Source organism: Dufourea novaeangliae, unplaced genomic scaffold (genome assembly GCF_001272555.1).
Source record: "Dufourea novaeangliae isolate 0120121106 unplaced genomic scaffold, ASM127255v1 scaffold257, whole genome shotgun sequence".
Taxonomy (NCBI): domain Eukaryota; kingdom Metazoa; phylum Arthropoda; class Insecta; order Hymenoptera; family Halictidae; genus Dufourea; species Dufourea novaeangliae.
In genome coordinates, this window is record NW_015374126.1 from 121,353 (window position 1) to 193,441 (window position 72,089).

Consider the following 72,089-nt stretch of genomic DNA (forward strand, 5'->3'; position numbering starts at 1 on the left):
GTTTAAGATTTAATGTAATAATGTAAAAATGATATTAAGTCCATATCTTGTTCGAAGCCAAACAGTATAAAGTCCATCGCATAGGGAACTTAATGAAATGTTTATTTCAACATATTTCAACATATCGGGACTTCTCCTTAAGCCCACCCAATAGTTCGAAGATGGAGATTGTTTCTCGTTAAATTCTTACCGAACAGTTCCAAATTTATTAGGTATTTGCACCTTTAATTTACTCTGCTCTAAAGTTTGAAAAGTGTGACTTAACATACTCTGGCTTTGGGGTCCCGATATACGTGTTATACCCGGTATATGTGTTAGATGACTTTTCGAATTCGATTATCTCGAAAACAAAGCATCATATGCAAAAATTTTATTCTCAGTTTTTTTACCAACAATCTAAAAAATCGTAAGCGATAGTACTCTGAGTCGCTCTTCGGTATCATGATCACGTCAGTTTGCAAAATAGTCTTATACACTTGTATCCATTTGGAAATAAAGTTTTTTATTGGGAAATAAGTTTTGTTAAATTCCACAAGGTTGAAAAATATTCGCAAAAGCGTAACTCTTATGACAAAGTCTTATACACTCCTTTATTAAAGAAAAAGTGTGACACTTATGGATTTTCATGAGCATTTATCTAGTAGTTAACATGTACAGAAATAACTGTAAAAGTTCTTAAGTACATCAATAATTCCTACATTTCGGTTAAATTTGTCCTGTGAACCGCGGATGACGAGATACATAACTCGTCGTTTATATTCAACATATTTTTCAATAATCTCACGTCTTTCCATTTAATTACCTAAGTATTGTTGCCTTTAATCATATCGTAATATCCGTAGCATTTTAATGCAAATATATAAATCTTACTTAATATAAATTGAATTTATTTTTATTCAATTTTTTACTATCGTGTTTATAGTCAAAAACTCACCTGGTTCAACAAAGCCAATACCCGATCTTCTCCAATTTTCTGTTATCCTAGCGTTGATAAAGACGACATTATTAGCATTTATATTCGATAATAGTGAAACTTAAATATCAATTCTCTTCGACAGAAAGTTAAATAAAGAAATATAAATTATTTACGGTCCGAGCCAATTAACTATCACATAGACTTGTCTATCAAACGTCCATTCAATGACACCAGAGGAATGAATGATGAACGAACGGAGGTTCGAATAGGAGGTATGTATATTTACCAGAAATGAAACATTCTTTTTTATATACAAGAAATGAACAACAAATACATCCTCGTGTTTTAATCTACAATACACAGAACTATTATACCTACAATGACGATTTCGTGAATGTGCGTCGATTACAAGCTCGCGCGAACGCAAAACGCTATCATACATATTTATAGAAACGGATGCGGATCTATCGCCAGGATAAGATTATTACACGACCTGGCGGCTATACAAATACTCAATTCAATAAATTATTAACTTAACAGCTAGAAACACGTATGTACCTATACGTATTTATATCTCGTATTTCGTCGATAAACGGGTCTCACACGATTTTACGCGGTCGTGTTTAGGACTAGCTATGACTAGAACTTGTTTAATTAAGATTTACACGTGTCGTTCATATATATATATATATATATATATATTTACTTATTCCACATTTAACATCGCTACACGTTACCCAACATTCTACAATATCGGAAATATTTATCGCATCACTTACAAGTTTACGTATACGCACAATTTTCACCTAGGAATATATTCGATCAAATAATTCGTGTCCAATTGATTTCAGCCAAAATAGAGAGTTATACACTGTCAGCAACAAGTTACTATGCTTGTTGTTTATGAAAATATTAATTTTTATTATTTTCTCCTGGTACTAATAGTAAGAGAGCTGTTATTATTGCTCGAGAGATGCAATAAATATTTCCAGTATACTGGACGTTTGAGTGGATAAAATTTCTTTCGAATGAAACTATACAATTGCCTCTGTGGCCTTCACACTTAGAATTTAAAAACGACACTTCGATATTCGCGGGACTAACTTAACAGCTAATTAAATAATTATTTTACGTGTATATGCAATCTCACGGAACACGCGTTATTCCATTATTGTATAGCATTCTTTCTCTCTCTCTCTCTCTCTCTCTCTCTCGCGGTTATGAGAGACTCACACTCCACACACAGGCACACACATCTTTGGACTAGATGATACTCGGTTATTCTAATTAAATAGAATAATAAATAACGCGAAACTGAAAAAGAAACTCGAAGAAAAAGTTGCATTGTCAGCGATCTGAGACGACGACGTAATTCAGTTATGCACTACTGTTCATAAGTATTGTATACGACACCTGGTCTGTATGAAGAAAATATATTTTTTCAAAATTATATATGTATTTTAGGCCACTTTTATTACTTTATAGCAGAGACAGGCAAATTCATTATCTCGATAATGAATTTGGAATAAAAAATTTTAAATAGTACTTTGTTATTTTTTATCGATTAAACATGGAAATTCCAATTTTTATAATAATACTTTTTCTTGAATGAATAGACACTTGGCAACAAATTATTCAATCTCGTTAACTGTGTAACACTAGAACTACCAGCATCTAATGTACATATACTAAATTAAATTGTATAATATAGCAATACACGTATAATATATAATGCAGTCTAGCTTAACTTATTGTAATATAAAGTGTATAGTAAATTAAAAGTCAAAATAATCCTATCAAAAGCACTATTATAATTTCAGTAATTGTAAAATAAGAAATCTGCAATCCGTCATTTTGACGGGTTTTGTAGTTCTAGTGTTAAAGGTCTGGACGATGCTCTTAGATACTGTTATTTTCCACTATTTATTATTCGAATATAATATTCCCCAACTCTGCTTTATAGTGGCATAAATGTTGTTCATTGAACGTTAATATCCCCTAAACAATATTCATTTCACACTTCCAACAATTTCATAACGCCTTGTAACGTTCACCCTATATTCGATAAATATTCATATAAACGGGCAGCGATAATTAGGATTGCGGATATTTATGCATTTGTAACAATTTTTCACTTCCAAACACAGTGAAATAAAAGATTTATTAACGTTTAATAATTTTTTTTATATATTGTCATGGACATAATAAAACTATTATAGATCAGAAAATATATTTTTGTCGAAATTTATATTGACAAATTGTTGTCTAAAATTTTTAATATGCATAAAGATCCGTAATCTAGCTGTAAGAATGCACCATTATCTGTTAATATTAATGACAACAATTGTACTTACGTACTGTATATCATGATTGAAAAAAATGAAAAGTGTGAATTGGAAAGTTTCTGCTGCAATGTGTGTCGTTTCAAATCGCTTCGTTATGTATATATAAATATATGTATATTAAATACTAAGCTAAGTAAAAAATAAATAACAATTAATAATAATGACGTTCAATGAAGTAACGTATTGTTGTACGCGTATTCGTTGTCAAGCTGACCATAAAATTTCTTATTTCCGGCGAAACAATAAAATGTATCCGAAGTATTACAGCCACAGGGTAAATAAGAAATTTCTAAAGTCATAGGATATTTCTGAAGAAATGGTGACTATTTTAAACAAATCAGACTAAATTTCAATATAGTATAATTTGCCTAAATTTCAATATATTAAAAACTTTCGTAAAATATAATGAGATTTTTATTTAATTCGATACCTGAAGAGAGTCTGAGTGGCAAAAACAAAATTATTTGATTCCAGTTTTTGAAGAGTAATTCGTAAAAATTTATATATACATAAACATATTACAGGCTGATTGGTAAAGTGCGTTCGACGACAACGAATATACTGTTGTTTTATTACTAGACTGCGGATTTTATGCATTTATAGCCTATAAGGCTCTGTGATATACAATAAAAGACAAAACTTTCATCAACTGCAACATGTTTTCCATTTTATTTTTAATCTGATAAGATATTTCAGGGAACACAGGAATTCCTACCCTTATTGCTGTATTTATGAATTACTATTTAAAATGTCATTTTGCATAAAACCCCGCAATCTATTACGTATAATAAATTATTACTATCGTTACTGACTAGATCGATTTCTATAGTTTCGATAAATTGGCAATCACCATTACGACTATGCTCTGACTAGAAGCTAGAAGCGATTTCATCTTACGTGCGTACGTAAATACATATGTACAGTTCGATCGGAGCACCAAACGATACAAACGACTACGTATCGTTTTTACGATATATTATATATGAGCTTATAAAATAAAATACAGTAGAGTCTCGATTATCTGAATAACAGTGTTATTCGAACGTAGCTTAATTATACGACGCGAAATTATCCGCAGAACGTCACCTAAATATCATTTAAATGAATTTTATATCATACAAAATATACATATCGTCGGTTTGCCAGAAGAGCGACACATCTAAAAAAAAATCGTTAATTTTGAGATATTTGAAAAAATTAACTCTTTTATCTCAAATATAAAAATACATATATATTTATTATAAAATTATACTGTTTAACAAGAAATGTCACGATTTCAAATATGACTTTTCACCCTATTGTTCTCCACAGGTCCATATGGCCCGAAATGAAGTTTCCATTTCAATAGATATTATGTTTTTAAATATTTCCTTTTAGTAACCAACGTACTGAAATTTTACGTCCACTTTTTCTGTACTTCCTATTTCTTAAGAACCAATCATTTCATAATTTGAAATAATTTTATTCGAAGGGAAAAGTGAAGAATAAATGAAGAGAACAGCAGGGTTAAATTAATGTCAGTTGAATTTCCCACGAGAAAAAAAAAATTCACCCATCCAGGTCTGGGTTAGGTATTGTCCCAGAAAGATAATCTTTAAACAGAACCTCGTTTTATGCGTGTTCTCTGTTAAGATAAATTAAGTAGGAACTCATAACAAAACCTTGTCAAATGTTTCGGTTTTTGTGATAAAAACAGATTCTATTTATTATATCTTTTTGAGACATAATTACAGATAACATTCGCAACCAATTCTGTAATACAATGAACGTTTAAAACAAAAAAAATTGAGATCGATCGAACAAAAAACAGTTGAAGATATCAGAGTATGTTTTACTCATCAGAAAAAAAAAACAAAAGTCGATAAGGGTTGTTTTTTGTTACGTGGTCCTAGATTATCGGAGTTTCGACGATTAAAAAATTTTACAACGATCCTATCGTTAAAAGTGACGATTACACGTTCTACATAGTGGTTACCACTATTCGGATAGACATTACACACTTTGATCCCCTTAACTATCTTTGATATTTAGCTGTATGATACGCCACGATCACCGTGGCTGATCGATAAATTAAATCTAAGCCCTATAAAATACACAACGTACACTACCAATCATAAATATTCGAACACCTGCTGTATTTGTAAAAAAAAAGTGTGATATTTGTCACAAATTGAACATTTTTCACTGCCTTTATTTTCTGGTTCTGATTAAAGTACATGTTCAACTGTAAGTATTCGTCATGTATATGTTTAATTTATAAATTTGTCAAGTTAAAAATTCTGTGCACCAGCCACCACAATCTCCCGATCATAATTCCATAGAGGTAATACTAATGCTATAAATGTTTATGCATTTATAGCGTTTTCTAGCCCGCAAAACATTGCAATAAAGACTTTAACAAAATTTATAAGTATTAACTTATTACACTCGGGAACAACAAAATTTTTTTTATGTTGCCAGGTATTTAAAATGAGTTTCAGAATACTCGAGGATCCTTATTTCGCATTACATCTTCGTTTTAACTAAATGGACTGCGATTTTTAAAATAATCGAAACTGCTGAAATTTAACGTCTGTGTCAATTTGAAATACCTACTACTTTTTCTTTTTTGTTAGTTATCCTCTTCCCAAAACCGTCTTTTGAAATTTGTTTACTTTCCGGTTAATCATTCCCAAAATAAAGAATAAAATCAGTGATTTTATTTTATGTCTAAGGTTAATTTTAGGGAAGTGATTGTGTATTTTTTTTATAACTTTCTAATACTTTCTACGTAATTATTCTGTCTCTTCTTATAACATTTTATAAACAAAATTAGTTCAGAATCATAGAAATTGCTATGGCTCATTTTTCTATTCCTTATTTTTCATAAATATTTAAGACATCTGCATATTTCAAAAGCTAAAGCCAATCACGAAAAAATATTAGCGTATTCAGGATCAGAAGCACTAAATTACTCAAAATCAACTCTTAAATTCCTGACAACAGACTGACTGTTCACCTGTGTTATTAATAACGTACTAAAAACCCTAAGGTAGGAAATCAAATATTTAATTTTATATATTAGTATCCAGAATTGTGATTTTGCAAAAACATCCGCAGTCTACTCATCAGACACCATACAAAAACTGACGTCTCGAATGCGAAAACTCGTGAAAATCGTCATCAAGGAACGTGGTGGTTGTATCGATAAAAAATATAATAGGTACCTGTAAGGTAAACGTTTAATTTTCTATTGGTTAAAAGTTCTTCGATAAACGTTTTTTCGCAATTATGCCACACAAAGTAGGTATCCTGATAGTTATGGTCGGCAGTGTACGTACACCTACAACTAGATGACAGATTGCTGGCGTCGGTCTCTCGAACGAATGCTTATAATAGCACAGATAGACGCGGTTTCGATATGTACACGCACAGTCATGGTTCTCAGGCTGCCTCTCCGCCACGCTATCTACATATTTACATCGCACACGCAACAACCGTGTTAACCTTGTTGCTCCGTGGCCTTTCTAATTTTACGCGAATTTACAACCCAACCAGGTCCTCCTCTTCCCATCTCTTTCCCCATCCCAATACGTGCCATACAGAGCTGAGTAAAATATATATTTTAAGTCGATTATTGGTTCCTATTAATGAACCTGTCCCAATCAATGTGCATTTATATTTAAATACACCGTAAGAAAAAGTTGTAAAAATAAATAAACAAAAATTGTTTTCTTAAATGAAGTTAAACTATTAACCCTTTCATATCTGGTGGTCAGATTTGTGTACATATAGTTTCTTAAAATTTAACACAAAGTTTTGGGTATAATGTGCTGCAGATCCATATTTTTCTTATGAATTTGAATTTTTTCATGTCCTGAATGTTTTTAGTAGGTCTAGTGGTTTCAGAATTGAATAACAAACCTTTTTTAAAAAAAAGTGATATTTCGTTTAAAATTTTGTTTGAACAAAATATCTGAACAGTCCACTGAGTTGAAATGTGTAATCAAATTTTTTTTTACTTTTAAACGAAAATTCTGGTCTGAAAGGTTTAATGTATGTATTACAAACGAAAATATTGTATTCTTAAACAGTTGAAATAAACATTTATATGAAGTGTTAATTATATTGTAATGCCGTGTAATTTGATGAAAAATGGCAAAATAAGCACATTTGAAGCGTTTTGTATTTGTTCAAATGAATCTATTAAGACTACGAGATTTTAATGTTTGTCCTAAACACAGCTATATTAAACAAAAATTTTTTTTGGAGAGTTCAAAATTTAGAGAGCATATTAACCATGGTAAGAGTAAGTATGAAAATAAAATAGTTTCTTTGGTCGGAGTGAGATTTTAAAATAGTAATTGAAGATAAAATTTTGTTTCAGCGACAATTGAAAATGCATGATGCATTGATTTTTAAATATTATATCTGTCTTAATCTATTTTCAGTTTATTCGCACCGCTCGAAATGATCTTGCTGAAAATAACGATATAAATGTTTTTTTCTAAACTTTTTGTTACACGTCATTTTATGGTTTCTTGCGTAATGATACACAATTTCTATTCCCAGCCTGTTTTCATTGTCGAGAAAAATTTGAAGTACCTACATTTTTAAAATACAAGCCTATGTAAAATATTTTATTTTCTAGTTCGAGTTATGAAAATAAAAATATTTTATTAGGTGAAATTTCGTTTCGTATTTAATTTAAAACAATATTTTAATTTTAACAGTATGGCATCAATTATTTTAAATGGTGTGTGAAATACTTTTTTCCAAATTTTACCCAGCTCTGGTGCCGCGTCTGGACACAAAGGTAATCATTTAGTCTTCGGATATTTATGCAATTTCACGGTTTTAAACAGTATAATACAACCGTGAAAATTGAATAGAATTTTATTTCCTGCACTAGTAGTTTTAATATGTTCATTGCAAAGCATAAATAGTATGAAACGTTATTACCACTTCAATTTTAATACATTATAACAGATTAGAAAATTCTATAAATGCATAAAGATTCGCAGTCTAGTGATCATTATACTGCAAATCTGTATGCGTTTATGGTACACTCAAAATAAGCTAACCTCAATACAATAACGACTTTGTTAAAACTGAACGATATATTCATTCTATTGTTAATTTGATTAAAAGAAGAAATAAACTTCTATTATATTCGTTTGTTGCAAAAAGTTGTCATCCATTCTAGGATGCATTAACATTTTAGATTTTTCTAAAAAAATTCTTTTCGATAAAAATTGTATGCTAAACTATGTACACCTATAAATATATTAATATATTAGTACAACGTTGACTGAATTTTATGGTTTTGAAATACTATATGCGTGGTCAGTTTCTCAGGTTTTCTTTTATCTTTTAAAAAACTCATGAACAGAATTTATATGACAATTTAATATTCAACGTGTGTTGTTATAAATTAATTTCCACAGATATCAATTTGCATCAAGATCTGCAGTTTATCAATTGTAGCGTTCCTGACTTGCAAAATGTAGCAAAATAATAACGACAATAACATTTACTAGTATCTACGTATTCTTATAAACATATTAAAACCTCTAATACAGAAAAAAAAATTCTGTTCAATTATGTTTTTCATGTATCAGTATCCGAAATAGTAAATTTGCATAAATATCCGCAGTCTAGAGATAATCAATGTCACCGACTGTTCACTAAAGGAGTAGTACAGTTATTTACTAACTCCTTCCGAATCAACAAAACCGATTCTACCATACGAAAAATAGTAAATATCAAAACGATTCCCTGGAATCTACCTCAATCATTTTCCCCATCGTTTCAACACTAGAACTACCAAAGCGAATAATAGTGACTGGTTCGTAACCTTATACAAAAATGATTACAATATGATAACATTACATGTTTCTGAGATTCTTTGCAATTTTATTGCAATATATAACCGAAAAAGTTCGTTAATTTATCGATTTGGGGATTTCCAACAGGCTGTCCCTTTAACCCTCCGTGATCCCCATTATTTTTACTGCTACCGTCACCCTCCTGGGTATTTTATGTCCAGACCTATTCTTTTTATCTTACAAACTTCCAAAAAATGTAATTAAATTCAGATATACTTCCCACGATCTCTACAACACGATCCAATAGTTTCTAAAGTCGAATGTTAAACGGTTTTTTTTTTAATTGTGAATCCCTTCATTACTGAGATATTCCAATGCGAAATTTCGCTTGTCCCATAAAAAACCCAGGTGGTTCACGAAGGGTTAACACCGATAGTAAACACACCAATGAATGAACACTTAAGAGATTCTGTAACTATTAAAGCCGAATTTTAAATGATACTAATATTAATATATATTTGGCACATGAAAATTCGATATTTCAATACCTACGCCTTTTTATAACGTATAGATTTCAATTTGAAAAATTAGAAAAATGTAATTAAATGAACCAAAAGGAACAAATACAAATATCACCAGTGAATGAACAATATTAAATAAATGAATATTTGAAGTGAAACAAGAAATTGAAAAAAATCAATATTTCATCGCTTATTTTAATGACTTAATTTACTCTTTTTTATATATAATATTCATTCACTGGTTGTGTTCATTTACCGGTGCATCCGCCCAATATAACAAAAACAGAAACACACGTTACTCTTTCGGTACTTCCAGTGTCAAGAAGATTCGCCCACCCACCTATCTTAACCCTTTCAGACCCGGTGGTCATATTTGTGTACAAGAAGTTTCATACAATTTCACACAAACTCTTAGGTACAGTGTGTTGCAGATTCATATTTGTCTTAAAAATTTGAAATTTTTCATGTTCTAAATGTCTTTAGTAGGTCTCGTAAATTCAGACTTGAATAACAAACCTTTTTCTAAAAATTTAAAAAACCTTTTTCTTAAACAAAAAAACCTAACCAATCTACTAAGTTAAAATGTGTAATCAAATACTTTCTTTACTCTTAATAGAAAATTCGGGTCTGTAAGGGTTAAACCACCCTTAGAAAACTATCCATGCAAAAAAGAAAACGAACAATCGAATCGAAAACCAAAATCGAAGATGGCTTGCTCTCGGTTTAGAGGTCAAGACCGAACCTCCAATAAATGCCCGGCCTTCGGGGTAGGGGTCGCGCAGGAAACTCGTGTCAGGGCATTTCCGTGGTCAAAGTGCCCTCGGAAACCATCTGAATGATATCAGCCTTACCCGTACCGCCTTTATTCTCCGATAGAACGTTGTTGTTGTTGTTGTTGGTCTCCGGATGTTGGGTGATCAGATGCTTCCTGAGCGCGGCCTGTCTGGTGAACTTGGCGTCGCACCTGGTGCAGGGGATTTCGATGCCGGTCGCGTTCGATGTGGTGTGCTCGCCGCTGGCTAGCCGTGGCTTGTGCCAGCGTCGATGGGAGGCCAGATTCGCCGGGCAGGAGAACCTCTTGTCGCATTCCGGGCATCTGTACTCGACATGGGCGATCCTGGAGCACCTGTGCTGGGCCAGCTGGAACGCGTCCTCGTGTAGTTGCCTGCAGAGTTTGCACTGATAGGGGCCCAGCCGGTTTTCGATCTTCGCCAGTTCAGCTCGCGCCTCCTCGGTAACTTCAACGATATTAAAAGCTGGATCGATGTCCCCAGTGACCACTGCCTCATCAGGGCCCAAAATAACAGTGCCTGACACTGGGCTGCTTGTATCTTCGTCGAACTTCAATCGCCTCGCGTGTTTCTTCTTGGGCCTCTGACCAATTAGCTTCTCCGTCGAACCACTGGTCCTCGAGCTGATAGCAGAACTGCTACCACCCGAGGTAGGACTCGAATCCTCCTCCCTGATCTTCCTTCTAGGACACTGTGGAGGGGACGGAGTACTAGGTGGTGTCATTGGAGCGTGTTGTATACCAGGCAGGTGATGCTGCGGCGTCAGAAGCAGCTGTTGATGATAATTCTGGATCGAATGTAGATGACTCGGGCTGGTCAGCACGTTCAACTTCTGGCCGTGCGCGTAATAGGACTTCGTGGCGATGTCGTTTAGCGCGGTGAACGGCACCAGACGCGTTGCATCCTCGAGAGTGCATGGTTTGTCACCTGGGTCCTGTGGAGGTTCTTTCTTCGAGAGCAGTTGCTCGTAGCTGGAGTGACTGGTCACCGAGGAGCATCGGGGAACTGGATCGAAATCCTCGACCACCATGGAACCCGACTCTTCGTTGGCTCTTCTGTATCTATTGACCGTCTCGGATTCATTTTGCAGCTCGTCCAGGATCTTTTGATCCTTCTTGGACTCCAAATCTTCGATTTTCGGTGTTGTCGGTGTAGGTGGAGGCTTCAGGGAGAGATCCAGGGGACACGGGGTCGTCGACCTGGACATGTCCCACGATTGGAGAACGTGTTGTTCAGGTACCCTCGAGTACGTCGAGAGATTCTCCATGGGGATGTGCCATGTGGCTGGCGTACCGTACGGATTTTGATGGATCTCGTCGCCATAGTAGCCCACGTAGCTCAATCCAGGTGCCAGAAACGCACGCGGTAAAGAACTGTGCAACATATTGACGTGTCCCTCGATACAGATACGCTGTTTTTCCTCGATTTGACTTTCACACGCCAGAGATCTCAACGGTTCTCCATGTTTCTCGGCCCACCCACGTGTATCACAGTCCCGTCGATTTTTATATTCTGCGCACCTGATTTCCTTGCTCTCTATCTCGAACGTTTTTTACTGGCTTGTTGGTTCACTCACAGCGTCTTTCTCGAGAGATATGTCGTTTAGATACTCGGTTTCGAGGGCGGAAAAGTCCATGCACACTACCTTCTCCCTCGACGGCCGAGCGCCGTTTGACAGAAGGTCGGCCAGCACCGCCGTCTCGTACATTTGAAAGCTCCAACCCAGGGGTACGCGATGTTATAACCGCTCCCATTGGTCGACGTACCTCCAGCCCCCAATCCCCCACCAGGGGATCCAGCTGCCACCACTACCGCACAGAATTCTGGCGCGTGCCCGTGTAAACGCTCGCCGCCCCGTCGCGAGAGACCGTGTAACGGGTAATGAATGTATGTAACTGTACTCTCTCTCTCTCTCTCTCTCTCTCTCTACAGACGCTGCCTCAAAGCTATCCACGAAAGGATATTTAACCGTCGTACCCGCCTGCCTCGTCATGTACGAAATGTCCAATTCTAAGAGGACTCGTTGCAATTTTTTTTTTTCAATTTTCTTCCCTCTTTAACATCTTTCTTTTTCTTTGACGTATCCCAGATTTGAAATGAAAAATTCATCGGTACGTCTGCAGCTTTTAGCGTAGGCTGCTTTAATAATCTTAGACTGGGAAATGGCTGGCTACGAATGAATTATTCTACTGGCAACACCTAACGTGCAATCATTTTTTAAGGACCAACGTTAATCGTTTCGTTCTTCGAATGAAAAATTTAGTATAGTTGCATATATGTTACAGTAAAAGCGTTAATTCAGTAACTGTATACATTTCCTTGGTCAATTTATGCACTTACTAATCTGATTAGTAAATGTATTAGCAAAGATCGAAATTTATACTCTTATTAAGAAATGCATACATTTACATTTCTGATTTAGTAAAAGCATGCTCAAACAAAAATGCACTAATTTCAATGAACGTTTTTTCTGGCATTTGTTCATATGAATCGTATAACTTATTAATTTTAGCTTAATAAGAACGCGTCTTTACAGTTCATTTATAATTGACAAATCATGTAGGTTGTATTATTAAAATAAATGAAAACAGTATAAAGGAAAATTTTGTGTTAATTTATGTAACTGAATTATTTAATTTATATTATAATTGTTTCTTTCTAAGTGTATTAAACAAAAATATAACCTAACCAAACCTATGTTCTTACATTTATTACCAATTTTCTTAAAAAAGGATCCCTAGATTATCAAATAAAATGTTAAACTTTCAGTTCTTATTTTTGGTCTTTAAATATACCTATATTTTCAAAAATTATACTTTCGACATTATGCTTTTACTAACGTACTGTAGAATATATATGCGTAATTGAGTAAATAAAAAAAAATTTGTTATAAAAAAATCGGGAATGTCAAAAGACACAGATGAAACGATGTTTCATTGGTGCAAAATCGCGCTAGTGTGGTGTCTAAGGGTTAAAAAGTTCGGTTATTTTCGGACAGACCCTATAGATGAAATATAGTATGTACACTTGAAATTATATTTACGCAAATATGATTCAGTGTCGGGTGTTGCGAACACCTCTATAAACGCGAAGATATCGCGATGTTACCCCTCAGGTAATACAGTTGTTTCTCATAACTTTAAAGGGAGCAAGTCGTTCAAGCGATGCCAATGCAGTTTTAATGCATTCGCGCACATGCAATTACCGTTCGCGAAATTACACGTTTGTCACGTGCAGCCACGAGGAGGATTCCAACCTGAAATGTTCTCACGCTGTCGTGGGTTCCGTCACGCGGTTTTAGACAATATGTACCATGTGTCTTTTTTTTTTCTCTATCACAGGACGCCATTGAGCGTAGAAAAAAACGGTCAGCCTCTCGATCCATCGCCTTTGAATGTCCATCACAGTTATCGATCACTCCCCCACCCCCTGGTACGTAGCATACAAACTTTAAAGACTTTATATTTCACGCTGGAAAAGCGATCTGGATGTTCTTTCTGGTGTTACGAATACTTCTGTGGTGTCAAAATAAATGTAATAACAAAATAACTGCATTAATAGGTACCGCCTAGAAGTGTTCTTTTTAACTTATTTAATCATTTCTTTCAACTTATTTAATTATTTTTTTATTTGACACAGTGGATAAAGGACGCAAAAATAACAGTAATAACAAAGAATTACAATAACACTTCTAGGAGGTACCTATTAGTGCACTTTTTTGTTATTACTAGATTGCAAATTTTATGCATTTATAGAATATTCGATCGCCACTAATTCAATACATTAAAGAGTTTCAGAAAGTTTATCCAGGTTTGATTTTTATTTCGAACCTACTAAAACCCTTAAAAGTGTAAATAAATTTTTGATTACCTCCAGTTTCGAAAAATGAATCCATAAATTTCTATATTTGCATTGTATATCCGCAGTCTATTCATACGTCATTGTATAAGATTAGAAGTACTTAAACATATTAAAAAAATTTATTTATCTCAAATTAAATACCAACCCAGTAGTATTTAAAAAAAATGTGTCGTAGCACAAACATGTTCTACGAATTTCAAGTTTCTGTTTTTAACAGTTATCGTGGTAACTTTTACCTGTAACCTTCCTCTTAAGGAATACAATTGCAATGGATATACATAATTACTGAACCGTACAGTGTAAAAAAATATGTTTCTTGTGTTTGCATAGAAATAAGATCACGATATTGAAGTTCTTACACTGGATGATTTCTAATTAACGATTCTCCACTAAGATTACACACAAAAAATTGAGGTCAGCTTGTGTAATTTTAACAAACATTCAGTTAAAATCATGAAATCGTCAATTTATGCAGGTGACTGATATAATTTGATCACCCACTATAGGTCTCATCTATCACTCTGTTTTCTTTGCTTCTGTTCTTTCTTTCCTCCTCTCTTTGCCCTTCTCTTTCCATACCACTCACTTTTTATGCATTTTCTCACGGACACTTGTTTGACCTCTCAAGGTCAGACCAGCTTCCAGTAGCATTTGTAATTTTTATTTTCATCAACTTTATGACATACTTTCGAGGTATATGTATAGGCTGAAACAAAAAAGGGTTTATAACTTCTGGGGTAGATAGTACCTCACCAAATGACAAAGAAAGGTTCTAATAAATATGGGTCGAAAAATTAATATATTCAAAATCATAAACAATTTCTTGTTTCGGTTAAAAAGTCTGATTTTCTCGCTTTGGGAGCTATTGCACCATATGGAAACAATAAAGAAAATGATAAAAAAGCTAATAAAAATTGTAGAATACCTTCTGTAACCAGGAAGACAAGAAATTATAAGGTTATGCGTGGTTTCCATATAGTACAATAACTCCCAAAGCGAGAAAGTCAGTCGTTTTAACCGAAATAAAAAACTGTTTATAATTTTGAAAATATTGATTTTTCGACCCATCTTTATTAAGACTTTTTTTTCATCATTTGACCAGTACAATTATCTACCCCAGAAGTTATGAACCCTTCTTTTGTTTCGCCCTGTATATACAAATCTGTGTGATTTTATCATCAATTGAATAGTGTTCCTCGTAAGTATATTTCCTTAATTTGATTTTAGCTTGAACCAAGTTTAATTAAAAAAATGGAAAGGCAACGATTTTCTGAACAGTACGCGAGGGTTAAAACGATTAAATTCGGAAATAATTTCTGGCAATCGATGGTAGAACACAGGTAGGATTAACAGTAAATAATTTTCAAATTACAGATTCCCAAATTCTGTATAGACACGAGGATTCTCGACCGGCAGGCCGAAGCTCGGAGAAGTTACCGATTCCCGCAGCCACCGCATCGTAATCCCTTGATCTTCTTACTTAATTACCAGCGGAGTATGGTTGGATTAATCGTGATAAATAATTCCACACCGCTGATGGACGCTGCGTGTGGAATGGGTACGCCACGCTCCGTCGGCGATGTCAATGGACCAAAACGTGTGAACGTGGACGGAGGGCCACGGCCGATTTCCGTGGCTAATCTCCCACCCTTGGGAACCGTACCGACCGGACGACAATCTCGTTGACCGTAATTGGACGAGAGGTCATCGAGGTCCTCGTCAAGACGTTCGAGGACCGTTCCGTTGGACGTACGACAATCAGCAATCAAGAAAATCGTCGATAAGCTGTTATCTTTGCTGATGAAAATTCTCACGTCGTCGTCGCCCCCCTGTTAATAGTCGAACGATTCTAGACGGTTCTAGGTAAAATAGCGTTTGGAATATCACAGGTAGAATTAAGGTCAATGTCTCTATTTCTAATCATTATTCTATCTATTTCTAATTATTTATTTACGCAACAATCGACAAAAAAACTTATTAGATATAAAATTTAAACCTCCCTTTATAATTAAATGTAAGTAGAAGTATTTTTAAAAACATTTTAACTTAATAATAGTTCATTTAATATGAGGTATAGTGTGCCTATTTCTTTTCTGCTCAGCGAAAATGGACGTGCCAAAACTAAACTTTGACGAACAATATTAAAGATTCCGTAAGTTTTTTTAGTAAAAACGCAGCGTCCACGTGTAACTTACGATCGTAACGGAACTGCTCAAATCGCGTTTCTTTACGACGAACACAATTATTAAATTTATTTGTATTAAAATGCTGCGATCTATTGAACAGCTGGCTGTAACATTTTATACAGAAATACTGAACTAATTTAAATAAATTTTTGTATAACTAATTTATTATTTAACTTTTTACACTAAATAAAAATATACGTCCTGAGCAGAGATTGGGACGTGATTAGAAATAGGGACATTGACCTTACTTGTCGAAATTAATTCACCGACCTGGTTAACATGGTTAATGTCAACCCAGGCGGCTTAAAGACGCCTTAGACCTAAAATAGCCGTAAAATGGGCGTCTTCAAGGCGTCATGTGATATCTGGAAATTCACTATGTAAAAAGAATATCAGTGGAATTACTATAGTTTGAAGTATTCGACTGGTAACATTAATAATTAGCATTCGATCGTGTATTTTGCACCAAATATTGGCTGACGCATACCCCAAATATTTTATAAAAATACATACTTACCTTGTTATATGTGCTTGAATATTAAATTTATGAAATTTTATCATAGATAACATGTATTTACTTTTGTATTTAAATAGAACTTTATCTGCCAGCTGCGTTTTAATATTCTTATTTATACAACAATAATAAAACTTGCTGTGAACAATATTGTACCTAAATCTTGATAGAACGTTTTTAACGAAGCAAAACTAAATGAGGATCACTTTGTAACCTCTGAAATGTTCGTTATTAATAAATTCTACACGAATTATTTAGGCATGGAAATATGTAATTTACATATTTTCTTTTATATTGTTTCAATTGAGGTTACCCGATAAATACCTATACATATGTACACAATTACTTGACAAGTGTACAACTGTTAAATAAACACTGTTTTTATCACATACATTTCTATGAATTTTTCTTCTTCATAAAATTACCTCATTTAATTCTCATTCCACAAACCACTAATAAACCACTAATAGAAACAGACTACGAAAATGTAAATGTGCATGAACATCAGTTACGTAAGCATTACTAATTCGCAAGAACAATAATTTACACACTCGTGGAATACATACTCATAATGATAACCTCTTCTACGTGATACAATAAATAACATTTACATTTACTGAATTTGAATTTTCCTCTCTACGAGACTGAGCAAATAATTTTAAAGTACTTACAGCACATGACGACACTGAAAGACACCGTTTCGTTGCAAAACAAACAAAACCCACGTTTGCATACAGCTCTGCCATTACAGTAGTTAATCACTCGCACTTTCGCGGGAACGACGAATGAACGGTTCAAAATTTCACGCCGACAAAAACAAACGGCGAAATGATCCATTATTACGTGCAAACACATCGCGCACGGACTAATACCGCTTGCGGGTGAACGTAAAATATAGGTATTAACGTGGGATAAGTCGGTCGATACGGATTTCCCATGATTATTTGATACTCCGCGAAACATTTTACCACGCGTTGCACTCTCCCGGTGCCGGCAATACCTCGTATGTGTGTGTGTATCCGCATGAACACCGAGGAAACACTGGCGTCACGCGGCCAACGCTCGAATTACAAAACGTCCAAACCTCCGATTGCAATGTAAACATTCATTTCGATTCCACGGGGACTAATGATCATTCGCGAGTAACTACCTACCTTAAGATCACGTAAGTACGGCTAAGTGCTTCGAGGAGGCTCTGTCGTCGTCATCTTTTTCGGGCGATCAGAAAGTGTGAGACGGAACTACATATGTTTTTCAGTCCCTTAGACTTCCAAGGACCTGGCGAGCTTTTTGCTTGCCACGGATGTCGACGAGTACTCCCGCATCCGCTGGTATGGTGGGAGCGAGAGGGTAGCTCTCTACATATTTGATGCGATTTTAATGTCTCTGCCCGGCGTATCCGCGTCCCGTGCACCAATAGCACCAGGAACACCAGACCGCCGCACGAGGCACAGGAGAGTGACTACCGTGATGCTCTAATCGGCTTACGCAACAAGCCACCCTTATCCCAGAGTTCCCATCACAGGCCCCGAAGCACCCTCGCCTCCCATCCACGGCCTCCTTCGACGACGGGCTATTACTTTGCGGTTAGACGCTACTTTGCTACCTGCGATTTTTTCTTTTACGCAGTCTTTCCTGTTTGCTTTGTAGCTAACAGTAAAAACACCGAACAATTCGAATACATAGATAGTATATGGTCGATTGTAACAATGTAGCGAGAGAGTAGGATACAACTGGACCATAACCGGAGGTTTAAGTCTGATGACGGGGATGGGCGACAAAGTATCATAACTGGACTGTTGATTTTATGCATTTATAGTATATATATACGATTATCTAAATACCGCTTCATAAAACATTTCATAAAGTTTACGGAGGTGTTGAATTTATTTTGAATTTTATAGAAGCCACAATAGAGTGAACAGATTTTTAGTTGATTCCGGCGTGTGCAAATAGAAATCAGCGAGATAGTAAATTCAAGACCAAGAAAAGAACCAAAGGAGCGAGTTCAGTTCGAAAGTGATGTCATAACCATTGATCAAAGTTACTGTAGACTGTGGTACATTGAAATCGATTTACCTTTATTGAAATGACATGGTCCGGGTTATAGAATAAACAAAATAACTCATATAATATGTTTAACATTTAAATTCATGAGTACACCAAGTATCCTATTTTTGGTATAACCGGATGCCGGGTGGAGGTGGACTCGCGGCGTACGCGTACGTATGGTGCTACACGAGAGAATTGCCCTAGGCAAGGACGCGCATTATTGGGTCGAATTACATTAAACAAACATCCCATACATCTGCCTCTCCCTCCTGTCCAGCGCTCGTTTTTTTTTTTGTCAAAATTCACGTACAGACATGTACAGCCGATCACTTCGTCACGTACATTCAAATATTCAAAATCGAATTAAAATTTCAGTTACATTTGTGTCATTAAATATCAGTACATTCTAAAAATGTCATTTTCAACAGTATCGTTTAACATTTATCCGACTTACTTATTTAAGAATGAGGTATTCCAACATTTACAACTCACGGTTTTATATACAGACGTAAATTTAATCACAAAAATATGCATATCTATATGTGTGTATCAATATTTTCGTTTACCTTTATAGCGTTGATGTTCCGTTTGCAAAACGGGATCGGCGCTTTTGTTTTCCGCGGACGGATCAATGTGCGCGAAAACAAAATTTTTTGGATTTTTCAATTGTGCCGGCACATCCTTTTGCCTAGCCAGAACAGCCAGACGCGTCAGCGTCTCTTCCCCCCTCGCAAGAAACGAACGTTTCTGCATGACATTCTAAAAATAAATATTAGAATATATCAAATATTCACTAAATGCCAAAAAATACTAGAGTATTATTAAAATACATATCACAGTGCGTATAACAGTAATAGTTTGAAGATGAGTATATAAAAATCACAAAGCTTACATGTATCAGACGTGATTTTCCCTGTAAATTTGAACAGTTCAACATTTCTGCGACAGTGATCGGTAGTCTTGACTTAACTTTGGAATCGACCGAATCCACCAACGTGTTCTCTGTCTGATTTTCGTCGACTCGCCTTTTCTTGAGAATCTTCATACCGAGTTGAAATATTTGACTGTCCTGTAATTCATTCTCGATCTCGGATTCTACGTTCTCCTTTGACTGAAATATTACATTCAGAATTTCAAACGTTATTTTCTAAGTTGTCACACTGCCATTCATAGAGTTTAATATTTTAACGTTTAGTTTAATAAAATTCTTAATAAAGAGAATAAGGTGACTTGACGGCCATTTTTAAGACTCTGCTTATAAAAATGTGGAATCTCATAAACATCTACGATCCAATGATTACCAGTCTGATTTTAAACTCCTACTTGAACAATTTTCCCTTAAAACATATTTTTAATAAAATAGTAATGCTTGTGTAAAAAGTTCCATTTATCTAACGAAAAAAAAAGAAGGATGCATCGGACGTTTCACCGGCACCACGCCTTACCATCTTTTCTGCTAGGAATTTTTCTCTTTCATGCCTTATCTTACGCCATTTTGCTTCATCCTCATCATCCGACAAATCAACCCAACCGTCTTTATCTTCTGATGGTTCGAACTGATCGTTACCGTCTTGTTTATCTAAAAAAAAACAGAATTCAATTATTATACTATAAATCTTCAACAGAGAGAACAATTCGTATTCAATATCCCGTACCTATATTCTTCCACTTGAATTTTCGTTCTCGAGCGCTGTCACTGAACATATCTCCCTCCTCGAACAACAGTTCCTTGAGTATCTTTACTTCCTTCTGATCCTTATCCAGTATTTGCTTCATATGCAGTTTACCCAGTTGATTCTTCATCTTTATCTCATCGATTTCCTCGTCGTCCCCTTCCTCCAATTCCAAATCGTCCATGTCCTTTTCATCCTCGTCCGCGGACACATCACAGTCGCTCTCGCTTAGCTCGGCTTCATTTTCTAAAAACGTGGCCGCGTACTGCTTTATACTCTTCTTCGGGACAACCACTTCGTTCTCCTCTGAATCATAATCTATAAATTTGTCTTCGTCGTCTTCGTTTTGTTCGTCCTCGTCGTCTTCGCTTTGTTCATCATCGTCGCTGAGCATCGAACGTTCGTTCTCTTCCTCGTCATCGGATAAATCTAGCTTCTTCACCTTCCTCTTCATCGGTCGAATCTTGATCGGCTGCTCCATCAGATCTTCGTCCTGTTCGTCTTCTTCGAAGTACCGGACACTGGATTTCTTTTGGGACACGTCGTTCCCCTTCGATCGTTCGTTCTCTTGACAATCGTCTTTCTCGATGGACGTTGAACCTCTTCCCGTTGATACATCTTGCGATTTTTCGCTCGACAAGTAATTCGTTAACACTTCCGAATTGTTCGCCTGGCTGCTAAATGTTCCCGAGCATAACTCTAGTAGCTGCGATTCGGAGACATCCGGCTCTTTCGAGGCGTACAGGTTATTCTTATTCGTGAGGAATGTACCGGAGCACAATCCCATGAGATCATCCTCCGTCATGTCGTTTTGATCGGTGAACGGTAACTTCCTGTGTGGTAGTGCTTCGTTCTTCGAACCGCGGAACCGTTGCGAAAATCCATCGATCAGCGGACTTTCCATCAGAATCGGATCAGATTCGTTGACCAACGACACTTGCTCGACCTGAGCTGACTTCTTCTCGTCCTCCAAGCCGGTACTTAATGCTGTCAATTGCGTCGCAGGGGAAACGAAATTAAAACTGTTGGCCTTAATACGCGGTGTTCGACTGGTTTCTTCGCCTTCCAAGTCATTTTCAACGTGCATTTGCGAGACTGGAATATCGCTTTCATTATCGCTGGCGCTCCCGTTGAACATATCCAAACTAATCATTGTTCGCGACACCTTCCTGTCCTTCATTACCGTGTCGTCACTCTTCACTGTATCACAAGACCTAGAATCATCTTCTATAGGTTCGACGATTCGTTTGAACGATTTACGATTCATATTAGCGCTACTACATGTGCTGCTCTCATCGTCTTCTAAAATAAGCCTCTCGCATTCTTCGTCCTCTTTCTCTGAATTTTCATCCTCATCCTCGTCTATAATTTCATCATTGTCTTCATCGTCGCCACTGACTTCTGCTTCGTCATCTACGAAAGCGCATTTACTTTTCGTCTTCTTCTTTCTCTGCTCGTATACATCATCTTCTACCGGTTCATCCTCTTCGGTTTCGTTTGTCTCAATACTCGGTGAATAGGATTTGCTAAACTCCTCTTCATCGTCGAGAGTCTCGGTCCAGTCTATCTCGTGTTCCTTCATCTCCTGTTCTTTTTCTTTCCACTCTACCTCATGCTTCATCGCAATTCGATGCTTCAATTCCTCCTTCAGACGCAACAACTTTGCCCCAGGTTTCTGCAATGCGGGATCTTCCTTTCCGAATGTTGGCAGTTTGTATGGGAGTGTTTCTTTAACTACGATCGGTAACCCATTCGGGGACTCTTTTATATGTGTTACCGTCACCTCTGATATATCCTTAACTTTTTCATCCTTCTTGGAATGTTTAAATAGGAATCGATCGATCAAGGCGTCTACCCCTCTCTTGTTTGGTTTAACGTCATCTGATAAATCGATCATCGTACCCGGCGCGCCTTTTAATTTTGGTTTTAAACTTTGTACGTTCAATGATGTCTTCTTCTCGTTCATGTTTGGAGAGTTATCGAACTTAGGCGGTGGTAAACCATACTCGTCGTATTCATCAGACTCTTCTATAGGTATTCCCAACGATCGCTTTACCATTGTCGCATAATCGTTATTGGTTTTCGAAGTGGACGCCTCCGAGAAATCGTTATTGATTTTCGAAGTGGACGCCTCCAAGAAATCGTTATTAGTTTTCGAAGTGGACGCTTCCGAGAAATCGTTGTTGGTTTTCGAAGTGGACGCTTCTGAGAAATCATTCGTAAACTTGGAATTATTTTCTTCGTCGTCGCATCTTTCATCGAAAGTGCTTTTGACCGTATTTTTGTCTCTATCGCCATTTTCAATATGCCCGCTTTGTAACAAATTATCTTCTTCTTTATTACGAGGTGCATCAACTATTTTCTCGGTTTCCGATGTACGGTGTTGGCTTCCATTCTCTGTATCTGTAGTATTGCAATGAGTTTCTAGTGTCACCAAATCACTCAAATCGTCTATTAGCATTGTACTGATTGCTGTTAGTTCATTGCTTTCTGTCTCGTTCGTTTCTGTGGCAATTTCATTTGCTTCGTGTACCACATATGCACTACTTTCTTCTTTATTATTATCTACAGATAAACTATCAGAAACAAACAATTTTTTTGGAATGATATCTTTCCTAACTTTTTGTGTACATTGTATATTTTCGCTTTCTTTGTCCCCTTCTGAAGGGCTTTCTTTATCCGCTTCTGAAGGGCTTTCTTTATCCGTTTCTGAATGACTTTCTATTGCTTCCTCTTCTGAATCAGAAGACTTGTAAAATACCTCTGTTTCTTCCTCTTTTTCCTTCAAAACTTTGCTGTTCGATAAAAAAAATTACAGAATTTAATAATTGAATGAAATATAATAGTACTTGGTGTTAATATATTGTAAAATTCCTCACTCGACAATAGCAGATGACATCTTTAATTTAGCTGCCATTGTAGAAGCTTTTGGTAGAGCAGAGAGTACTTTCTTCCTGCTCAAAGATTCTTGTAATGTTCTCTGTTTTGGTCTGTGGTAAGGAAGGGAAATTTCAGTTTCTCTTATTAAACGTTGAGTTTCACTATGTATCTGTTTCATGGCTTCATCTTTGCTAGCCCTCGATGAGACCTACAATAAATTATATTGACATATGTTAAAAATACAATAACATATGAAATTTAATTATTGATATTTCCTATTGATTTACCTTTCTCTTTGTAAATTTACTATGTTCCTTGTGTTGTTTACTTTCCTCATACTTCATAGGAGTCCTTTCATCTTCTTCCTCTGATTCTGAATCTACTAGAGATTGAAATCTATTTTGTACCTGCAAAATATCAATCTGATTATGAATACTCTTATAACCAGAATATCTATCTATTTGTTTTAACTACTACTCACAGCGTTCCCTTCCTTTTCTTTATTTGAAATTCCTTCTGCATTATGATTATTATTAACATTAAGCACTTCTTCGTCTGTATCACTATCAAAAATTTTCTTCTTATTCCTCTTCTTATTTGAATATTCTTTGTCTTCAGATGATTTAGTAACATTTCTTTCTCTTTTCATCTGTGATGTAAAGATATTTTCATCTTCTGAGTCACTATCTATTATCTTGGAAAATCTTTTACAACTATTAGGACCTTGGAATTCCTCATTCTCTTGTATAGAATCTTTATCAATTTCTTGCACAGTTTTATTCAATATATCTGTGTCAACATTGTTAATACCATCTGCATTCATTTCAACAGATTTGTTGAGCACCTCCTCCATGCAAACATTTACCTCTTTATTGGACTCAGTTTCCATAGACATATCTTCTGCGATACACTCCTTGCCATTTGCATTGTTAAGATCACAACTATCAGTCATTTTCGCAGGTAACTTAGTGCTCTAATTAATTTTTTTTTATCTCAGTACAACAAAAGTGTACGCTTATATTCTTTTTATATTAATTTTTATAAAGATGTATTAGTTTATTATAAAAGTAATGAGTGTGTATTATAAAATTATTCAATTACAATATGGCATTCCCAACTATTTTGAACACCGATACAAATACGAATTACACTAAATTATTGATACGTCCTAAATACGTTTTAATTAAAAACAGTCATGCTATTTTAAATGTTACAAATCATGCTACATAAATACACAACACAACACTACACTGTAAATCTACTTGTTTTGATTGATGAATTTGGCGCGAAAGAATTGTCATTGAGTGTGCAGAAATAATAGAGAGGAAATAGCATAAACATTACAACATGTTCAATTATATCATTTGTTACCAAACTACTAGAAAAGAATTTGTCACACTCTTTTCATTCTTTCAAACGTTTTGGGTTGTTCGTTATACAATTTCTGTATGTAAATTGTATTTATAACACTTTCCACAGATTTGAGACTTTACCGTTAAAGGTTCCGAGAGAAATTTCGCCTCCATATGAATACTCTATTGCATGAATCGTTTCCAATTCTGCAAATCGATCACATATGGTAAAGTAGACGTAGGTAAGAAAATGAAAGTTACGACGCCTTACAAACTGTTTTATATTCTTGGCTCATAGTAGTTGGTCGATAGATCAAATTGTTGACGTATTTTTATGACAGTTCAGGATCGTGTCAAAGTTGCAATCGAGAACACCGTTACACCCGTAATATTCTTTAACAATGCTCAGACGTAATAACTAGACTGTGGCATTTATGCATTTATGATAGATGTAACTGAATAAATTATAGTAAAATAGAAGCTTTTATAAAATCCACCAGTCTTTCATTTTACTTTTATTTCATTCTATTTTTATAAATTGGTCTACAAAACTGTGAAATTGTATAAACACCCGCAGTCTAGTCATAAATATTTAATAATGCATCTTTTATATTTCTGTGTTTGTTCACAGGCATGATTATGATGGGCGAACCCCTTACTTTAGCAAATGGTAAACACCCTTAGATATTTGATAACTTAAATTAAACATCTTTTTTCAATCTCTTACAACAGTTGTTATTTGTATTAGGTTTTTCAAAAAGTTTGCAATATTTTTAAGGCTAAGACTATATACTTTTTAGTGTGCATTTTATTTTTACTTCTTATGAGTGCTGTCAAATTTTCCAGTTACAGTCATGTTGTTTCTTTCATATGATTAATATAACATACTGTTTAATTTCTATCTTTCCTAGAAAGAAAAGAGTATCAAGTAACTTGCATATAGAATATATTAGAACTGTATTACAAAAATATATATGTATAATGAATACTTATCTACCAAAAAGGTGATAAAGGTACTCTATCCTAAACATTGTCATCTTTATGAATAACCCAGTAATAATTAAACTTCGGGTTGTAAAGATTCATTTACAACCATAAACATTAACTAGCAACAAATTCCATCTATTAAGAATTTTACTTCATTATAATGGAGAACATTTTTGTACATTCTGAAAGCTTTCTTATTTTGTCTCCTGCATACTTGTGCATATTATAAATGCATAAACCTGCAGTCTCAGATAATAATGAAATACACACTAACAGGGAATAATTAATATCAATTATTCCAATTATCTTTTGCAGATGTGAAGAGGTCCATCGAATTATTAGACAAATTGCAAAAAGGTAAAGGAATGGACTAATTTATTACATCACTCGAAGTATTATCGCAAGACCTATTGTATTTACCTTTGCATAGGACTTTAGAGCAACCATTTCCATATATTATTGTTTTGATCTGTTTTCTTGCATACATCATGTATGTGGTTACATTATGTATAGAATTTTTGTTAGTATTGACAACTTTGAGTTTGATACAAATGTAAATTTTAAATAAAAATACATTGCCATTGTAGGAGGCGAAGTTCCAGCAACAAAGTTAGCTGCTTTACAGAAAGTTTTACAGAGTGACTTTCTTAGCGCTGTACGCGAAGTATACGAACATGTATACGAGACAGTAGACATTCAGGTTGTATGCTTGTATATTTATATAACATAACATATTTATCAATATTCTAGTGCTAATTTTTCATTGCAGGGCTCTCAAGATGTCCGTGCATCAGCTACGGCAAAAGCAACAGTTGCTGCCTTTGCCGCAAGCGAAGGTCATGCCCATCCGCGAGTCGTGGAATTACCAAAAACAGAAGAAGGTCTTGGTTTTAACGTGATGGGAGGCAAGGAACAAAATTCGCCCATTTACATTTCACGAATTATTCCTGGAGGTGTTGCCGATCGCCATGGTGGCCTGAAACGGGGTGATCAACTCCTTTCAGTGAATGGAGTGGTTAGTCTTAACATTGAGAGCTAAAATTTTCTGATGACACATTTCGTCTTATTCATTTTATATATTATTTTTCAGTGCGTCGAGGGTGAGAATCATGAGAAAGCGGTAGAGTTGCTGAAACAAGCACAGAACTCCGTGAAACTGGTTGTACGTTATACTCCCCGAGTTTTGGAAGAAATGGAATTGCGATTCGACAAGCAAAGGGCAGCTCGTAGTCGGCGCCAGCACATGCAATAAAAATAAAAATCTATTACATGTCATTACTTCCTTCCTAACAAACCAACTACATACATATTACCATCATCTTAATTTCGTATCTTCTTTATGTGTAAATCGCAGTAACTTTATTTAACTGAGTAATAGAACGTGCGAGACTTGATTTTAAGAAAATACTATCATTATTGTAATGTTACTGTCTTCTATCTCTTAAATAAGTGTTATATATGTATATTATAAAGCTTTATGAAACAATCAAAATGAAAAATAAAATTTCTTTTTCTTGCTCTAGTCAAAACAATTCATTCCAATTTTCACAAGCGTCACACGCTTGTGTATGCAATTATTTGCATTTCAAAGTGACTCATACAACATTGAAATGTATTCAACGTAAGAATCTTTATAAGAAATCGGGTGTAAGACATGGTAAAGAAAGATGTAATTCTGCATTCTTCCGCTAGAGTACAGCACCATGGACTTACGTGGACTCTGTTATCCGTAGCAATGTAAAACTCAATGGACTTTAAACTGATTTAAATATTGCTGGCTCATTACAAGGGGTTTATATAAAAGCTTCGACTAAGTGAAAAGCCTACTTCTTAATTTACCTTCACCAATTTCAAATTTGATCAAAATGACGAGACCAGCCGATTTACGTTTCGACGGTCGTGTAGTTGTGGTGACAGGAGCTGGAGCAGGTATTCATTAGCATGTTATTTGTTGCTTATTCTCATTTTAATGCGATCTTTGCATTTTATTACTCATAAATGACTGTTTAGGTCTGGGTCGTGCGTACGCTTTACTGTTTGGTTCAAGAGGCGCCAGCGTTGTAGTAAATGATTTAGGCGGAGGAAGACACGGTGATGGGAGCAGTACCAAAAGTGCAGACACAGTTGTCCAGGAAATTAAGAGAAACGGTTGTTTATCATATACCAAAATCCCAATACTTTCTTTTTCCTTTTTTTTTAAATAAAGAATTACATGATTAATTCTATTTAGATTGTTATCACAAAAGAAATATTAAGCAGGAATCTTATCTTTATATTTTCTCTTTGAGTGATGGTGATAAGAGTTGTTGATAAAAATTTGTAGAGTAATTATGCAACATTTTATTAGTACAACAGCTTTACTAAAGCAATATGTATAGGAGATATTATTTATGGACAGGAATGTTTTCATATTTATATTATTTTAATGAAAGGAACAAATCTTTTTAACTTGACATTTTTTTTCAGGTGGTAAAGCAGTTGCCAATTATGATTCTGTTCTTGATGGTGCAAAAATCATTAAAACAGCTATTGATACTTTTGGACGAGTTGACGTAGTTGTTAATAATGCTGGAATTTTAAGAGACAAGTCTTTTGCAAAAATGACAGAAACGGACTGGGGTATGTACAACAGTTTCTTATCAATTATATGCATATTTTCTATTTTTCAAGATTGAAAGAGACACATAATTTTTTGCAGATTTGATACAGGATGTTCATGTAAAAGGTGCTTACAAAACTACTCAAGCTGCTTGGCCTTACTTCTCGAAGCAAAATTATGGTCGTGTAATAGTGACAGCAAGTAACAGTGGATTATATGGAAATTTTGGACAATCAAATTACAGCTCAGCAAAAATGGGTCTGGTTGGTCTGGCTAATACTTTAGCCATAGAAGGCAGGAAAAGAAACATACATACAAATGTAATAGTACCAACTGCTGCTTCTCGTTTGACAGAAGACATCATGCCACCAGGTTGAAAACATTTGTATTGTATTGCATATATGTACCTATATATTGCTATATTTTACTTTATATCCTTAGACTTTCTTGAGCATTTAAAACCCGAGTTAATAGCCCCGGTAGTTGCTTGGCTGTGTCATGAGAGGTGTATGGAAAATGGTTCTATTATTGAGTCTGCATTAGGATGGGCTGGAAAATGTAAGTACACGAAATATAACCATTTAAATAAAGTTTCAAACTTAGAAATTCAATTTATGGATTTTCAGGTCATTTGATTCGTGCATCGGGAACCACTTTAAGACAAGATTTATCAACCAGCATCACCCCAGAAGATGTTGAACAAAGGTGGGCAGCCATCACTGACATGTCGTCTGCTAAACATTTTGACACCATAGAGGTACATAAAATACTACTTTAGACAGAATTGTTCAATAGATTATCTCTTTTCACGTTTCTACATTCTTACAGGAAGTAACAGGACAGTTTATGTCTGCAATAGGAGAAATGAAATCTGGAAATTCTAACTCTGGAAACTCTAACTCTGGAAATTCTAGTTCTGGAAATTCAGCGCCGGTAACTAAGATACTATTTCTTTGTATGGAATTAAATTGTGCTATTTCTGATTACGAATGTCTATTTATAGGATGTCTTTCGGCATACTTACAATTACCGGGACACAATATTATACGCATTAGGAGGTATGGTTTGATCCTAATAATAATTTCGCAACGGTACACAATATTATAACAAACAAACTTTCTTCTGTAGTCGGTGCTACGGTACAAGAACCGTCTGATTTGCGTTATTTGTACGAGAATCATGATAATTTTGCTGCGTTACCTACGTTCTATGTTCTTCATGGGCCAATGTATACAATGAGTTCCACAATATTCGAAGATGGTCTTCCTGGCTTACAACTGGACCCAATGAAGGTAATATTTCTGTGTGAATACTTCCTTAACTTTGTCCTTGCGCATTTATCATGATTACAGATGTTACACGGAGAACAATATATTGAAGTGTATAAACCTGTGCCAACGGAAGCTACTGTAGAAACAAAGTTTAAACTTTTAGATGTGCTCGACAAGGGATCGGGTGCTGTGTTTATAATACAACGTACGTGTATAAGCATCGTTGTTTTTGTGTTTCTTAATTATTGAAAAAATACATTCGAGTTGACTTAACATGTTACAGACGACACGTTCGATACTGTCACCGGAGACAAGCTGTCCACTGGGCAAATGTCGGTATTCGCAGTAGGAGCCGGTGGATTTCAGGGAAAACGAACATCTTCCAACAATATAACGTCCGTTGATCCCCCTAATCGAAAACCGGACGCGTCGGTCACCCAACATACTAGTTTTGATCAGGTAAACAACAAAAACGATTCATTTTTATGTATTCTTCGAAATAGTATTGGTTTCGATATAAAGATGTATTTATTTGTAATGTCTTAATTATAATTTCATATTACTATATGTAGGCAGCGTTGTACAGATTAAGTGGCGATAACAATCCCTTACACATCGACGCAAACATGGCAATGATTGGTGGCCATAAAAGACCAATTCTACATGGATTGTGTTCTCTTGGATTTGCTGTTCGTCACGTTCTTCAAACTTACGCCGATGGTGATCCAAATCTATTTAAAGCTATCAAGGTACGATACACTGGTGTTTTTGTTAGGCTGTTGTTATACGATAATGAAACAGTGTAAATATAGATTGCGGTTTAACGATGTTTTTTAATGCACAATAAGTTGCTTTTAATGTATCGTTAATGTGTTCTTAAATTATACTTCCGAATCAGCAGCATTAAATTCAATAAGGTCGAGGTCAAAATAATACGATTGTGGTACTGCAGAGTAATACGAGAATGCCTTAACGAAATTAAATTACTTAATGAATATTTCAGGTTCGTTTCGCGAAACCCGTACTCCCGGGTCAAACTTTGCGAACTGATATGTGGCAGAATGGGAACAGAATACATTTCCAAACTTATGTCACAGAAAACAATGTACCAGTTTTGACAGGTGAATTTCCATAAATGGAAAATTTTACTTACAGCTGCGAGTCGAAATACTTGAAATATAATTTTTTTACGAAAATTTTAAACTATAATTATTATAATTTTAGATTGTTATTTTTTATGTATACAGGTGCTTATGTTGATTTGAAAGACACGAAAGTCAAAGGACCCCAAGTAAGTCCTCCCTCAAGTACTGAAAATCTTGAGAGCGATGCAGTATTCGTGACCATTGGCGATTACGTGAAAGCAAATCCGGAAGAAGTCAAGAAGAAGGTGAACGGTGTTTTCCTTTATCACATTTTAGTGGACGGAAAGCCGCAGGGAAAATGGAGTAAGTATTGCTTCGATTAAAAAACTGCTACAATTTATTTTCTGCACTTTACACCGTAAGTCCTTTTTTTCTGTTATACCGTGATTGTAAGTATTATGTATTTTGAAGCTTTGGACCTGAAGCAAGCCGAAGTATATAAAGGAGAGCCAAAATCGGGAAAACCCGATACGACATTGACAATCGAGAACGCGGACATGATTCAATTGGTGAGTTTCTTTCGAACTCAATGGGCACTTTTTAACTACTGTCCGATTGACATTTTAAAAATTCACCTACGATACTGATCGTTTTGTTTTCAGGCTTTGGGTAAACTAAATCCACAAATGGCATTCATGCAGGGAAAACTAAAGATTACTGGAAATATCATGCTCACACAAAAATTAAAGTCTCTCATGGACGCCGCTAAAGCGAAATTGTAATACCACAAATATTTGTTGATCAGTTATATCACATTATAATTGTTGTTATATTTTTATACTTTTATAATTTACAAATAATGTAATATGGTTGGGGATAGAACGATTGTAGCGTAAGTATTAGTACATACATCTTTTGTACAAATGGCTTTAAAAAATAATAGTAATTTTATATTTTATTATATAAATATATACAAACGCAACTGTGATTAAACTGAAAGTAATCAGTTTCGTTTTATTCCAATCCAATGCACATGGTAGTTTGTTTTTAGTAAAGGTACAAGAAACTAATAAATTATTTCATATTACTTTACATATATATAAAAAAATATATTATTATCGACACATGCTTATGTTTGTACAAAGAAGGTAGTTTCATATATTACTGGGAATCATAATTTCTTTTGGAGATCTATAAACACACTTATGTTTATTTCCATGCATAGCTTTTAAAATTATCTAGAGTTCTCTTTATTCCTATTCCAGTTTTTCAGAATTATTCTTTTCATTAATATAATTGATTTCTTTTTCTTCTAGTCTCTGTTTTATTAAACTTATAAAATCTGATTCTACACACCTCTTTCTAATAGGATCTTTAATGTCAGTTGGTTTTTCAGAAGGTCTTTTAGTCCTTTTGCTTTTCTTCATATTAGTTTCTCTAACTTTAGACAATATGGATTTAGGTTCTGCGATATCTCCGCAATTAGTGATTTCAGTACAATCTATATTGTTCTCTCCATTGTGTATAAGTTTTGTTTGATCTTTTGGAAACGATACATCGTTTTCAAAAAATAGTTTTACCGGTCCCTGCGTAATAATGGCTTCTGAATTTTTCAACGATTCAGTTTCATCGGTGTCGGGCGTTCCTTTGATTTCGTTACGTTCGTCTTCTTCTAATCGTTTCACGATGAATTCTGTACTATGAACTACAGCCACGTTCTCATCGGACGTATCCAGACACACGGTATTTTTGTTAGCAATTCTTCCCCCATGCAAGAACGCGGACACGTCTCGTCGTCTCCACATTTTCGATGTTCGCGGTATAAACTGTTTACATTTTCCCTCGAACAAGAATTCTTTGATGTCGATTTCTTCGATTTCTCCCTTCAAGAATTGCAAGTATTTCTTCAAAGCGGTGAAAAAATGTAACTTATCGGTCATTTTAGGAAAATTTGCACAACGAGCGCTACTCGAAGGTGTGACCCACAGCGCGACATCCTCGATTCGTTCTGGTTGTAAACCAAAATTGAAGTTATTCGTTTTCTTAGCGAATACATCGTAGATACATTTACCATTGAAAACAGCAATTTTTGGTTTATAAGTTTTCAGCTTTTCCTTTACAATCTCGCAACCCTCTTTGATCTCTGTTCGCTTCAGATCGGCGGAGGATCTCGTGGGTCGTTCAACGATATTCGTCAAACCAATCCCATATCGAGGAAGCTTGTAATCCTCTTCGTATTTTAGGCATCGCGGCGTTAATCCTGACTGATGGAGAAGCTTATAAAAATGATTACCCGGGCCCGCGTAATAACGACCGCGATGAGCTGCCATCAAACTCGGATTGATCCCAACGAAAACCATGTCCAAATTCATTTCCAGATAATCCGGCAAAGTGTACCTTTGCACTTCTTCTTCCGACAATCCATCGAATCGGTCGATCTTCTTTTTCGATTCCTTTTTTTTTACAGGTGCTCGTTTCTTTAACTTGTCAAGTGCGAGCGTAGACATTGCTTTACACAAAAGTCATTCCCAAGCTTTACAAAAGGCACGTGAGGTTTACTTGAACGCATACAGACAGGACAATTTTTATGACCGTGTGGATTCGTTTTCAAACCTCGCCAAGAAGAACTTTCTTTCGCGCTATGTTTGATTCGATTAGGTTAGGACAGGTTCGATAGTGTTGAGTAAATACCACTGACTGTCAAAATAATTATTCCTCACCTATGACAACTTGGAAATCACCAGCCAAAATGAGAATTTTTTGGTAGACCGTAATATTGAATAAATATTGGTTGCCTAATTAATGGTATATTCTGTATTTTGGTCGTCAGCACTGATTACATATCCTAACTTTGTGTCGATAGTACATTATACTTGTCAGGATTCAACATTATTTGAATGAACCATTTTAACGTTATTATTCCAATGAGATGTTATCGCGTGTTATTTAAATAAGCAAATGAAATCAATATCTCGACTGCGGTTAAGAGTTACTACCTAATTAAAAAAGCAAATTTGTATGAAGAAGCAGAATACCGGTATTCTAAATTTGTTGGTTGTGCATGCACTTCTGGCATTGTTATCGATTGTTAGTTTGCCCCATTAGTGTATAATAACGTTGCAAATTAATAAATGCCAGTGCACATTATCTATCCTACAAAACTGCAAAAAATAATAAATACATAGGGGCAGGTCAGGGAGGAATGTAGGAAAAACACTATGGCGTCATCTTGCAATAAGTACATAATTCTGATTGGCTAGTAGTTTGGACGTTTCGCCGTAGATGGTGACATAGTCATGTTTCATTTCACTTATCAATGAACTTGAAATAAAATATTAATAAAAAATTCCTAGAGAATTCTTAAAAACTCAACAAACAATTTTACAACACTAAAAAAAATATGCAATTGTAGTTTGTTCAATTTTTTCATACACTTGTTATATGTACTATAAATATATTTGGATGAACTATTTTGACCGTTAATTTAGCAATGTATAATACTTAATTAAAATGATATAGAATCTTTCTATATAAACTTTCCTTAGTGAAGACAAACACTCCAATTATTCTCGATTTATTCTTGACTAGCTTCCCTAAATACATTTTTTATATTGATAACGAGAAGAATCGATTTATACGAAGTAATCTGTACTTTCATTTAAGAAGAATATAACTCTTTATTGAAAATGGAAAATATATCTGTTTAAACCATTCAATCTATTTCCTCGTTATTTAGGCTAAAAAAATGTAACAAGAATCTAACTTGAAAATGTTTACGAATTGTACAAGGAAGTAGGAAAGTAAATTTTTGAATACACAATAAAGTAAATCTCTAAAGGTTAATACTATTGTAAACTTTGTTAAAAATTCAACATAGTCAACCGAAGTACATATACCATTCTTAGGAGCCAATTTCCGCGAGATTTATAAAAAGTAGATTCACAGAAACGAATCAGGAGTTATTTAAGAACGACACGAACAATAGTATGAATAGTCGTCGAGGAGGAATCAAGCCTGTTAATAATCAAACCGATTAATATCTCTGTTTTTAGTCATCAATGCTCTCAATATATTTATTTATTTCTGAATAGTTACCAACTAAGCCCTTGCATTTCTATGATTGTCATTCGAAAAATTACGCAATGACGAAGCCAAGCATCGTCTCTACCATGTATACGTGTCTCTAAGATGATGTTATGAGTCCTGGTTGGCCCAACTCCTAGCTTTAATGATGCGTACATCAAAAGTTAAATAACAGTTATGTGTTTCATATAAAGATTTAAACGACAATATTTATAATATTATATTTCTCAAAGTTCTATTTTACGTGACAGAACAATTAAACGTCTGAAAAGTTAAGTCACTGTGCCGAGAAAATCATTTACTTCATGGAAGAAACGGGGACGACTGACGGTTAATAAATTCCGATGAGTGTACCGAGAAGCTATTTGGTAAAGGGATCCGCGAGCTCTGAACTCTGATTCATACCCTGCAGCCTGCAGCAGTGCCTATCTTTCTCCTCTAAATCTGGGAAGCAAATACGTTCCAAAACCTAAGGCACGAAAAAGGTCGACCGTTCGCCGAAAATACTACTTCGGGAAGCAAACAATGATGAATAATGCATTTGTAATGAAATCTGCCCAGGCATTTATTCACAGTAAATCATCGAAACTGGAGAGCAATAGTTAGCCTGCGGACGTTTATTTAAATTTACACTTTTATAGAGTAACATCACAAAAATAGAATCGAAGTATAATTTTTCTCTTCTCTGTTAAAAGAATTTCGAATTATGTATGAAAAAAATGCATTATTTTGATTGTATTCATTTTTTTCTGTTAGTATGCCATTCATTAATTCCAATTAAATTTGATCTGGAATTCACTATGTTTGAGAGATCCGAAGGCTTAGAATGGAATATAATCGACACGTGTAATGAATCAAATGTAATAACACGTTTTTTCTATTTTCGTAGATGCTGATTAATCTCTGTTAGTTTTCACTTTAGTTAATTATTAGACAGGTTTTTCGTTAATGATACAATGTCAGAAGCACCAATGAATAATTCATTGCGTTTTCAGAAACTCAATATTTATCTCCCGGTAAATGAGAAAGATGTTATTCCCTGATATTAGTAATTATTTCTCGCTATTCTACACCATTTTTATGGAAAACCAACTTATATTGTAAAAAGCATGTACAAATTTTCGGTGTAGATTTGTAGATACACTTAATGTAGCTTTTATCTTATTTTTAATTTAATTTTTCAAAATAGAAATAATTTTCTGTTTTCAGACTGATATTTTTATATTATTGCATGCAAATACAGATTCGCATAAAGATTTATAATCTAGGGGACAATAACTGGAATATCCATTACACTTTGAGTTTCTCAAAAGGCTTGAAGTTCTAGAAATACTACGCATAGAATCGACCGATAAATTGTCAACACCTTATTTCATAATAATATAAACTTATTAGATAAAAAGTGTCAATGACTTTACGCAAACGCGGCGAGTGTTCTCAGTTACGCTGGCGCTACTTTCGAACGAAACAAGGCATAAAAAAAGGTTGCACGGTAAAACGTCGCTTTTCGTCTTTGCAATGTAATAAAGTAAAGTAAATGATCTCGAGAGTTGAATATCAGAGAAATAATATCATCTTCGTTCATAACTTTATATCCTGTCTTGTCTTTACGTATTTCTAATCATTCATAAATATCATTAGAAGTATCATTTCTAAATACAGTATACTGGATTACTAATAGAATTATGCATTGCATAATTCATGTAAGATTTGTGACTCGTTCGATGTTTCGAATGATCGGCATTTCCAGTAGTAGACATTTGGATAATTGACCTTCTACTCCTGTATTGGTAATTCCAAAAGTCTAGGAATACCAGCTGACTCAGACAAGACCTTTTTGGTTCAGCTTTCGCTGAGAAAATTTTGTATTCAACGAGACACGATATTTTCCATTATTTTCAACTGTTCGACGCTACGTTATATTTTGTTGAAATACACTTCGTTCGACATGTTTTTTTTTTCGTAACGTAATTTTTATGTAACTGTAAAACTGCAAAGCTATTTTTACATCTAGGTCACTCAATTGATATGTGTTCGTATAGTTATGCAAACAGTTCTGTTAATCCATTGTTACGTAAACTCTTTCACCGGAATATCATTTGTCCGCGAATTCAGACAGGGGTAAAGTAGAAAATAATTAGCACTTTATTGTACCTTTACATACAGCAAAATCGTTCGTTACTTCAATGGTTTATACTATCTGAACGTTCTACCGTGTTCAAAAATTTTATCATCCGAATAGACCTCTGTTTAATTCATTAAAATAATGATCTTCCTGTTAATAAATCTTATTTCTGATCGTTACAGATTATTACGTTGGGATATAAGTAACATTCGTCACGGACGTCGAAAATTTTCTAATTAATAATTAAATAACAATAACGATAAATATATTTAAGTTGAATTGCAATTTCCAAAGATTAGTAGCGACTGAAAAGGTGCAGTAGGTCAATGTTAACTGTAATACGCCTTGGATCGACTTAAATTTTAGCAACAAGAATTGCGATCCTTTATGACTGAACTGCAAATGTTTAAGCAAATTTAAATATATCTGAATTATTAAAAAAAAAAAGAATAAAATGGAAACCATAAAACGTAACACTAAATAAAAAAAAACGCTAATAAACAACAATAAAAAAAAGTCGTAAAATTGCCGAAGTTAAAGATATTAAATAAAACAGCGCAGTCACTCAGGGCATCCATAATATAGGTATCGTATATTACACTTTACTTCTATATTTTCGACAAAATATTCTTCAGTGTCACAAAGCAACGACCTGGTACTATTTCCCACAGTACCCTCTTAAAGAAGATAGAAATTACATCGTTAATTTATCGAAAAATATCACAGTCACTGAATACCGTGGAAAAAGTGTTCTATCACGACTAAACAATAACACATGCGTAACTCTAGGAGCTTCTTGGAACTCGGCCAGTTTTACGAATTCATCACGCTTACGGAGAATGTCTAAGAAAAAGAAAGGCCTCAAGTTTTTCAATCCCCAAAACAAAAGGGTATACCATTTAACAACCACTCTCCAATTTTGCTTATCCTTATTCGGAATATCAGCGCGACAGTTTCGAGCGATTACGTCTTTTTAGATATGTCCATGGTTCGCGGGTGACATCTTATGGAAACGGCGGGCTAGCACGGAGACGCGCACGCGCGCGCTGTTCCATCGAGAGAGACTTCGTCGTGCACATCTTGTATAAATAGGGACGGTGAAAGTTCATGCTGATAGTTCGCTCCGAGTAACAGCGGCGAGACACATGCGGCGTTGTGGTTGCGTTTTTCGACCCGTGAGTGCGTTCACACTGGATCCATTGCAGTGTCCTCCCACATTATCCGTCGACAGTGCATTCAGAGAGAAGCAGTCTAATCAACAGAAAATCCAGAACAAACACTATTTTTCATCCAACATTCAACCATCCAGAGTGGAATCTACGGTGAAAGAGGAGATATAACAAGAGGAAGCAAGATGCCAGCCGACGTACCGATGCTCACCAACTACCTGCAGCTGAACCAGTCGAGCCTGGAGGACACGAACCTGGACACGAACCTGGACACGTGCTGGAACACCGAGAACATGAGCGGTGACATGATCTTGGTGGACCCGAACGGTTATCCTCATGGTGTCCAAGTGAAGATCTACCGGACCAGTGTCGGGCATTTCGCGGTGATCTATCCGCAGAAGAAAGTCTGTCAACCCCTCGGTGTATTGAACTTGAGGAACATGTGGATCAAGCGTTATGGCGACGAAGGAATTCTGGTCAGAAAGAAGTCTTTCGACTCGCCGATCACTTTGACATTCCTGATGGAGAACAAGAAGGAACTCGACTACTGGATGATGGCGTTCACAGTGAGAACGAGCCCTCTGATGCACCAGAGCAGCCTGCCGATCGTCGAGGAGGAGGAGATCTAAAGGGACGATATCTTTGACCGGTGATGTTCAGTCACTGCACCGTGACACCAATTTAAAATTCTCTTGTTTGTCATTCGCGACGGACGGCCGAAAGCCAAACGGAATTCTTTTTTCGTACTTGCGAGAGGACAGTTCGCGAGGAACAAGTGTCGATTGCTTTTCGCTTTCTTCCTCCCTTGATTCGAGAATTCCCCTTTTTTTTTTTTTCCTATCCGCCAATCCGTAATAGTGTGTTGGTCGGGTACACGTCCGCTCTGGGTCTGTCGGGAAACATTCTTCCCGGTTCCAGAAGCGTCTGCCTACGCGATAAAAGTGACATGCTGTAGTACTAAAGAGAAAGACCATGATTATTAACCGTACAGTATGGGTTAACCCGAAATCGGTTGAATTCGGAAGTGACCTCGAGCTTTGGTATGGCCGAGACTGATCGATCGATTTAAAACCCTCTTGTCGCTGTCCCACCGTGTGCATACGACCCAGCAAAACCGCTCGTTGAACACGGACCTGCCGTGCTATATCCACACGACATCCGGGCAATATATACGTATCTGTATATATATACGTATATATATATCGACACGAAAGAGATTCATTCCGTACTCATCGTGAAGAGATTCCTCGAATAGGAGCCCATGCAATCTACTTCAAAGCTGCGTTCGATTCCTTCAGACCTATCGACGCGCAAGTATCGTAGACCATGGACAATTATCCAGTTCATGTTCAGACACGCAGCGGGGGGGGGGGGAGACCGGAGCACGTTAACCTAAAAGATCATTTGCCCAGCGTCGGAGACCATTCTCCGTGGAAGAAGCCGTTTGACGAGAAGAGAGCAGATACCGTTTGCAGAAAATTCGTCGTCGAGCCCTTAACCGAAGATTTGGAGGATATCATCACGGGGCCATATTTGCGTAGTGTGTGTTGCGTGTGTTGCTCTCCAGCAACCGGCGGTATCATCGATCCCGGCCAGCTGTGACCAATCGCGGCCTTCCATTTAATCGGCGTATTGAGAGGAGGACGAAGGGAGGGTAGGGGAAGGACAGTAAGGAAAGCTGGGGAACTAGGGAAGCAGAAAAGAAGAGACATAGGAAGAAGAAGGTGGGGAAGGAGCGACCGTTTTTCCTATGGGAAGATTATGTATAACCGACCGAGACTGCGCACCCGGCGGTTCCCTTTCTGCTCGCGTGGGGATCTACCGTTAACTTTAACCTGGCAACCGAGGAGAGACAGTCTCACCGGGCTGGCTGGTTGGTTTCCCCCCTGATCGTGACACCGGCTTACAATTAGAAAGGACTGCTACACTTCCTTCATGTTTCGATCGTGCATGCGGAAGGGGGACCGGTTGTGCACTTGTACATACATATACCAATACGTATTTATTCCCCGTTTTCGTTTATCTCGCGTGTTGTACCTCTTTTGCCTTTTTGTTTTTCTCTCCATCTCTGTTACCTTGAGATCGGGCCTTCGATCACCTTACAAGGAACGCGATATATCAAGGTGTCTGATGTCGAACGTACGTTTCCTTTTGTTCTTGTCTGAAACGTGTTAGAGGTAGATGCACCAGTAAATGAACAGGTACCAGTGAATGATCCATTCTATATACATACATATTAAGCTATTAAAACAAGCAAATGATTAAATATTGATTTTTTTCAATTCCTTGTTTTATATTCAATTTTCGCGAAGTTGGTTAGAAATGTTCATTCACTGGTGAAATATGTATTTTTTTTTTTAATTTAATTAATGACATTTTTGAATTTTTCAAAAAACAAATCTATATCGTTATGAAAGGTATAGATATTGAAAAACGTAATTTTCATGTGCCAAATGTTTAGTAATATTATTATTACTTACAATTCGATTTTAATAGATAGAAAATTTCGTTAGTGTTCATTGGTGCCGTTTACCCTATGCGAGTTTTGCTGTGTACGAAGGTGTACGTACTCGAGGAACTTTGAAGTTATTCGATATTTTGTAGCTTCCAATTGATTGGTGGATACGAAACTGCGGATAGTAGGTGTGTAGTAATGTTTCTTTTGTCCATGGCTGCAAATCGATTTCTCTGTTCTGAAGAAGAAAGTGGAAATATTGCAACTAATGTTATATTACTGTTAATTCTTGGAGTAAGAACCGTAGAAGGCTGGATCAATCTTGACCCACAACAAAATCTTATATTACTTTGTTGTTGCATGAATATGTAGTTTTGTAACGAGGTTCATTGAGGGGTTGCCGATGACACAGCCATGGAACACAAAAGCATATTATGATCTTTTTAAATGTTAATTACTTGCAGAGAAACAGATATACAGTCCATGATAATTATTTTTGTGAAGTTGGTAAAATTGTTAGTACATATCTTTTCCAGTTGAATGTAGCTCATAGAGCTTGGCAGTTTCGTGTGCAGCAATCCCAATACTTGGTGGTTGTGTTTATACCAGTAACATCCTTTGAGACTATCGTCGTTCAAATCTACTTATCTTGGGTACATTCCACTGCCTTCCTTCAAGCTGTCTATAAACCTTCAAGTGTTTTCCTTCTCGTAAATTTAGCAATTTTTTTCTTGAAATTTGCAATTTCAGATATTTTGTCTTAAACGACATATTTTCAAAAGAGTACAATCGACGTTTGACACCTCGATGATGTTTCTTGTTAGTATTACTCGACTAATCGGATTGAATTGCATCAAATCTCAACGAATTGTTTGTATGTACTCGATTTGTCTTGATTTTGCTGGTCCTTTGGATGAACTATAAAAAAGTCGTGTCGGCCATTTCCTCGTGGGCAAGTTTGCTCGAAGTGTTTTGGTATGCAACAAAGTTAGTTTCATCGACTATCCTTATTATGTAGAAATTGTTCCCAGAGACAGATTGTCAAAAGGATTCTTGTATGAATGATTAACGATACATATCAGTTGATATAATTGTTGGCACAAGTACACAGTAGTGGTTCTGATAGTGCTCAAAAGTCGGTATAAAAGTTCAGTATATTATTAAATTCAGTTATAAATTCATAAATAGTCTGTTTAAAAATTTTACAATTAACATCAATCTGTTATACCATTTTTGTCTCGGTTAATAATATTATTCAGTGAATTCTCGTTATTTATGGCGGAAGTTATTCACGACACAAGAGAAAATAATACGTTTTCGACCAAGAAACTTGATATTTTGTCTTGGTTTCGAAGCGAATTCTCGAAACAGATTGTGATATTATCACGAAACCGATTTAAAATAGACCGAGACAGCTATATATCAAGAACAATGAGAAGATAACACATTCTGGAGTGAAAATTAACGTTCACGTGCTCTTTGAAAACTGTGTATAATAAAGATATTTGTGAAAATCTGTTAAATCTGAGACTAAACATTAATCGATTTGGAACATTATTTGCAAGATATCTTCCAAGTCGAAACAAATTTCAAGCTATTAAATATCTATATTCTGCACAAACACTTTGCACAAAGTAGAAGAATAGAAGTTTCCAATCCAAAATGCTGTTACATCCATCACGCTAAATCATCTCTTTGATGTGCCAAAGAAGGAACTCATTGCATCCGATGGAAGTTTTGTCTTTTTGTCTACACATGCATAAAAATTCGTAGTTTAACAGTCATACTTCGAGCATAATTGTTCTCATGTTGTATCACTACGAACATGTTTCTACGATACGACAAATCGAGTCACCAGCGATCGATCCAATGATCGACAAAGGGGATCGTTCGGGCGCAAGATGTTTGTAAATTTCTATTGTCCTTGATTGTCGGTGTGACCATTATAAGTTTTGTGATGGATTTTACAGTTGTCTGTGATATTACGTAGATGATAGCGTCATTGTTACAATAGACTTCGCATCACCATTACGCTCGATGCAGTCGCCATCTTAGCGCAACGATTTACTTTAATCTCTTAATTATGTCTCGTTTCGATGGTGACACAGAAACGTGTTTACTGTGGATGTTTTATTTGTTTATGAAAAACTGTAAATTGAAAACGAATGCATTGTAAAATACAAACATTTAATCGTCATTTAACCCTCTGGTATTGTTCAGGTCGATATTGCCTAAAATCAGAATTTGAATTATTAATTATATAAAATTAATACGCTATCATATAAATTTGTAAAACGTTACACGAATAGTTTACGTGTAGTTTTATTGTATTTCCGTAATTTCGATTAGACCAATTTCAATTAAACGAGTAGTAAAAGTTGAACAGTGCACGAGGGTTAATAAAAGTCTGGTTTACGTTCAATCTAACGAAACTTTTACACCACAAGAACTGAAACTCTATTTAATTTCTCCTTTGTTAAAGTAGTTTGTACCAAGAGCGGGGCGAGTTTTCATACGAATGAAAGATAACGATCAAAGATGGCGTGTATGAGCGTTGATTTTTTATTTGTACAGCAGAATCTACGCAAGCTTAGATTCGAATCGTTGTACCGTATACTATAATTTCGATTCCTATTTTTAATATAATAATTAACACCTAGAAAGATTTCTGACGTTATCTGCATCGAAAATTTTCGGCCATTTATGGGTCGATAAAATGGTAAATTTGCAAAAACATTCGCAGTCCGTCTATTATACACGCGAAAGGAATGAAGCCGTATTATCGTTGTCCTATGTATGTCACTTATTATGAAAGACCGAAATATATGTATCACCGATTATGTCTTCTGTAAATACTAGATTTAAGTATCGGACGGATGGCTGTGTACGATTGTCGAGATGATTCCGCGAGAGATTTCGCGTGCATGAACGAGAATACGACGGAAACAATTGCGGTTTTCGTTGTTTCTCATTAGGGAATACAGGATTTTTCGATAGTGTGTCGTGTTTGCTTTTTTATATATATACACTGACACACCCACACACACGTATACCAACCATCATGTCTCATGTTTGTACATAACACGAGTTATGCAATATGAAATACTATCGACGGAAGAGGAGGTATAGTGAACTCCTTAGGCAAGCTCAAGTGATACGTAGACTGCAGATTTCACGGCGTACATAAGTGAATGTAACTGAGTAATATTATGTAATTATTTATATTTTATTGTAACGTGAACAATAAAACGAGAATTTCAAGGAAACACTACGCTGTACTTCGATTTATTTTACTTTTCACGAAAGCCAGACTCGCCGACCGGTTCTGTTTAAATGTAAGTTACATTATGTAACGTATTCACCGTACGTAATGCAGTTGAATGTTATTAACTGATTATTGTAACTGGTAGTTGAAAATAAGATAGTAGCTAAAGAACGCGATATCACTTCGAAACGTTGATTATAGTATAAGACCAAAGATCAAAATGAATGTAATTGTATGCAAACATAACAAGATCCGAAGTCTGCAGAGGGCAGATTAGTTCTTCGTTCTCTTTCTCATAAATATCGCCAATAAAGATTTGTTAACGTAAACATTATGTTTTGAGATCATTTATGTTTTTCCTTCTTATGATAATAATAAAGATTAGCAATTAATTAAATAAAGCAATTCGATTGTTTGTTGTCCTGTGAAACTCAATTTTCGGAAACGTGCTACCGGAAGTCCAAAGCGTATAGACGCTATCGTACGTATTGAATTTACAGTTAAAAAACTGCAGAAGGCTAGTTAGCATTTCAAAATATATTAAGAAATATGTAAAATGCGCGTTACATCATCAGGTTGTGACCATTACTGTATTCTTATTTTGGTATTTTATTTATAATAGAAAAATCGATTTAACTCTTTAAAGGTGAAAGTTGAAAAGCCTTGCGGGCGTTGGAAAAGTTTCTGCTGTAACTTCGAAAGCAGGTGAAACACGAGTTTCATCATATTAGATATTTTTAGAAATACGTTAATAAAATATCGTCGTAAAAATGAATACACTAGTACTCTCGATAGTGATGCATGAAAAAAAAGCTCAGATACGTTTTCTAGTAAAAGCGTTTTAATGCTAATTCGTCACAGAACATTCATAGAAGTAGAACGTACAGGCGTGGAAGTACTTTGCAATACGTTGCATCTTTCTGTAAATTCATTTATCACCATGCAATTTATTTAAACTTATGCCGTTATCAATTCAATTACTCGGATGACGGACTTAATGGAGCTTTAATTACGTTTCTTTTTCATTCTTTTTATTCTCTTATTCTGTTTGGATCTGTTGCACTTTTATTTCTTCCACCTTCGCTTGATTCTGTTTAAATCTATAACTTTACATCTGTATAGTAGTTGGATGTACTGCATTAAATAATTCAATAAAAAAAACTATGTACAAGACGAAAGTGGAAAACAATGTGGAACTAATAAACCGTTTTCCATGTTTTGGCTGAACAAGATGGCGGCAATATGGCGGTCAGATAAATACATACCTGTAGCACATTATGTATGTACTAAAATATATCCTATTCGTAACAGTAAACTTTATTGAGATTGTCACCATGATTTAAATGGGGCTTGAACCTACCTCAGGATCAAAATTATGCTCGAAAATCGAATTTAAATCCACTTGGGAAATTTTTCGGTTTAAGAATCTTAAATTCCTTAGAATCTTAATCAAAAACATTCAAATTTGGGAATTTTAGATTTATTAACCCAATGGGTCTCTTATTTAAATTTCTGTGTGTTATGCTGAGTCCCATTTAAGTCCCAAGAGGTAGAGTGGTTTGTGCAGTTCAAGGCAAAATATATTCTAACAGATAACCAGAAAAGGATATTAACCTGAAATTTTTACTGTGGGTGTGACATGTTCCTAGTAGAGTGGGTATATAATATATATGGTTATATGAAATAGCACGTAATATGGAATACCCAAAATTATAACAAGTAAATAACAAAGTCTACCGACGATCATGGACAAATTACACCCAATTCTGTTTTTACACGATAGATGCGTTCCAGAAGAATGCGTGCAAAAAAAATTCGTGTAAAAAAATATATTGTATCTACGGACTAATAGAAGATTGGTTCCAGACGTAAAAAATCAGCAAAAATAATACAATAAATCATATGAAAATTCATGTTAGAGATCTTATCATATTTATCTATTTGCACTTTTTATTTTATAAACATTGCACATGTATATGAAAATGTATTATAAAAAGTAAACTATTACTTGAAAAAAAAGAAAATATCTTGGTCATCGTATTCTTCCATTAGTGAAATTCTTCCTATGATCTCTTGAACAAAATTAGCACTAATCCCCTGTGGTGTCGATGTTTCACTCGTTTTAGGAACGAATCCAGTTATTAATTGTTGTGTTCGTCTCTTGGCTAGGCCGTTATATAATCCTCTGTAAGAGGCCATAATGACTTTAGGTCACGTTGAAATTTTCCAGCTCGTTCTTCATTAGTAATAGACTTAGGATATTTATGCAAAATCACAATTTTAGGCATTAATTTATAAACATCAAAATAAGATAGAAATTTATGTCCTGCGCTAGGTGTCTTTTATTATGTTGATAATAATATATAAATATCATTAAGTTTTATTGAAATCTTTATTTTACTATATTTTCCATACTAAAATTCGCTATAAATGCATAGACATCCGCAGTCTACTTATTAAGATCATGTTTGACAAAAGGATTACCCAATTTACTGGCCAGTTCTAGACGTTCATTCAAGATCTTTCATCAAAAATGGTTTCTTTGAATTTGGGTCGATCGTGTTAAATCAAAACGAATCGTGTAAAAATAGAATGAAATTCTTTTTCTAATTCGTGTTAAATCAAAATCGTGTAGAAAAAGTTCGTGTATAAACAGAATTGGGTGTACTTCCCTATAAACAAAACCCATCTATATGGACCGTTGGTTATTTGTTTCTGTTAAGAAAATTCAATGTAAGACACATCTGCTAAAAACTGAGCATATTATACAGTGACTCACACGTTTGTTCACGAAAGGCTGTCACTTCTGTATGACCAAATTACATCAAAAACATGCGAATTTTAGTTCAAAATTAGGAAAAAATCATAAAAGGTCGATAAAAATATACAGAAATGAGAATATAAAAATAGAAATTGCATACAAATTTGTACACTTAAATGTTATTTTAGAAGTATGTGAACGAATCTGTGAGTTACTGTCAAAAGGGTCTAGTTCGTTTTTCGAGTTCCAGGCCCAGTAACCGCAAATGGGCGTCTCTCGTCATTCGAGTTCACTGGACTGAATCCTGGAATCTTACGTTCGCGACTGGTTCTGGTCTTGAGGCCTAGTTTTGGGCCGGTTTTGATCGTGGGTGCCAGGTTCGAGCTTGAGGTACGTTCAGGACCTGTTTCTTGATCGGACCCAATTTCAGTGTTCGTACATGTTTCACTAAAAATACCTTTTAACTTTGGTTTTCGAACATCACTGACATCTATTAAAAACTGAATGCATTGTAAAAAGGGCCCGCTCGGCTTCCGAGTTTTGGGCCCAGTAACCACAAATGGGCGTGTCTCGTCATTCAAGTTCATTGGGCTGCATCTTGGAATCTTAGGTTCGCAACCGGTTCTGGTCCTGAGGCCTAGTTTTGTGCCGGTTCGATCCTGGGCACCAATGTAAAACTTAGAGTAGGTTCGGGATTGGTTTCTTTCTCGGACCTAATTTCAGTGCTTGTATATGTTTTACTAAGAATATTTTATTTATATTTATTTACTTATGTATTCACTTTTGTAAACCGTTTGTGGTTTATATAGTGTACAGTTATGAATAATATACATTTCATAGTATCTTAATATACCTATTTTTTGTTTACTTTCGTTTTTACTGAACCATTGGCGTAACTAGGTAGGGGGCCAGGGTGGCCTGCCCCCCTCCACCCCGGCCAGAAAGTACTGAAATATGTAAAAAAAATATTCGCCACCTAGTAAAATCTTATGTTATAAACATTAATAGTTGGGTCGAAATGCAATACGCAACACAACTAAATACAAAAAACACAATACCATCCTCATTACATTAGGGTATCAAAAAAATTTTATTAGAATGAAGCTGTTTAATTTTAACATTCTTAACAACAACTAGTGCTCGAGAATATGAAAAATATTTTTGCAGAAAAAACAACAAATTGAAGCTTAGATAGATTTTAACTATAGGCATCTGTATGTAATACACTCTTGCTTTTAATCAATCTCCAATTTTTTTTCTTTCTGTAATTTTTTTATTTTTAAGAATTCCGTTTGTATCTGTCTATTCTTAGATTTAATGTTAAATAAATATGTACATAATTATTGCAGAATGTGTACATTTTATTTTGTACAACCCACAACATGGTATAAAATATGTATACAGGGTGTTTCATTTAACTTGACAAATCGAACTTTCCAAATGAAAATCGCGACGGAGATTGGTAAGTGTAAACATATTTACTTTTTGCATCGATTTCCGTCGATTCTGAACAGCTGCGTCGCATTCACCGATGTTTCCCATTATCGTAGGAAAACAGTTGTGGTCCGATCAGTTCGTCGGTCGGCAACCGTAAGTGCTGCTTACGATCAACCTCGGGTCATGTTATCACGTTGAAATAAACAGGACGTGGCTCGAGTGTGATAAGCAAGAAGCATTTTCCTTATACTTCAACGTTCGACTAGCACGATAAGTAAGTTGGTCTAACGAAATTCTCGAAAAGTATAAAAATCGAATACCCGAATACCAGCTGATACACGGGCTCGATCGATGACCCCGTGGAACTAATGAATAAAATTAAAATGAAGCGAATGAAACCAACCACGTGAGACAGTTGAAGAGCGCGCCTTTCAAGTAGAATAACCCGCACGTCAGACATATTTCACACAGAGTTAGGCAAAATGTAATCTAATTAATTACCAAATCCAAATCACAATTACAATGTAATTGCAAGACAATTACAATTACAATTACATTACAATTAACTATATTAAATTTACAATAAAAATTGCAATGTAATTGTAATTGTAACTGTCTCGCAATAACGCCCCGCAATTGTAATAGCAAGTTAGATTACATTTTGTCTAATTCTGCTTTTACCAAGTATTTCGCTCGTATTTTCACCAATTAATAACTCGAAAACGAAGCCTCGAACGCAATTTCGTCTTAGTTTGGTATCTAGAATCCACCTTTTGAAAGTGTCCCATATTTTTATTAACACCCCACACAACAAAAATTAAATAAATTCCCTTATACTTATTGTACAACATATTTTTTAAACTTGTTACTAGATTGCAGTGAATCACACGTTTGTTCACGAAAGGCCGTCATTTCTGTATGACCAAGTTACGTACACGAATGCGAATTTTATTTCAAAATTAGGAAAAATTTATCAGTAAATAACGATAAAAGTATTGATAATGAGGATATATACTTAAATAGAAATTGCATACAAAATTCGTACACTTACATGTTGAATTTTAAAAGTATGTGAACGAATGTGTGAGTTACTGTATATCTTTCGTATTGTAACAAGTTTGTAAAATATTTTATTTTCTAATTTCTTTCGATCTTTACCGACACTGGTGGATTACGGTAATAACTTGCTACATATCACGAAAACTGTTATTTAACATAATGTTATACATTTTTCTTCCTCTTTTTTAACAAATTTTATAACTTTGCTATATAACAATATTTTATTTTACAGTTTCAACCAGAATTAAGGAACGTGGGTTTGAATTGTTCAAGAAATTACTCAATGCATTTCCATTGCATTATTGTTACTACCACAACGTGTTATTTATGTCTCGGTATTTTTATCGGATTGATTTCGTTCAACTTTCAGCGTTGGAGATGAGAATTCGGTGCAGAATCGACAATAATTTCAAAAATAACGTTTCAATATTATTATTACCATAACATGATATTTACGGCCCATTTATCGGATTTATTTCGTTCAACTTTGGGCGCTCGAGCTGAGAACCCTGTGCAAAACCGACAATAATTTTAAAAATAACGCTTGATTATTGCTTATCGCGCACCGATGTATACCGATGTTGTCAACATTGCTTCCTATCTCACCGTTCACGTTTGTGAGATAAAGATAAGGATCCGCGTATAAATGCAATCACAGTAATTAAATCTTCACTTTCGTTATACGATAAGAGGCACTTTTGAAGATTTGATTTTCGTAATGCCCAAGTGTTCTGCGACACACTGACCCGCCATTAGGGTGATCCGTGACCGATATCGATCTCTTGAGTAGTGACTTGTTGGTCGTTGATAATAATCATATCTTATTTAGTTAGAACAATGAAAAAGAAACAACCAGTGCTGTGAATTTATAAAGTTATTCATAAATACAAGATCAAATGTCGGAATTTCTTACTTATCTTTAACCCTTTAACGCCCAGACCCTTAAATCGATATTTCAAAATTATCTTTATATATCTTTTTAATTTTTTTCTTTTTAATTTATTTTGGGAGAGAATACTTGAATTTCTTAACTGAAAACGTGGAGATCTACTTCACATCAGTGAAATTATAAATCCTTACTGACAGAAGGTAGATATTAACCGGCGACAGAATTTGACGCACTTTTAACACGAGTGTTTCACCACGGGGAATTAAAGGGTTAAGTTATCTTATTGGGTTTAAGAATCTGTAAAATAGAAAATTGGTTGTGCCTGAAGAAAATTTTATCTTTTATTGTAGCTCGCAGAACCCTATAATACAACAAATGCATAAAATCCGTAGTCCAAAGAACTACTAGAAACAGAAAAGTAACATGTTGCCATAAACAAGGTTATTCAGAATGAGAGTAAACAATTTTAATAGTTGGTTTGGGAAAAATTATTCCGAGGGAAAAAAGTCTTGTAAACACACATGTTGTGATCAAGTATTCACACAACAGCTCAAAGTTTCTATGAATAATGTGTTTTTGCATTCTGTTTCGTAATGTACGATTGTATTGACTGCATTGTATAGTAGAAAAAAAATTACAAAAAAAAGACGAAATGCATTCATTGTATAGCGTGTTCATGGTTATTGACAGAGAGCTGTAAAAAGTTCAAATATAGCAAACCTTGATTTCACTGTAAACTTTTTATTCCACTTATCTTATCGTCCGAAATTGTTATCTGTACGGTTCCGCTATCTATTATGAAACACCCTGTATACACAAGTATACTAAATACAATAATCCGTGACTGAAATGGTTTAACTATTTATTTAAATAAATATTAATCTAATGCATAGATGTCAGTCTACGATACGTTTTCTTTTGGGAAATAAATTCACAAAGGAATTGCAACTATAATATAATATCTCCTCTCTTTTTAATGATACGAGAAATGTTTAAAGCCTAATTGAATGGTTTCGAAAAAAGAATACCGCGGAAGAAAAGAATTTTTTCAAAGTCAATTTTTTCGAGTTTTTTCAAGGTTACCGAAATTTTTTTGCAGAATAATATGTATTTTTGTCTATTGTGTCTTGTAGCAACTGAAAATATACATTCGAGCATGTCTGAGTTATGACCTTCAGGTAATGTTGAACACCAAAAAGTGATGGAATTCTAAGACGGGGTTATTACGATGGTACATGAACTACTTGTTTTATATCACAAATACTTAAAGTGCATCGATTGTGTGTCTTAGAATTTGATTACTATTTGGTATTCAAGATTTTCTGAATGTCATAACTGAAGCATGGTCGAATGCATTTTTTCATCTGCCACAATATATAATAGAAAAAAATATTTGCTTACCTGCAAAGAAAAGCAAATAAAATACCTCTGAAAAAATGTTGTCCTTCCATGGTATGCCTCTTTCAAAACCACTCCAATTTGTGCTTTAAATATTTCTCGTATCGTTAAAAAGAAAAGAGATATAATATTTACGTGGCCATCTTCGGCTGGGTCAAACTGTAGAACAGTACAGTATAGTTTATTTCACACTTTAAAGCTTTTTTTAGGTGATCTTTAATATCGGAAAATTAAACAAATTTGTATCTTTACCAAAAGATGTTTTCAATGTCTTGAATGGTCTCTGTACCGAAATAAACCGTTCAAGATAACAATTATTGATTGTTTTCGATGCAGAAAGTATTTTCTTTTTTCTTGCGTCGAGAGATCATCAATTTTTCTTTATTTTCTAACGGTTTATGTCGCAGTCCACTATTTCCATTTGACGGCACTAAACGATACCGATAGCCTGACCCTTAACCCACATCACTTCGTTACAAGATTAGAATACGCTTCTTTGCACGTTTATCACGCGTACTTTTTACGTAAATATTGCTCTCGAACAAAATCATTGACGCAGATGAGTGTATTGATGTCTTCGAAGAATAAACGCCTATTACTCCATCCTTATCCTAATCCTTGTCCTTGTATATATAAAAGAAAGTCTGTCTGTCTTCTGTTCGCTTATAACTTAAGAACTACTGGATCAATTTCGATGCGGTTTGATTCATTGTGTAGTGCAATTTTCGAGCATGGTTTTAGGCTATCTAAATTTTTCAATTTACCAGTGAGCGTGCTTAGGATCAAAATACTGGGCATATTCGACAAATAGTCAGATCTTCTACACGCATGCGTAGTAAAGGCGGGATCCCCATTGGAACAGTCGAGTAACAATGTAAACACGTGGGCTTCGTGTTTTTGAGTCGAAAATGAGCAGAGGCAGACATAAAAGTTAGAAGACCGCGTATCGATGTGACAATACAAGTAGAACTTTAAAACGTTTTTATTTTTGACCCTTTATTTATGAAAACTTCATTAACATATAGTGAGATTCTTCTGGTTAAAATGATACCAAACATCGAAAGGTGAGTAGAATTCGTAGATGAGTTTAATCTCGAAGTTGTGATAACAAATGATGTTATGTTCGAAACTAATATCGTAATGATATTACGATCGAAACTAATATCGCGATCAAAATCATTAAGGGTGGTGAAGTTGCATCGTGAACTTTCGGCTTGTATGTTTCAGTTTTACAAATTTCATGCCACCCCTTGAGATCCTGTGGTCGAGTCACCGGTGACCCGTCATTGGACACAATCACCGAATCGTTTATGTAACAATAAGACGAACATTAACATGTTCCATGCGTCAATGCTTGTCAAATCTTATTACGACTGACTCAGTCGTTGACTTTAACCCACGTCTGACGAATTGTGGGTTCACTTTTAACCTAGGTTTAATCGAGGCTCCGTTCTTCGCCTAAAAGACGGAGTCACATGGAGATGTTGAAATGAGTCATATTTGCCTCTGACCTGTTGAGTGGAATTTTATTATTTTTTTCTTGTATAATTAGAAATATTACTATAAAAGATAAATAAATACCTTTATACATACTTAGAATATAATATATATATAGCTTCAAAAAATAAATAATATATTTATAATGTGATTCTATAATATTGTTTGGAAAATTCTTTTCTTGAAATATGCGAGTAATGAAATCTTTAATATGGTTTAAAAATGACCCTGCATCCGTCGTCCATCGGTTATAGTACTTCGAGGATTTAAATGTGATGAAGTTTCAATTAATACAGATGTGAGGACGTTTTTGAAACACTTTTAATAAACACATACGCGGGTTTCTTTCAAGATTACGAGAAACCAGGATGAACAAGTTCGAGCGATTTTTATCAGGCTACTCGTCTTCGTCGAGTTCTCGAGAGAACGTAGGCAGACCCTTTAGGTCGTCATGACGACCGAACCCCTGACTCCAAGACAATAAGTCAAAGAACATCATTCTGCTCTGTTGCTCATTGCCAAATTGCACATCTACGTTTTAATATTATTTTTAACACTTGCGTGTAATTGTTTCGCCACATTTAGCAAAGGGGACTCTGACCAAAACAACTGAACGAGCGTAATAAAAAATATAACCTTACATTTGTAACATACAGGATGTGAATTACACCTTAAAGTATAAAATTAATAATTATAATTTTTGTGCGTATAAACCTTGGTTAATATATTTTGCGTTACGATCCATTCAATTAGGACATTAGTATGCACAGTTTTATTTCACCTTCGCGTTTCTATGGCTGGGTCACTTGTGACTCTTCGACGAACACAGCCATCGAGCTTTTCAGACAATGACGGAATCGAGAACTTCAGACACTCACAATCGTGAATATCGAATTCTCCCGACAAAATTGTTTACACTACCTCCGCGTTAATCACGTCGTATACGTCGTATAAATTATTTTGACACGAGCGGAGACCTGGCATAAGTGGTCGTTGTAGATGATGTATCAAAACGCTAGATGACGTATCTTTTATGGTTAATTAATACGACATCGGGAATGAGTCAGTGGGGCCTTACCGTGACTGGAATGATCTGGATTCATGCGGGGCGAAACAGGCGTTAACCAAGCGCGTCGTCCAATTATTCTGACATGACATTGAGAATTCGTGTAGTACAAGTGTTTCACACGTGATTTTCTAACGCGCTTATACGATTACTCGATATATGTATGTTACGATGCAATTGTAGATATTCGATGCGATAATTCGATTGCACGAATTAATCAGGCGACACAAAATAATCAGTTTACGTTTGATCTTATGTATCTTATGTTGCAATACATCGATATATCGATATTCGATGCACTTATTCGATTGCATGAATTTTTTTCGTCCTCGTACGACCAATATTTCCTAATTTTGAAATAAAATTCGCATCTTCGTATGTAATTTGGTCGTACAGAAATAACAGTTCGTCGTGAACAAACATGTGAGTCACTGTGTTAACAAAGAAGGTAATTATATTACTCAGTTTTTATTTTGTTACGTCGATATTTTTCCCAATGCAATAACTTTTAGATCAATTTTCAGTCTTTCTTCCATATTAATTATCTAGACTTTGTTCATAATGCACTCCGATTGCATTGTTCGTATAATCGAGCTCTCGGTTAACACATTCAGCATGGCAACGAATTTTTCCAATAATGCTTGGTTGCAGCCGTATATTGTTATGACTAAGCGACTCGATTCCACCAAAACGGTTTTTATCATTCATACTTACATATTTTGTCCGTATTTAAACGTTTCACCGATAGACCGGGAGTGAATACCGTGCACCGTATGCAAATAAAATGAGAAAATAATACGATGACCCACCGGTATGAGTCATGCTGCCTATTCGGACTTACGAGGGGAGGACAGGATTGGACGAGCGCTTTTCAGACGCGACTATGGGGTTAGATTATACGTATATACAAATTATTTGTATTATGGGTATGTGAATAGATTTAACTAACACGAAATACTTCCATTGATTCGCAAAAGTTGGCACGTTGTAACATTGGAAATTATGTCGCTAATTACAAAAAAAAAACAGTAAAAAGTGTGTTACACACAAAAGTAAAGAGTCTGTAAACTCAGAAACTTTATACAAAATGTTAAACGATCTGGAAATAAATAAATTACACTACGAAAGTAACAAGATTTTGCGATGATTCCCATGGAAAATCCAATCCCTGCTTAAAATATTCCAACAAACTCCATTGAAATGACTATTGTACCATTTTTATTGTATTCGTTAATATTAACAAAAATTAGGCTATGTTTCTACTTATCATGTTTTTATCTTACCATTATCTTATTTTAAAATTTTTATTTTTATTTTTAAATACATTTTTTTAGTTACATATTTAAAAGTATTAAATTTGGAGAAAATTTGTCGCACAATATGGCCTCACTGAGAATCAACGAGTGATTTAAAAGTGGTAATTCATATAATTAGAAAGTTACAAAAGAATGTGTTATTATTTAAATTAAAATACATTTATTTGTGACAAAGATCGTCGAAAGAAACGAAAAACCTTGTATACAGACTGTTTAGAAAAAAGAGTCTAAGACTTTAGGTGCGTATGATACTCACCGAGTCGATTAAAAAACTATCTAATCAACATAGGCCTTAAAGACCAATCCTTTCGATGAAAAGCACAGAAGTCAATTTTCACAGATGTTCGATATTGGATTTTTTAATTTCATTTCAACAGATAACTCACATCTGCGAATCAGAGATTGACGTACATATTCAAATATTCCTTCCGTGTCTTGTATTGCCTGTTGTAATACAACCTTGAATTAATGTATAAGTACTCCTAAATCAATTTTTCCGTTTATATTAAATGTGTCGCGAAGACACTCACGATATCGAATGCTCGTAAGTATAAAAATTAATTTTATATCGAAGCGATTGATATTAGGATCTTTGTTAATTAGACAATTTTTATTCCTCTCGGTGAGTAGGCACTATAAGCCTCTAAACTCTAAATTCGTAGACTTTGTTTTTTGAACACCCTATATACAATAAAATCTGTGATGAAACTCAGATCTGGAATTATGTAACGTATATGTTATGTGGTAAATTTTTTTTAATAGGACATGATACCTATCTCTTCCTACACGGAATTGTTGACGCGTAATTGACATTGGCTCGCCTGTGAATATACGATATATGTATACGTATGGACACCAATGAGTTTACGAGGTCTAAGTGGTCCATGGGGGGTTAATTGAGGTAACGATGCAAATGCGTTTGGATAGAACTATACACAGCAACAAACTGATCTGGTTGGGATTATATAAAATGACAAACTCCCTGGTATCTTTCCACATAGAATTCTGACACAGAAATTACTAGAATAACGACGATTTTATACAGCTAAGCAGCACATCATTTCTATATTACTTTGAACCCTTAATTGGCGAGCTGTAAATCTTATAACACAACTACTTCTTTTACATTCCCATGTCAGAAAATACATCGAAGTAAACAAATACCCCTTTTCGTGACTATTGAATAAAAATAAAATATTTAAAAAATATTCATGTAGTTCCACAGATCGTACCTCCACTAGTTAAGGGTTCATATAATATACTTATTGAATTTTGTTTAATTATTAATAGCGCATGTATACAAAATCATACAATCTATAATCTTTGGATTCGAATTTTTGATCTTTTATTTTAATAGAAAATTCATTAATTAAATCACGAAACCGTCATTAATTAACTAACAGAATTAACCACTGTGCGTCTTCCATTTTCTTGGCGTCGAATATTAAGATTAGAAAAATAGTTGATTACTCACTGATATGGATAATTGTTACAGCATTTGTTGTTAACAACTAAACATAAACTAATAACAGAACATGACATTTAGACCTTGATAAGTGAACTATAAATTCGAAGGTTCACATAGATTTTTATTTTGTGCGAACTGACACGTATGTATGTGTCAGCTTCACTGACGTTATTGATTTTCTTTTATATAAAAATATTGTATGACATCATATGATTGATCAACTGATTAAAGTGTCTTTCCATTGACGTCATTACTCGCTCCTTAACTAACCCCAACGTCCATTCATAGCTTATAACTTTTTTCATTCATAGTTTAAATATATTCTTTAGTGAAAGAATAAAGTAATTTTGGTAATTATTCGAAATAGGTCCATTCTCCCCGATTTCGATGACCTTGACATATGTTGTCAAGGTCAACGTTCTGAGTGACCCTGACCTTGAAAAAATTGGCAGTATGCAATATTTAAGAGAAAATACATATTTGAAAGAGTGATCGGAGTCAGTCTGAGACTAGATTTGTTAGCGGGAAGGGGGTTTCAAAGAATAGACGAGTTTCTATTTGTTTTTCGGATATTCATAAACTTGTTTTGTTAAACTTAGATTTATGACTGGTAGTATGTATTAATCAGAGTTGGTTAAAGACACACCACCCAGTGTTAACTACGCACCCAACATCCTACCAAACATAAGTTTAGTTATTAATATCTCCAAAAACAGGAAAGAAGTTTCTTCGTTAGGTCCCAAAGCACATCGTGTGTGTGTCTTGTGTTTGGTGGGATGTTGAGTGCGTGGTTAACACTGGGTGATGTGTGATGGGATGCTGGGTGCGTGATATAATAATTAATTAATAAATAAAAACCTGAAAAAGTATCATGTAAATTGAAACATATTTTCCTGAGCATCTCGGAAACTAAGGCCGAGCGGCGGTAGTATGTATAGGGAAAGGTTGTTCAGAAAGATGACCTTGACAACATATTTCAAGGTCATTGAAATCGGTGAGGATGGACCTATTCCGAATAATTACCGTAATTTTACTACTACATTCTTTAGGTATGATTAAAAATTGTTTTCAGTAAATAATTGTATATTTCATACCTATTCTATCATAAATGTTCGTCAAGTTGATCAGTTTAATTTTTAAACGGTAATATGTATAATTTTCTGGGCGATTATAATTAAATATAAAAATTATTACCGGGTCTATGTCTATTTTTAATAAGTTAGAACTTAGTAAATAGAAGTTGCGAAAATATCAGTCCTCCTTTAAAATTTTAAGATAATACTACATTTTTTTTAATATGTAGTACATCAGAATTTTATTTTTGCATGATATCACAACTGATCAATGATTACAATAAAATTCTTTAGGATGACTTACGTCTCCAATCTTTGCATGCAAACTGTCCTGTTACATTTTTGTTAAATCTGTTCTGTACTTTAATAATTATAATTATTACTGCGTTCTCCGTGTATACTAGAATTACGACAAATATTGTATTATCTTAGATCCTTTATATTACCTTATTCCTAGCTTATATTGCATTTCGTACTTTTCTTGTAAACACTAAATACACCCTATTTGTATGCAAATTTTTGTAATTTATCTAATTATGGAAATGAAGTAAAAGTTTTATGTTTAAGAAAAAAGAAATATATCTCCGAAATTTTCTATTCATCTTTCCACGTTCATATTTTCGCTAATAATGTACACATTCATTTTAGCAGCAAATAACATTGTTAAGCAGACAGCCTCCTGTTGTTCGGATCATGAATCACCGAACCGTTTAGCAATTATTTTCCAAGCGTATTATGTATTCGTAATTATGTGAACTTTCTACTGCAAAGTCTAAGGTACTTCTTTATAGACTAACGAAGTGATTCGGATTAACTTCACCAAATACTTTACTGTAACTTATTGCAAAATATATTTTGAATAACATTATTACCCTACAATTGGGAAATGAAAAACTTGTGTAGTTAATATGAGATCTTTGTTACAATATACATATGTATATCAATTTTTAGTTTTCTTGTCGAAGTTTGACAGATCTCTATTATCTAACATAACCTCAAAGATAAAGTGGTTATAGGATAAGGAAGATAAAGGGTTTTGATTAAAATAAAACTCATAATTATATATTTATACGCATTGAATTCTGTTTCATGCAAATGTTGATTGTTATAGACATAGACGAATTCATTGAAACTGAATTCAAACAGAACTTTGTTTGCCGTAATAAGGAACCCATCAGATTCCAAATAATATAAACACAGCACAAGACTTTATTATAGTCTCTACTATAGTGAATTTCATACTAACAAATTGTATGTTGTAAACGCATCAATTTGCGGCCTCTTCACGACACATTATATCCATACGATATTTAAGGTTGTCTGATAAAAGTAAATGTTATGTATTTTATTTGTAAATTTGACTAAAACCTCTAATACGTTTATATGTTTAGTAACAAATATACATATATAAACTACAATTTGCGATTTCACTTCACTATATGGATAAGAAATGAAACGTACCTTGATAATGTGAAATAGTCATGCGAGTATAAGCATCACTATATCATAATTCCAAGATCATGGGTTCGGAACCGTTTATTTGAGGTTCTCCTTTTCTTTCTGTTTCGCATTATTATACATCTTTTCCCTCTTTCCTATCTAAATCAAAGGAGGAAGTAATTCTTCTTTTCCGCATTTACAGTCCTTCAAGTGTTGTCCATGTATGTTTATAATTAATACATGGTCGTCAATAAGGACTAACAGCAAATTAAACCGACATCTAACAAGCCAGTATGCGTTCCTTTTCCATGGTACGGATATTTGATAAATCGGTTACAATTTTTAACCTCTCAGTTACCGGTTTATCCTTTACTTATTTATTATTTATTTATCGAATGACAAAACTAAAGTCTTGTTTATACATTTGATTTGTATTTAATTGTAAAGTTATTTGATATACCGTAAATATTTAATATATTTAAAATTTCTTTGACCATCACTAGTCCTGTAGATATTTAATAAAACAAACTTTTCATTTTCAACTCTGGGGGTAGTTTTCATTCGTTTAATATTTTTCAATATTCTTTTAGGGTCTTTAATGTACAATAGTTTTCACTTTTGTACACCTGTGCAAAATTTTTGTCACAATTGAAGATTGTTAGTCAGGTAAGGTTTCTGGTCAGTAATTGCCGATAACAAGTTTGATGATAGAAGACAACTTATCTTAAATCATATATAAGTAATAAATTATGTGTCGAGTCTAACAATGTATCAAAATATGACTCTGAAATATCCTTGTAATTAGGCAAGTCAATTAATCTTTATCCATAAAATGAAATATTTCCTGCATTGAATTCAATTGTGCCCTATATATCCTTCCTTGTATTTTTTAATTTGTAGAACCTATACCTTGTATATTAATATGTGAAGAACCATTCCAGTAGTGATTATTTACGTGACAAAGTTAAAAAATTGCAAAAGAAAGAACGAGCGATATAACTTAAATTTAAATCAAATTTAAAAGTTTCTTAGTATTACAAGAGAAATAAAATGTGATTGTTTAAAGGTGAGGTGATTAAAAAAAAGTAATGTTCCACCATAGAAAAAATTCCAGGTGGTACCTTGCATCATCCCTGGTGGGGATCGAACCCACGACCTTTGGATTAGAAGTCCAACGCGCTATCCTCTGCGCCACAGGGACTTGACAACATAAACTCCCGTACAAATACTACATCTATCATGAAATATTTTTCTCATAGATGTCGCCTATGTACACAATAATTTATACAAACCAGTAACGTATGAAAAACGGTAAAACATAGGTAACAAAAACATGAAAATTATTGTTTGTATGTGATCAAATTGAACCACTGAGTAAATGTTTGTTAAAGTATATACATACTATCTAGGCAGTAAATAATCAACATTTATCATAATTAAATTTTATTTTTTCATTGTATGTTTTCACGAACGCAATACTACTTTCGTTTTGCATCCAAATAAAATAACAAACCTTAACTTATGAATTCAAAAAAATGTATCGACTATATGTCCCGTCATTGAAAACCTACAAAATGTCGAGGTACTTAGAATAAAAATACAATACTAATTCAAAATTAATTTTCACTCATCTTACTTTAGAAGAGCAAACATTAATAAACATATGGTATATGAAGCGTGAACACCAATATAACAATTTAAATTTACAAATATTAATCGTTATGTCAAAAACACAATAATCATACAGCCCTGTGTTGCAACCAACGTAGTCAACACAACCAACTCAGAACACAGTCGCGTGTACGTATGATGTCTACCCCGTTCCGTGATTGACGTTTCATTCAACCGAGCGTTCGCTTGATATAAACGATAATGGATTAAACTGCCGACCGGAAAAGTGTGCCTAATACAAGCCTGCTGTTGGGGGGAATAATACATTACAGGAATAGATCCGATAGGGATGAAACAGTATACAAATAGGTGAGATCAGAACGTAGAAGAGACAGAGTGACATTACACACCAGTGTGCATTTCTGTTTTTACTCTGCGGTAACTCAACGTGACGGGTAGGTAGGAGGAAGAAAGAAGAAGGGTATAGAATAAAACATTGGGATAAACGAGAAGGGGTTAAAAAAGATGGCCGTCTCGAAACATATGACAATGAACGGCGGGCAACTGCCACGGCTGGAAGAGAGTATCTCGAAAGGGGTTTCGCGACACCGTTGATTCTTGTGTTCACGTAGGCAGTGCGGCTGGTGTGTGTTTTTGAGCGGAGGGATCGTGGCTACGAAAGTCAGTGATCCTGTGAGCAAAGGAGCCATGACTACGTGTAGAGAATGGGCTCGATTGCATCGGTGCTGCAGTGGCATTGCTCGGAGTGCGCTCTGATAAATCCGACGGAGAGCACGCGATGCTCCAGGTGCGGCCTATCTCGATTCAGAAGTGATGAAAAAGCAAACTTCAGACTCGACCTGAGCTTTGAGTCTGGAGAAATTCCAGGGCAAGAACGGGACGGAAAGAGAAGGGACGAGAGGGAAGCTGACTCTTTCTCGGTGTCCGTCCCGCCAACACCTCCGCCAAGGCTTCGCCTGGATAAACCAGCAGCGGACGATAAACGTTCGACAATTCGTCAACACATCGAAACCGATCTCATACATCGGTGAGAAAATTATTAAAACTCAGCCCCTTCCCCCTCCCCAACCGTGACATTCCGTCCCCTCCATATCCCTTTCTTCGATTCCTCATATGTTTGTATACAGTGTATCGAACTCTCGCGTATTCAAAATTTCTTGCGAACAGACTGCGGATATTTATGCATTTATAGCGTGTACACGATTGACCAACATTTTGTATAGTAAAAAAACTAAACGAAGTTTGATGAAATCTTTGTTTTATGTGGATCCTGACAGAACACTTGCAAAGTAAACAAGTTTCTGTTTCATTCTATTTTTTGTGAATTAGTCTATAAAACATCTATATTTGCATAAACATTTCAAGTCTACTTCTGATATTTTATCCTAAAAGGACTAAGGGAGACTCGTTGAGCCTACAAGCTAGAAAATATTGTTTTACTAAGCTAAAATATTCAAGGAGTACTATACATTGTTATTTATTAGATTCATATTTAACAATCAGTTTTGATTCTGGTGTAGTGAGGATTGTGATAAAAAGGATAAAAGGAATAAAGTTATTGACAATAACATTCATAGTAATGGTACTGGGAAAATAGTAACTGAATATAGCAGTGAGTATAATTGTGAAGAAAATGATATTTCTTTGATTAGTGAGAGTAATAAAACATAAATGAAGACTGCTGTTTACAGTGTTCAAGCAAAAATAATCTGAACAGTAAAAATCTTTTTATTGCTAAGTCAGATAAATAATTTATTATGTTTGTGCCAAATAATAAGAGAAGAATTAATTACTTTTCAAATATTTGCTGTTAAAGGATGTTTTCTAAATAAAAATACGAAAAATATGGTTTAGCTGAATGAGTTCTCCCTTAGTCTTTGATGCAGTGGCACGAGGCTCAGTTTTTCTAGGGTTGAGACTCGTATTTTATAAATATAGACTAGTGTAATATCTAATTTTTTACACAAAATACTCTACAATGTGCAGTTTATTCTATTTATATATTATTTTAATTTTTAGCAACAAATGCTTATAAAGAGTTCACATACCCTATTGTGTGGATCATACAATAGAAAACTGTTACTAATACAATGTGTTTAATACAATATAAAAATTAATATGTTTTCATATCTCATAGCCTCTCTTTCTATGTTTATAGAGGGTGCCTCCAGCATACATTGAAGCAAGTACAGGGATGATGTGAAAAATTAAAAAGAATAATTGTATTATTTATTAAAGTTAAAATACACTGTTTTATTATGGAACAGCAATAGAACATAAGGTCTTGGTACATTTTGTTGCATCTTTTAGTTTAACCCTTCTAATCTATGGCCAACTTTGGGCTGATTCAATTAATATACGAACAATCTTTCCGGCTGATATCGGCCGTTTATTCGACACCAGTCCTTAAATGGCAATTTCAATTAAATTTCTTTCAATGTTCTTTTGTTACTCTATAGCCTGCTTTTGTCACGCAACAACTCCAGTGGAATTTCTAATATACGGGCGTCTTATGCCAGGAGCAAGAGGGTTGACTTTTATGAAACTTAAAAGTCTAATATTTCTGTAGATAAAACATCATAGCTGATACACAGAAACATTAAACAATTGATACACCAATATCAAAAACATATCTAATATGTTTCAACAGAGTGTTCCATTTGAGTTTTACTACCACCTGTGTAAATGTTTCAACATATATTGGAGACACCCTGTATATTTATATAGTATATGTAGATAATTGCTGTTCTTTTACCAATTATTATTTGTATTTTATGTTGATTTCTAGCGTTCAGAAGAATTTAATTGCACGCAATAATTATTCAAAGAAGTTACATCATGATTCTTGGAATGGAAGGCCTTGTAAAAAAGAGCCAATTAAACGATCTTCTTCTTTACCTTCCTTAGTAACACAATGGACATGCGTTCGTTGTTTATTGAAGAATAATTGCAGTTCTGCGTTAACTTGTGCAGCTTGCGATGCTAATTCCGCAATATTTGAAACAGACAAAAGGCAAATTGGAGCACGTAAAGGGAAAAAACTAAATTTACATAAAACAAATCGTGTCAAAGATGCGTCTGAGCTTTTAGCAAATATTTTAAATGGTTCTAATGCTACAAGTACTGCTACAAGCAATGCAAGGATTATTAGTAAGGGTACATACTGTTAAGTTAAAACCATTGTAAATAATATTATGTCAGTTATTTGTCATTTGATATTGAATTTGTATTCCGCAGATATGGCACAGTTAACAAGTATAAGTCGTAATGAAAGGAGACAAATTGATAGAGAAAATTGGACCTTACCACCAATAGAAACCATGGATTCAACTACATTTTCTTACACAAATACTAACGATACGTCTCAGCGTTCACCAAAAAGACACAGTCCATCGATATATGAGCGAGTCAAATCCAAAGTTAGTCGCTCTTTATCGAATGGTTCTGTTGTACATAAGTTATCCGAACATGCTATTCAAAGGCCGACAAGTCTAGTGGTGTCAGAAGCACGACAAGATGACGCGCTTTGGAGTTGTGATAATTGTACTCTTGATAATGCTCCTGGCCTAGAACAGTGTGAGGCGTGTGATGCTCCTAGAAGCCCAGCTCCTTGCAGTGGAGTAGTTATCAGTGTACCTGCTTGGGAACCTCGTGCTTTATCCTCAGCAGGTCCACTGTCCTATAGACGATCTTTTTCTGATGTTGAATCAGTTACAAATGTATCACAAAAGAAAATTGCCAACAGGAGAAGTCTCAATGAAGACGAACCACCTGCGGTACCACCACATTCTGTTGGCTTTAATACAAGACCAAAGTATTCCTACATTGGAATCACTGACACTGATATACCACCACCATTGCCAAAGAAACAAAATAGTAAATTAGGTCTAGTACCTATAAAAGCCCATAGCGAGGCAACAAGTCCAATTGGAGATGTATCAAGTGTGAGCTCCCTAAAACATATGTGGACTTGTCAGAAGTGTTCTTACGCGTATAATCCACTATGGTCGACTGGATGTGATATATGTGGATCTTTTCGATCGCCTCCTTCGTTAACACAACCTAATTTAATAACTGTAACAAAAGGTGGAACAAGCTGTTCGATGCATACTCAGTCTCCAATTGTAGTATCTACAGATAGTGTCAGATACATCCCACAAAAAACTGCCACATTGGCTATGGCAGAGTCTGACTTAGATGATCAAGTAGATCCACCGTCTCCAGTATGGACTTGTAAAAAATGCACATTATTGAATGCCGCCTCGAGAACTACTTGCGAAGCGTGTGGTGGTTCAAAGCTGAAGAGTATTATGCGTTTAGAAGACGCTACATTACGAAAAGGAGAAAGCTGGGTGTGTCCATCGTGTACATTAAGAAATCCACTGTCAGCACAAACTTGTAATGCTTGTAAGACATTAGCAGATTTTCTAGATGTACCAAAAGACACTAGGGGTTTCGGATCGAGAAGCCCGAGTCCAAGACTCTGTGCAACTCCCATAAATTCGAAAGTTGTTACACCAAGGCATAGAAATTCTGTAAGAAGGAACGGTTCTTCGGTTAGCGATAAGAGACATTCAAGAGTTAAAGATTCCGCGCATGGTCAAGTACGGTTTATTCACAAATCACTACAAACGAAATATATTTTCATATTTATTATTAATCATTTCGTATAAGTTCCACAAATGTAACGTATTTCAATTATTATAGTGGCAGTGTAAGTTGTGCACATATGAAAATAAGAGTACAAATGGAGCATGTGAAATGTGCCAAATTTCAAAGAACTTATCTCAACTATCAGGTGATAAACCTAGAATTATTGAATCTGGCACAAATACACTTACAATACAAAGGCAGGAAAGTGTGGTGATGGAGAACTTAAGGCAAATTGAAGAAAGGGAAGCATTGGAGAAGTGGGAACGAATTGTTCGTTATTGTAAAGAGGTAATACTGATTAACAAATAAATCTATAGATTGTTTTTATAAGTAGGATGTAGGTTACGTACGTATTCTCTGGAAAGGATAGAAAAGAGTAAAAACGGTATTGTGCAGAGCACATAGTGATTATAATTTTCTATAGCTAATAATATTTCCTCCGAGTAATCCATGATTATAAAAGCAAATATATGAATACAAGACAGTAAAAATATAAATAATTCAGATATTTGTAATAATCACTAGTTCTGTAAATGACTCTGCGTATCTAGGTAGAAAATTCTATTACTAATTGATCGTTTATTTTATAGACAAATGAACCTTTTGTCGATGACTCATTTCCACCAGCTCCAAAATCTTTATATTATAATCCAGCTGAAACAAAAGACAACCATGTCGTTCAGTGGAGAAGGCCTCATCAAATCAATGTCGATTCTACTGTTGATTCCAAACTTCCTTGGGCTGTTTTTCGAAAACCCTTACCCTCTGATATCTCGCAAGGTGTATTAGGAAACTGTTGGTTACTTTCAGCTTTAGCTGTTTTAGCTGAAAGTGATGAGCTTGTAAAAAGAGTTCTAGTAATGAGAGAAACTTGCCCTGAAGGAGCTTATCAAGTAAGATTGTGCAAAGATGGAAAGTGGACCACTGTGCTTGTCGATGATTTGCTACCCTGTGATAAAAGAGGCCACTTAGTATATTCTCAGGTTGATACATTAGCAGTATTAATTAAAATATTGTTTTTACAGTAGCCTTCCGATATACTAATTTGATCTCGTAAGTTTAGTCTTCGATTTGTAACATTAAATAAATATATTATAGGCAAAGAGAAAGCAACTGTGGGTGCCATTAATTGAAAAGGCAGTGGCGAAAATTCATGGTTGCTATGAAGCTTTAGTATCTGGACGTGCTATAGAAGGTTTAGCGACACTCACAGGCGCCCCTTGTGAGAGCGTGCCTTTGCAACCATCTGCTTTACCAAGTGAAGACGAACTTGATAAAGACTTAATATGGGCGCAACTTTTATCTTCTAGACAAGCTATGTTTTTAATGGGTGCTAGTTGTGGAGGCGGTAATATGAAAGTTGATGAAGAAGAATATCAACGTAAAGGCTTGAGACCAAGGTGAATTCAGTAAATGTTCGAAATTTAAATTAGATATGTTCAATTCCCTTCGAGATGTAACACAGTATTTTTTAGGCATGCATACTCTGTTCTGGATGTGCGAGACGTACAGGTAAGAATGACAAATAATTAGTTGTACACAAGTTATAAAATTTTAATTGAGAAAAATTCATCTGCAATTCAGAGAGTTTAATCGATTAAAATAATTACTTGATTTCTATGATTTCTAGGGAATACGGCTGTTAAGACTCCGTAATCCGTGGGGTCATTATAGTTGGAAAGGTGACTGGTCTGATGACAGTCCTATATGGACACCTCAATTACGAGAAATGTTGATGCCACATGGTGCATCCGATGGGGTTTTTTGGATTTCTTTTGACGATGTCTTAAAATATTTCGATTGTATTGACATTTGTAAAACTAGAGTTGGATGGAGTGAAGTTAGATTGCGCGGAACGCTCCCGCCTCTGTCTTCTCTCAGACATTTATCATGCGTACTTCTAACAGTGCTCGAACCGACTGAAACGGAATTCACGTTATTCCAAGAAGGGCAAAGGTACGTCCTTATTAAATCAGTGAAATTGTTAATATGGTATATAGTATAATATGGTATAACGGCTGAATTCGTATCGTTAAGGAATTCCGAAAAATCGCAACGTTCTCAGTTGGACCTGTGTGTAGTTGTGTTTCGTACACGTTCGCCAGCAGCACCAGAAGTGGGCAGGCTAGTAGAACATAGTAAACGACAAGTACGTGGATTTGTTGGATGTCACAAAATGCTCGAAAGAGATCTGTACATTGTTGTGTGTTTGGCTTTCAATCATTGGCATACAGGAATGGAAGATACTTCCAGCTATCCTGAATATGTTCTTGCCATTCATAGTTCTAAAAGACTTTTAGTTGAACAAATTTCTCCGCCAGCATTTGTTTTAGCCGATGCGATCATAAGTTTAACTCTAGCAAAAGGACAGCGACACGAAGTAAGATTTCTTGGATATACCCTAAACCGTTGCTATCCTTTGTAATTGAATATTTACGGAATTTTCGTTTACAGGGAAGAGAAGGTATGACTGCTTATTATTTAACTAAAGGTTGGGCTGGACTTGTAGTAATGGTAGAGAATCGACATGTAAATAAGTGGATTCATGTAAAATGTGACTGCCATGAAAGCTATAATGTTGTGTCCACTAGAGGACAACTCAGAACTGCCGATAGTGTTCCCCCGCTTCACAGGTAAAATATTACTTTCTTTGACTTTTCATTCAACCTCTAATAATCGCCTAACTATTGTTAGTGTAACATTAACTATAATTAGTAATGTGATATTAAATTGTTTGTAGACAAGTGATCATAGTCTTAACACAGTTGGAGGGTAGTGGAGGTTTCTCAATAGCACATCGACTTACGCACAGATTAGCTAACAGTGGAAACTTACATGATTGGGGTCCGCCAGATACTCAGCATTGTCCTCAAATCGATACTCAAGTTGAAGGTTTACACAGTCCCCGTTTGATCACGTGAACAATTTTACATGCAGTTAAGAACAAATTGGACAAGGTGCAAAAGTAGTGTTTGTCAAGTAAGAGAGTTTATTGTATACTCGTGATATTCAGAAATTTACTAAAAAAAACCAAAGCAAGCTAGAAAGATTTCAGTGCAACATAAGTCATACTGAAATCATAACACTCTTGGCGCTTTCTAGCTGTTCATATTGTATGAAAATTTTTAGCGTCGTGACAAGCTCACTATTGAACATAATACAATAATTAACAATTAATATACAATGATTCTGAGATCAGTGGTTAGAGAGTTTTTTTTTTAATTAGGTAGTGATCATTCGTTATACCAATGAAAATGAATATACTTTAAAACTTGTGTGCAAATTAAGAATCTCCATGGGAACCATTGATCTATAAAGAAGACTTACGGAAAATTAAATATTTATGAAAGAACAAATTAAACACATTGCTTGTTATATAAAAAAAAATTATTTTCTCAACTTAACATATAAGCATCATAAGAAATGACAAAGCGTAATGGTTATACAGTAATATGTAAAATGAAATAAGTAACAGCCATTAATAATATATAGAAAACATATACACTCTTTTTGGAATTGCTTAGAATATGGATAAAATTATGGATCAAAAATGTTTTCAATTATTGTGACCTAGACGTCGATCTTATTTTCGAATGCATAAGGCCACATTTGGAACCCACATTTAAAAAATATGTGTATTTATGTGTACATTATGCATGAAAACATATATTCATGAAATTATTTAAATGAGGGTTTTCAATACTGACTACATTATGAAGTCTTTATTCACCTAAGCTTTCATTGTTTCCATTTTGTAACTGGATAAAGCGCTTGTACTATAAATTAATGTAGCGCATAGCTACAGAACCAAAGATCTCTCTAGAAAGTTTTACAATACATTAACTCGTTTACTGCCAACATTTGTACATTGATGAACGTTGTATGAAATATATTTGTTTCACGCAAGTGCTGTTATATATATTTTTAGTGAAACATTCACAAAATTATTGCCTATGACTGTTATAGTATTTTATATTCAGTTAACTTATAATTAGACTGTGGATTTTATGCATTTATAGTACATATATATACAATATATGTACGTATAAATGTGCAAAACACAATAAAGTAAAAACTTTATTATACATTGAGCTTTCTTCTTTTAAACCTAATAAAACCCTTTAGATGAAGAAATAAACGCGTGTTTTACTTGAGATTTTATAAATTAGTGTAAACAAATGTGAATTTATACTGATATTTTATAAATATGCAAATATGGCAGTTAACGAGTTTGAAAATTTTATAAGTCTCTTGTACATTTTATATTCATGACTTTGGAACAGCCTTTATGGCGGAAATTATTAATGAATAGAATATAATTTTGTTTTTCTATGTTTACATATACATTTTAACTATAAAGTAAGTAATGATCAAATAATTAAATATATTAATTTTTTTTCTGATATAAAGAAAAATTAATATAATTATGAAACTTACAATTTAATGTTACATTCCCATTTTTACACAAAAATTAAGTTGTCAATGTTACATTTATGATTTGATTTATTATTTAATTATTTTAAAAGTATTATTGAAATTATTGTATTGACTTTTTGCTTACATATTTAAAATTTCTCTAAAGAATAGAATTACCTAATTATTTCTGTTGTTATTATCAAACGCTGTTCCAAGTAGCATCAAATATACTTACTATACATATACATATGTATATTGATCACAATCTATAGAAGCTTACATAATACTTCTTTTTCCATGTATTACACAGAGCGTTAATAAAAGTCGGTGACATTTTTTTGGAATGTTAATTACAAATCTCGAATTAAAAAAAAGATTGCATTTTGCGTTCACAGGTACTAGACTTTTTGTTCCAATAGTTTGTATTGCATGTCCATACATAAATGGATGCGCAATATTACTGCATCATGTTTGCATGAAAGATAACTTTTTCAGTGCATGTTAATTACATTTGATCCAATTTTGTGTAAAATCGTTAATTAAATTTATATAATATTTATTGAAATTGCTTATAAGTTATAATTGAAAAATGTAATGCGTGTAGATACAAATTTGTACAAACTCTTTTTACTTTTATTTGTGTGGAATTAAAAAAAAATGTGCAGTCTTTATTGATATATAATATTTTGTAAAATGCTCGATGTTTTGACTTTAATATTAAACTGCCATATCTGTTGGTTTAAAAAGAATAACAAAATTGATACAGAAATATTCTTTTGGTAATACTTAAATTTCGTACATAGTACAAGGTACCTATTACAATTGTTTAACTATAGTTGCAATTATTTGTATCAAAAACAACAGAAATAACAATTCCACAGATAAATCCTTGTAAAAATAATTGGCATTACTTGCTTTAAATAGGACAACTATATGCATACTAGCATTTTTGATACTTGTTCTGTTCTACTTATTTAATCAAAACATACTAATTTTAACCATATTCACGTTTACGCTCTGTGTTTTCTGGTTCTAATATAGTATTTCACTGCGGTTCTAATACACAATTTTAATATGTATATTTAAGAATTTACTACACTATTTTGCTAAAACTTTAAGTTTGATTATTTTAAGGAGATATTCTATTTCAGTATTTGCTTCCTGTATGAAGCAACGGAAAAGAGTGTTAGTTTTATTCAGTGATCCCAAAGAAACAGATCTAACTGTCTGAATGTGGCCTAATGATTAAGAATTAACATTACCTTGTTTAAGCTACATTACCTAGAACCATACAAAAATGGTTGCATACGCCTTACTGTTTATAAAATAAGTTATATAAGTGGAGCATTTAAAATGACAAAAATACATTTTTATTCAAGGGAAACAATTCATTTGAGATTATAACGATTCTTAACACGTTAACTGTGACAGTATGATATTTTATATCTAAGAGTATAGGACAAGCATGGAATTATTATATTGCTACAGTTCATAACATCTGTAAGGGATAAAGAGGAAATTAAATTTTCTTTACTAAATTCTGTTTTCTATATAAAAAATTATACGAATTATTCTCTTACCACACAATAACAATTCAGTGAAACATGTTCTGTATCACAGTGAGCGTGTTAATAATTGTATTGCAGTTATCTGAATAATATTGGGTTTAATTAAAGTTTTTACATTTTATTTAATATTTATATTAAAAAAAGTTAGAAAATTGTTTTCAGAAATATTTACAATGCATTCTGTGTTCATTGGCCTTCATTTATAGACAAATGCATTTAATGAAAATTAAAAGTTACCTGAGATCATACATTTTATTGAAGGACACAGAAAATTCAGAACATAAAAATCATGATAATTGTTTTTAATTAGCAAATTTGACTGTTACGTATAAAAAGACAATTTGAAAAAACAATTCAATTACATCGTTATTTAAAATTTTAATACAAGTTCCATTGGTGCATATGCACAAATGTAAATATAATATTTTATAAAAGAGGCTCATGCTATTGAATGCAATAGAACACCTGCTTTCTCTCTT

General features: G+C 34.5%; 6 protein-coding genes and 1 non-coding gene across 8 annotated transcripts; 3 read left to right on the forward strand and 4 right to left on the reverse strand.

The window, feature by feature from the left end:
* Positions 1–10,381: 10,381 nt before the first annotated feature.
* LOC107191227 (insulinoma-associated protein 1-like) lies at positions 10,382–11,764 on the reverse strand. Its single transcript, XM_015580217.1, has one exon. It carries the CDS (start codon positions 11,762–11,764, stop codon positions 10,382–10,384), a length of 1,383 nt encoding a protein of 460 aa, XP_015435703.1.
* Positions 11,765–19,529: 7,765 nt separating this feature from the next.
* On the reverse strand, positions 19,530–24,498 carry LOC107191221 (claspin-like). Its single transcript, XM_015580209.1, has 7 exons — positions 24,028–24,498; positions 23,834–23,953; positions 23,546–23,754; positions 20,649–23,461; positions 20,439–20,572; positions 19,886–20,104; positions 19,530–19,752 (listed from the first exon to the last, which is right to left on the reverse strand). The coding sequence occupies exons 1-7, from the start codon at positions 24,496–24,498 to the stop codon at positions 19,543–19,545; spliced, it is 4,176 nt and encodes a 1,391-aa protein (XP_015435695.1). The 3' UTR covers positions 19,530–19,542.
* A 703-nt stretch (positions 24,499–25,201) lies between these two features.
* LOC107191226 (protein lin-7 homolog C) lies at positions 25,202–27,308 on the forward strand. 2 transcript variants are annotated; one of them, XM_015580214.1, is made up of 6 exons: positions 25,202–25,283; positions 25,530–25,568; positions 26,201–26,242; positions 26,473–26,585; positions 26,655–26,900; positions 26,976–27,137. In XM_015580214.1, the coding sequence occupies exons 2-6, from the start codon at positions 25,532–25,534 to the stop codon at positions 27,135–27,137; spliced, it is 600 nt and encodes a 199-aa protein (XP_015435700.1). In that variant the 5' UTR covers positions 25,202–25,283; positions 25,530–25,531. The 2 variants fall into 2 exon arrangements, with proteins under 2 accessions (XP_015435700.1, XP_015435701.1); XM_015580215.1 differs by lacking the exon at positions 25,202–25,283 and having other exon boundaries at positions 25,532–25,568; positions 26,976–27,308.
* Positions 27,309–27,611: 303 nt separating this feature from the next.
* Positions 27,612–31,789, forward strand: LOC107191224 (peroxisomal multifunctional enzyme type 2). The gene is made up of 16 exons (XM_015580212.1): positions 27,612–27,814; positions 27,896–28,033; positions 28,352–28,504; positions 28,584–28,856; positions 28,926–29,042; positions 29,111–29,241; positions 29,313–29,417; positions 29,488–29,542; positions 29,613–29,776; positions 29,837–29,960; positions 30,039–30,214; positions 30,328–30,504; positions 30,759–30,876; positions 31,003–31,203; positions 31,312–31,409; positions 31,503–31,789. The coding sequence occupies exons 1-16, from the start codon at positions 27,751–27,753 to the stop codon at positions 31,620–31,622; spliced, it is 2,214 nt and encodes a 737-aa protein (XP_015435698.1). The 5' UTR covers positions 27,612–27,750; the 3' UTR covers positions 31,623–31,789.
* A 340-nt stretch (positions 31,790–32,129) lies between these two features.
* Positions 32,130–33,366, reverse strand: LOC107191222 (the record flags this gene model as incomplete). Its single annotated transcript, XM_015580210.1, has 1 exon — positions 32,130–33,366. A coding segment is annotated over exon 1 (1,218 nt), but the record flags the coding sequence as incomplete, so codon positions are not given.
* Positions 33,367–60,469: 27,103 nt separating this feature from the next.
* On the reverse strand, positions 60,470–60,542 carry Trnar-ucu. The gene has a single exon. It is a non-coding gene; the product is annotated as a tRNA-Arg (tRNA).
* Positions 60,543–61,629: 1,087 nt separating this feature from the next.
* LOC107191225 (calpain-D-like) lies at positions 61,630–68,661 on the forward strand. The gene is made up of 11 exons (XM_015580213.1): positions 61,630–62,000; positions 63,762–64,129; positions 64,211–65,577; positions 65,681–65,914; positions 66,217–66,609; positions 66,725–67,026; positions 67,102–67,138; positions 67,257–67,582; positions 67,664–68,006; positions 68,081–68,259; positions 68,367–68,661. Exons 1-11 carry the CDS (start codon positions 61,678–61,680, stop codon positions 68,545–68,547), a joined length of 4,053 nt encoding a protein of 1,350 aa, XP_015435699.1. The 5' UTR covers positions 61,630–61,677; the 3' UTR covers positions 68,548–68,661.
* Positions 68,662–72,089: the final 3,428 nt, after the last annotated feature.

Bases quoted from the DNA above. Each gene is read 5' to 3' on its own strand.
- LOC107191227 (XM_015580217.1), bottom strand. From the start codon at position 11,764: ATGTTGCACAGTTCTTTACCGCGTGCGTTTCTGGCACCTGGATTGAGC.
- LOC107191221 (XM_015580209.1), bottom strand. From the start codon at position 24,498: ATGACTGATAGTTGTGATCTTAACAATGCAAATGGCAAGGAGTGTATC. The intron at 23,462-23,545 runs GTGAGGAATTTT...TTTATCGAACAG, and splicing joins ATGTCATCTGCTATTGTCGA to CAAAGTTTTGAAGGAAAAAG. The intron at 19,753-19,885 runs GTAAGCTTTGTG...ATTTATTTTTAG, and splicing joins GAAAATCACGTCTGATACAT to AATGTCATGCAGAAACGTTC.
- LOC107191226 (XM_015580214.1), top strand. From the start codon at position 25,532: ATGATTATGATGGGCGAACCCCTTACTTTAGCAAATG. The intron at 26,243-26,472 runs GTAAAGGAATGG...TTGCCATTGTAG, and splicing joins ATTAGACAAATTGCAAAAAG to GAGGCGAAGTTCCAGCAACA. The intron at 26,586-26,654 runs GTTGTATGCTTG...TTTTCATTGCAG, and splicing joins ACGAGACAGTAGACATTCAG to GGCTCTCAAGATGTCCGTGC.
- LOC107191224 (XM_015580212.1), top strand. From the start codon at position 27,751: ATGACGAGACCAGCCGATTTACGTTTCGACGGTCGTGTAGTTGTGGTG. The intron at 27,815-27,895 runs GTATTCATTAGC...ATGACTGTTTAG, and splicing joins GGTGACAGGAGCTGGAGCAG to GTCTGGGTCGTGCGTACGCT. The intron at 28,857-28,925 runs GTTGAAAACATT...TTATATCCTTAG, and splicing joins AGAAGACATCATGCCACCAG to ACTTTCTTGAGCATTTAAAA.
- LOC107191225 (XM_015580213.1), top strand. From the start codon at position 61,678: ATGGGCTCGATTGCATCGGTGCTGCAGTGGCATTGCTCGGAGTGCGCT. The intron at 65,915-66,216 runs GTAATACTGATT...TTTATTTTATAG, and splicing joins TTGTTCGTTATTGTAAAGAG to ACAAATGAACCTTTTGTCGA. The intron at 67,139-67,256 runs GTAAGAATGACA...TATGATTTCTAG, and splicing joins TGGATGTGCGAGACGTACAG to GGAATACGGCTGTTAAGACT.